The 72089-nt window shown below is 47.1% G+C and overlaps 1 protein-coding gene across 1 annotated transcript; it reads right to left on the bottom strand.

Moving 5' to 3' along the window:
• Positions 1-17035: 17035 nt before the first annotated feature.
• Positions 17036-45180, bottom strand: LOC142571155 (uncharacterized). Its single transcript, XM_075679433.1, has 4 exons — positions 45028-45180; positions 27513-27626; positions 25382-25741; positions 17036-17319 (listed from the first exon to the last, which is right to left on the bottom strand). Exons 1-4 carry the CDS (start codon positions 45116-45118, stop codon positions 17123-17125), a joined length of 762 nt encoding a protein of 253 aa, XP_075535548.1. The 5' UTR covers positions 45119-45180; the 3' UTR covers positions 17036-17122.
• Between the last annotated feature and the right edge of the window lie 26909 nt (positions 45181-72089).

Here is a 72089-nt window from a genome sequence, read left to right as displayed (position 1 = left end):
TAGCGTGGGACGCTGTGGTAAGCCTTCATAAGCCATCAACCAAATATTCGTTTAAGCTCAGAAAGCCGTAGTCGAACTTTTCCATGTTCAGGTTGTGACGCGTTCCTTTGTCTTCAGGTTGCGCATAAAGTATGGGCTGGCAAGGTGGCCCGTGGCAAACTGAATGATCTTGCTTTTATTGGGCTTGTCGCGGATAGCAATGAACCCGCTGCGCTGGGTCGCCACATCTCTCTTATAAGCCGGGCGCCTTAGATGCCTGGTCGCTAGAAAAGATCATTGGACACCATACAACGCACCTCAACGTCCCGCGAGGTCAGAAATTTCCACGCGCTCTTGATACCACAGAGGTCACTGAGCTCGTCAGCAAGTAGCATGGCACGGCACGGTCGACTGCCGTGTAAGCACTAGCTAGGCGCATTGCGTGGCTAGTAGAGCACCCTAATATTGCCGGTCACTTTCTCCGAATGTGCCTCGCCGCATCATGAAGTTCCAGGCAAGGTAGGCAAACATCACGACAGCGTCCAAATGCTGCCAGACGCGGGCTCTTCGACATGGCCTCGTCCACAATGTGCACATCGTCTGAGAGTACCTCGAAGCCAACTGGGTGGCCTAAAAGCGTCTGGTTGATGAGGTCACTCAGGAGACGGCCTCATCCGTACGGGATAAGATGAAGTAGCTATATTCGGAAGGATTGAGGGCTGCGCCCAAATCTGTTCACACGGGCGCTATGACATCAATACCTCTTTTTTACCAAACGAGCATGCCACGAAGGGCGCGAGATTATCGGCTCAGCGGATGCAAGCCTGTATATATATATATATATATATATATATATATATATATATATATATTGCTGCGCGACCGGCCGCTCGAGTCACGTTGCGTGTAATCGCGGGCTTCTTCACGCTCGGAAAAACACTTATATGGAGCACGCGTTGCACAGAAAACTGTATCGGCAGTTTCTAACGTGGCTTTAAAATTTTACTATTGAGAATGTTCATCTAATTAAGATAATTGAGAAGTTAATTAGCACTAATTACCTCATCAGGGGAACGCAGAAAAATAATCTGAGTGTCTGCAAGCGATGGTAAACATTACCTTGATTCTCTCCAGCTACGTAGCATTTGCATATCTTAAAGCCTGGCTCAAGTTAAGTGAAACACCCCGTATACTTCTTTGCAATACTAATTATATTCCACGGTTTCCTATATCACCGTCGGTGAAGGCCATAGAGTGGGACGTCACCAAAGATCGTGTTAACTTGTGAGAACAGCCCGTATACCGATTGTGTTAAGGCGTAAGATGTAGTATAAAACAGCCGACACTGTAAAATTCTTATTGCTTCAGGTTTACAAGGCGTCTATAGATTGACAATAGACAAACATCGTTAATCTAGGCCCTACCCGTGTACGCCGTAACCTAGCGCCTGCAGGTACCGGTGGATAATACGGAGCTGCGTTTGATATAAGCCACTGAAGTTGTATGCAGCTGAGATTGCTGTAGAGCCTATTTGTAGACTTTAGTATACACATAATGTATACTTCCGCATCTGTTGAGCACATGATATGATCTACGTAGTCGCTGTCGGCAATCCCAAGAGAGTCTTCACAGTTGTCATAGCATTAATTTTGCGGCAGTACAATAAAGAAAGCAAAAGGCCGATCCAGTTATGATAATGGATGTTATGAACGTCAACTTTAGCTACGAGTGGATTCTAAACAGGCATCAAGCTAACAGCAGAGACTCGTAATGTTTGTAGCTGACAACGCGGACTTTGTGAGTGCGCGATGAACCGATGTTGCGCATGTGGTGTGCGCGTTGTGTGTCGTCCGATTCTGAGATACTGTTCACATTGTCTTCATATCTCGGCTGCATCACTAACATCGGTTGGTTTTTTGTTGACTGATATCCTGCACTATAAGCTCATCAAAGTTTCTCATTCACTTAAAATATGTGCAAAATTCTCTGAGCCCACCCCGTATTTCGCCGGCGGTATTCCTGCGCAGCCACGCATATGAGTACCTCAATGCTCTACTGATTGCTTTGACCTATCATCGGAACGGAAAATTAGCACTAACATACGTGCGGGCATCACATTTGGCGGTGCGCTGGAAGATATGCCACAAATGCGCTGTATTACTCATCGTCGCTGGCGATAATGCGTCTAAAGCGTCTGAAGGGCCTTGTAACGGTTTTTACGAACATCGCATTCACCCATCCACACGATAGCCCACGGCATTTGTAATACAACCTGCCACCGCATTTCCTTTGTCCATGAAAAACGATGAAAAATGAAAAAGAAAAGCAACCCGTTCCGGCGTGCATGGCGCGCAGAGACAGAGAGAGAAACAGACAAAAAAAAAACAGAAATGCTCTCACACTCCTCGGAGAGCTCTTGCGCATGCGCGGCGGTATGTCGTCTGTCCGCGTAAGTTTGAATTCTCAACGAGTGCGCCAGGCACGTAAACGCTTGTAGCGGTGTGCGGTGTCTGCCTGAACGTTGGTGTCTGTGTATGCGTGTTTTCTTTGTGGCATCACACGTCAACCACACTGAACGGTAAGCTTTAGCAAAGATGTTTTACGTCAATAGACAGTTTTAGTATAGCGTAATGCAGCAAACGCGAATTGTTAGCGTTAGCGTAGCGTGCACCACACTGCGCATGCGCTGTACGTATACGGTGCTGCAGCTCTTACGTACGTACGCTATTTTAGAGATTTAGCGGTGAACGCTAACGCACGCATGGGGAGGCTTACGTGCGGCAACATGGCGGAGCCAGTCGAACTGAGAGCTGCCTGCTTCAAATGTATCGAGCCCCCGTCGGCCTGCACTGTCCGGCTCATTCGTTCCCCACTAATGCTCGTGTTTGCTTTAGATTTGTGTGATGATGCTTCGGCAGCGGAGTACAGGTGACAAATGGGCGTTCTTTAAGATATTCGTTCTCGATTAGCGGTGCAGTAGGCTTAACGAGAAGGTTTGCTTATGTTTGCTCATGTTTGCTGTATCCGCCTGGAGATGGCGCCCAAGTGCATTTCACTCGTTCGCTTGGTGTAAAGCCCCATGTCAAGCTGATGCATGTCACGTTTTCCACGGCAAAAGAAAGTGGTGTGGTCGGTGCTGTGGTTACAATGCGTGTGCGCTTAACTAACGACGACGACATGAACCTCCTGAAGGAGGTTTTCGCCTTGAACCCTTTCGGACGGACGTCAAGATGGGCGCCTTTTGCAAAAAAAGAAAGTGGAAAGAAGTGGGAAATCCGCTTTCTGGAAGCGAAATTGCTGGCGAAACGTCCCCTCCGCAATAGCCTCGATGTTTAGCAGGCCGCTTTTTGAGGACACGTACAACCTGCGCGGTCACTCTCGTTCCCGAAGCATGAGGGCGTCTATGTCATCCCAACTTAAAACGCACAGGTAATATGGGTCCCACAGAACACTCTATCACGACATGCTAAGAATAATCAGTGTGTTTCACGACTCTCGACAAAACAACACTGAAACCAAACACCTACATGCGTTATTAACGCAGCAACTGTGGCTTTGGCTAAGCTTGACTTAGGGGCACACTTACGGATTCGGCATTGAATCAGCTCGACATTTCGTGTGGATTTGGTTTTCCAGCGCTTCGTGTTTTTAAATCTAGATTGCGCCGTATATGTTTGCGTTAACGTTAGCGCTTTTCTCCGTTCCGCTCTTCTAAAATACTACCTTGTGCAACGCAGTGCAGCCTTTCTTTGCGTTAGCGTTGCGTCGCACGCTAACGCTAACGCAAGCGTTTTACGCTATACTAAAACTGTCTAGTTTCACGTACGTAAAGGCTTTGCGTACGTAAAGCTCTTACGTGTGAGCAGTGCGCCTGCGCAGAACGCAAAGGAATTGCGTGAGTCTCACGGACGTACGTGAGACTCAAAAGTTTGCGTGCGTTCCTAGCGCACGTTGAGAGCTCCGCGCGGCGGTCTCGCGAGATCTAGAACGAAAGAGAGCATCATTGCAAGATGCCAGCCAAACACGCCGACAAGGTAGCTCCGTAGCTCCACGCCTTCGTTTTTCTATAAGCCACTTGGATTTGTTGCGAGACGTAAGGGAGTGCAACCCTTTCGAGGACAGCATGCGGTATAGCACTTCTAGGGATTGCGAAGCTCCGGTCGGCACAAGAACACATTTTTACGTGTTTTGCGTGCCAATCGAACCCGAATGGGTTGGCTTTGATTTGTCTCGGATGTCAATGGCTACAGCAGTGTTTATACCTGGCGATAGATGGCAACACATGGTCGCTTTGAGCGTGCGTTGCGTACGTCGCGTACGTGTAGCTAATGGCGGCGAGAAGTTACGGAGTCGCCATCTATCGGAAGCGCCTCGCTGGCGTAGTATGAGGGATCACGTGGCGCGCTCCTCATAGGTTTTGCTGTCAGCCCTCACTGAAAACACCACGCGCGAGCTCTCCCGGACATTTCTGTAAGTACTTTCGAAACGAGAGAAGTTTCTTACTGTCTAAATAATAATCTTGGGCAAACTGAAAGCACACAATCGTTTACAGACGCTATCTCTTTACCGAATACGTACAGTGAACGCCGCTGCGAGCGGTCGCTGCGATGGAGTCTCCCGAACCGGCTTCTTGCGTGAAAGGTAGGTAAACGCTGAGAGCAAACTATCTGAAATATGTTCTTATAGTGTTTGTATAACTAAATGGAGCGTAATAGAATGAAGCTTCAATGAAGCGATCGCGCAGATTCGCCGCGACCGACTGCGCGTCTGCATGCTTGTCCGCGCACTGTTTCGCTTTCTCCGCGCGCGCGTTTTCGCACCGTGCCATGAGCTTTAGGCCGCAGAATATGAGCATTTGACAGTATACAAGCAACCATTGTTGCGTGGGCGCTATCAGAGCTGTTCAAAAATAATTTCATTGTAGAGACTTCGACGCCTACGGGGACTGTGATGTGCCGTCGCGACGATTCAATCTTTTTTTTCTACTAAATTTTTTGACCTTTCAACACTATTTCTCGAGTTTCGTCGCACTGTATGTTTATCGGTGTTCTCAGCGAGCAATTCCCCGCTGCCTCTTTTTTGTAATCCAGTGCATTAATTCATAACACAAACATGACCATATGCCATGCTTTTTTTAAATGTGCTTCTTACCGCTGCCTTTCCACTCCACTGAACTTGCCAGTATCTATAGCATCAACAAGTTCATAGACCAAACTGTCATGACATTAGTCGGGCAGCGGACTCGGGCGAGCGTCTCAGTGCGCGTTTTCAGGACATCGTAGACGGGGCGCCGTAGCAGAAATCTTCCTCGCGTCTGTGCTTGCTGCATACCCGAGTTGTAGCCGATGACTGTTTGCCGGTTTTATGTTTCGCGAGCCAAGCTTCACACAGCTTCTTGTCCAGCGGCTACGTGTGAATAAGGCTGACACCATGCTCCGTTGCGTGCGTCCGGCATTGCGGCACCGAGCAGTAACCTACCGTGTTGTGCGCCTTCAAAGGCAGCCACTACCTATTGTAGTGCTTTCAAGCGTTGTAAAGGAGACACTCGAAGCGGGCAAATCTCGCCACTAAATGAGGACCGCAGCGTACGAGGGAATTTAAACTCTCGTTTTCAGCTCGCTTCGGCGCTCCCGAAGCAGCCGACGCGGCCGCTATGTCCACGTGATCCCTCCTAGCACGTCACGCCGACGGTGGCGCGAGCTTTTCCAGTGGTGGAGCTCGAGGCCAAAAAGCGTTTCAGGTGCAGGACGCGTATGGTACGTAGAGCTTTCACGTTTGCGTACGTGAAGTCTCTGCGTACTTGTAACTAAAACTGTCTAATAGCTCATGAATATGTGAGCGCGTTTCGTAGCGCGAACCGGCTGCATGTAGCGCAGGCGACACGGGTATAGTGTCGGTTTGTTGTTGACATGATTTGATAACGCGCTCTTGTTCTCGCTTCTACTGTACGGAATCTTTTAAGGCGAGCGGCTTGTTGGTTTTAGCGTTATAGTTTAGGTGCGTAAATAAAGGAAGTACACCGTGCTTTAACTTGATACTGAGCTGCCACTAAGCGGAATGTGTGTGTTGGGCAGCCAGGGTGGTAGATTTTATTTCGTGGCGATCGATCCTGCCGCGATGAATGCTGCGCCGCATGTGTAGTGAAATTCTCGTGACACGTTTTACGTATATATCTCGAAATTGTGTTAGCGTGAAGAATTTTCCAACAGACACGTATAGTTGAATAACTGCTAGCGTACTCGGATGAAATGCCGTGTTTACGGGGCATGCTCCAGCAGTGTGTGCGCTGCCGTTTTCGTATAGTTTAAAAGTAGCAGTATTTTTAAGCTTCTTGGCAACCAATCTAAAAATTTTGGTTAGTTACCGCAAGCAAAACACGGGACTTGAAGAAATATCTAGCAGAAATATCAAGATGCACCCAATCTATTTACATGCAATTACTACCGCTTTTGGAGCAAGAAACCTGCGATAAGCTCAGTCACTCGCAGCTTCACAACTTAGCCGAAAAAATTAGAGAACAATAAATTAGTCGCTCCGGAAAGCACCTTTACACGTTTCAAACTGAAGGCATTGCGTTTGAGGGTAGTTGGAAGGTTTGTTTTTTTGTCTCTTTTATAAACAGTTTTGCAGCAGAAGTTATCTTTCGGGCTATATGAAAAGTGTTAAGCGCCTTTCGATGCTTCGGCGTTATGCAGTTTACGTGTTGGTAATCACTAGGCAGCTGCTGGCACAGATTCTCGCATTGTGCCAGTCGTGCATGGTATGAAGCTCTTGTCGTGCGTAATAAGTGTTTCGGTTCTCATTGCTGTTGCATGCAGCTGCCGTGGTCTTAGACAGCCTGTATACTATATGCCCTGTACAAAAGAAAAAAGAGCCAGATTTTCCATTTGGTGGTCTTTTCTTAGTTGATAACGCATATATTATTCAAATAATTTAATGGACTTTGCATTTGCTCTACCCTTATCAACACACCTAAGAGATCGTAACATGTTTTAGTTGATAAGTAACCTTATCATTACGTCCCTATTCATGTGGATTCTACTGAAAATGTTGCAAATGTATTCATCTCGAAGTATGAGAAATAAGACATTGCAGACTGTTCGAAGCGGAAATAAATTGCAATTGTTAAGGCGATTGTTCAAAACTGCAGTCACTATGCTGAGCATGCTCGTTGGGCACGGGAATAATGCAATAACACCTGAGAAATGTGTACACTCCAGCCGCGTATCTTTGTTTGAGCAATTATTATTATTGGAATCGATTAGGATTCTCGCTTTTCTTTTATTTATATAAGTTGATTGTGTGTCACATGAGCCTGTCTTGAAACGAAACGTACCGTTGCTGGCACCGCCGACCATTACGGTTGTCTAACTGCTTATCATATTGCAATATAACTAAACATCACAATGGTACAGATTAATATTGTCATGTGATCTTTAGTCAGAGGTAAACAAAGTTAACTAGAGGCATAAGTCATGAGAGCAAGTGATATAGAAAACTAATATTGAACCGTAAAGATAACTCATTGAATAGTTTTCCCTCACATTGTTGCATTTGCATTGCGTGTGTGTCTCTCTGTCCTTGTCTTCCGCGCTGTACTCGCGTGGCCATTAATTACGAACTTGCCCAAGCCCTTCTCAGCTTTATTAAACAAGCGATCCAAGTCAGTTGAATCTAATACTGCATGTCAAGTGACTGACGTGTTATTCGTTTTATCTAAATATTATGGACTGGCAATACTTGGCAATCATTAAACCACAATATTTTTTTATTGCACTAAAGGTGCGGGCATCACAGATTGCCAGAAAATTTCCATGAAAACAGCCAGGGAAGGCTTGGAAAAGATCGGGAAATATTAAAATGGCCACATAGGTATGCTGTCTTGTTATATGTGATACAAAGTTTCCAGAGAATCTCTTTGTTAAATATATTTTTAAAACGTTTCACCTGATAAAACGTTGAGGGAAATTGGTTCCATTTATTGAAAAAAAAGAAAGTCAAGCATATTGACAAGGCATTTCTTACTCAATTTCTTTTTTGCGTTAAAAGTCCTAAACCTCGAAACCCTAGAAAAAAATTTCATCTTTGAAAGCACCTTAAATAATTTACTGTGATAGAATTCATTCGAACTATACTATTAGTTCTGTTTCCTAGGAGGTGCATATCTGTCGTGCCATGACACAAAGTGCTCATGTGGTATTTCGGGTGCTCATGTGGTATACCTAACTTGGAAACCTGTTAGCATGCCCAAGAGCCCGCATTACCTGTAAGAAACTAAGTGGCCATATCAATGCAATCAATCCATCTGCCTTCTGTTGAAGTTATGGCCAATGACCCATTTATTTAAGAGTATGAGATACACATTTAAGTGTATTAAGCAATATAAGTTACAATCTTTCGCATGATACTGTGAATACTACAGTCACGTCTTCTGAACATATACCTCTGCGCGGCCATACCAAACTACTAGCCAAAAAAATGTGCAGACAGCCCAACTGGGTAACCTTTCAGCAATAAATATAGAGAACATTTGGGATAGGTAAATTAATGCATTATATATGAACTTGTCATAAACGGGAACATAGTGTTTCTGGCACGAGCAGCAGTTGTGACTTTAATTCTTTACCATACGATAAAATAAAACATTGTATAAAGGTTCTGATTTGTATTGACAAGCAGCCCTTAGTCATAGCTAAACCGCATTAAGTGTTGACTTAGAGGGTTTGAGCAAATATATTAAGCTGCTTGATGAACATACAAAGAATACACTGTTGTTATTTTTGCCTCATATTGCAGCATCTACTTATTTGCAGCATACACCTGCATCACCTTTGGGACTAATGACACAAAGGTCAAGGCCAGCCTGGTGACCATGCTTTCCAAGAGCAAGTAGTGTAAATATTTATTCTGTTTCCATAATTGCATAAGACACTGCATATTAAAAAATTAATCGATTATACCGTGCAATAAAAACAGTTAATTCAGTGCCGGTGCATTTGTTTTATTTCTTGCACTGCATGATTCAGCACTAAATTCTTTCTGTTTATGCAACATATATGAAAATACAGCTGGTTCAGGAGCATTATTAATGTAATGACGCTAAGGCATAAGTGCAGATGAAAAGCAACATGTGCACATGCATAAATACATTCAAAATTTTTTGCTACCACATGTAAACAAAAATGTAAACTAGCTTGCAGATAGCCGATAGTTATGGACTTATGGCCTTATACCCTCTTCGTAGACTTGTCTATAAAATGTCTGTGTCTAAATATTAATGAAAAGTCATATTTGTTGAGAAATGTATGCAGAATATCATAGAAAAAAGTGTGTAGGATTATATAGTCTTGGCCTTTTAGCCTGAAGTCTATAGAATGTCTATAGACTATCCATAGACATTTTATAGACTTAGTCTACAAAAGTAGAACTGTATAACCCTATATGCTTTTGTCTATAAACATTCTGTAGACATTTGTATCAAACAAATTTTGATTAAGCAATAGACAGTCTACAGACCCAGACTTTTTATAGACTAGTCTATAACAAGTGTATGGCGATAAGTCTATAGACTGGTCTATAGGAATAGTCTATAAATAGTCTATATACATTTGTCCATATACATTCGATAGACTTCAGTCTACAGAAGTAGAACTGTAAGCATATACACTTGTCCACAGACATTCTGCAGAAAACTGTCTACAAACATGAATTTTAATTAATCCATAGACAATCTGTAGACAGTCTATAGACTCAGACTTTTATAGACTAGCCTATAAAAAGTGTATGGCCATAAGCCTAGGGACAGGCTATAGACTCAGACATTTTATAGACTAGTGTATAAAATGTGTATGACCATAAATCTATAGAATAGTCTAAATAAATGTCTATAGACAGTCTATAGACTTCATAGACAAATGTATATAGACTGTCTATGGAGTTTCTATAAAAATTTTTGTAAGGGTATAAACGCCGCTGATTGTCCTGCGACTTCACAAGTCGACGTCGGGCAATATGGCGTCCTACTTAAGCTTTGAGTATGGCTTCACGGGCGTACTCGGATGTGCAATTCAGACTAGCAGGCAGAACGGTGTTGAAAGGTAGCGTAGGGTCGCGGCCAAGCAAGGGGAACAATGAAGAGAAGCCTGCGGTATCATGACGAGACGACCTGCGGTATAGGCGAAAGTAACGAACGGCAGCGCATCGTCCCAGTCGCGATGGTCAGCGGAGACACACATGGACAGCATGTCAGTAAGGGTGCGGTTAAAACGCTTGGTTAGACCGTTCGTTTGTGGATGGTAAGCAATAGCAAATTTCTGTTTACTCACGCACGAGTGTAGAATGTCATTGACAACTTTAGAAAGAAAGTAGCGGCCTCAGTCTGTGAGGAGCTGTCGAGGGCCGCCGTGGTGAAGGATGACGTTCTCTAGAAGGATGTCGGCGACATCACTTGCACAGCTTGTTGGAAGAGCCCGTGTGATTGAATATCGGGTGGCGTAGCCTGTTGCTACAGCAATCCACTTGCTTCCCGAAACACACGTAGGAAAAGGGCCTATAAGACTAACACCTACACGGAAGAATGGTTCTGATGGTACGTCAAGTGCTTGAAGGCGACCAGCAGGGAGTGTGGTCGGCTTTTTGCGTCGTTGGCAAAGGTCACGCAGCAGCATAACGGCAGACGTCATGGTATAGACCAGGCCAAAGGAAGCGCCGACAAACGCGGTAATAAGTCCCTGACACGCCAAGGTGACCGGCAGTCGGTACATCAGGAAGCTGGGCGAAAGCTGTCTGACGCAGATGCTCAGGCACAACGAAGAGTCGGGCGGGGCCGTCCGGGCGCATGTTAGAGTGGTACAAGATACCATCTTGGAGTTCAAATATGCGAAAGGAAGCGTCAGGCGTCGTTGAAGTGAGCCGTTGAATAAGGTCTTGTAAGCAGGCGTCCCGACGTTGTTCGGCTCCAATGTCGCGAAAAGCAGCCAGAGAAAGATCGGTGACAGGTATGCCGGCCGCAAAAAAGTCAGGAGGGTCTCCAGGATGGCGCGACAAGTAGCCCTCATCTTGATGTAACCGGCCGGTCTGTATAAAACTGAATAGTTGTATCCTTGAGGGCGCACAGCTCAGCGGCCAAGGCGCCCTGAAGGATATTTTAGGGAAGAAAACCAACGCAGAGCGTGGTGATCAGTGATGACTGCGAATTGGCGGCCGTGTAAATAGTGGTGGAAGTTACCCACTGCCCAAACGAGAGCCAGACACTCACGTTCGATGATGGAATAATTGCGCTCAACAGAGGAAAGTAGGCGGCTGGCGTAGGCAATAACACGTTCTCGCCCTGGTTTCTGTGCCAAGATAGCTCCAATATCGTGGCCACTGGCGTTGATACAGACTTCTGTTGGAGCTCACGCATCAAAGTGAGCGAGAATGAGTGGGGACGTAAGCAGCCCCATCAGCTCTGTGAAAGCACCAGCTTGCTCAGGGCCACAAATGAATGCAGCGTCTATCTTGAGGAGCTGATTGAGAGGGCGCGCAACCTTCGCAAAATTTCAGAAAAAACCGACGGCAGTTGGAGCAAGGGCCCAAGAAGCAGCGAAAATCCTTGGCACATGTTGGCACGGGAAAATCTTTCACTGCCCGTATTTTATCGTGATCAGGGAGTACATCAGAAGAATCGACGAGATGTCCGAGCACAGAAATTTCACGACGACTGAAGTGGCACTTCGGCGAATTTAGTTGTAGCCCCGCCTGACGGAAAACAGATAGGATCCTTGATAGGCGTACGAGGTGTGTCGCAAAAGTCGGAGAAAAAATTATCACGTGTTCGAGGTAACAGAGGCAGATGGACCACTTGAAACCGTGTAGGAGGGCGTCCATCATTCGCACAAATGTTGCTGGGGCACAACATAAACTGAAAGGCATCACTGTGAACTGATTACGGGGCATTGGGAGTAATATAAGCTGTCTTCTCGCGGTCCGTGTCATCGACGACAACTTGCCAGTTGCCGGAGCGAAGGTCGACGGACGAAAAATGTCGTGCTCCATGCGAGCAATCCAGGGCAGCGTTAATGCGTGTTGGCGGATAGATGTCCCTCTTTGTTACCTTGTTCAGGTGTCGATCATCCACGTAAAATCGCGAACTGCTGTCGTTCTTTTTAACTAGCACAACAGGGGATGCCCATGGGCTGCAAGAAGGTTCGATGATGTCTCCAGAAAGCATCCTGTCAACTTCATGTTTGATGATGTGGCACACAGTAGGCGAGACGCGGTAGGGTCTCCGATGGATGGGGCTCGCATCACCGGTGTTTATTCGATGTTTTACGACAGATGTTTGTCCTAGAGGGCGCTCTCCAAGGTCGAATATGTCCGAGTATGAGGCATTGAGGCAACGTTGCTCTTGAGCACGCTGAGGCGGAAGATCGGGAGCAATCATTTTTGTTAGGGCATTCAAGTCTGAAGGGACAAAGGGCGAAGCAAGAGTTGAACACGAGGAGCTGTTACAAGTTAAAGCCGAAATGTTGTAGTCTCTGTCCACCGTTATTTGCGCCAGGGATATTCCGCGCGGGAGTACTTGTGTACAGAGTCCACAGTTCACAAGCCGAAGCCAGGATGTGTTGTCTGAAATGGTAACGACGGTGTGAGGGAAAGCGACGTTATGCGAGAGCAGGACATCGGGATTAGAAGATACGATGTAGTCACCGTCTGGGACAGGTGGAACGGGGGAGACACCTACGTAGGTAACGGCACGGTGAGGGAGGCGAACATGCTCTCAGGAACATAGCCGTATCGGAGCACTATCGGGAGGGTCAATGGCAGCAGGCAGAGAGAGTTGCAAAACACCAGCAGAACAGTCTATCAAAGCGGAATGTGCAGACAGAACGTCAAGGCCCAGGATGAGGTCGCGAGGGCCCAATCTCTAGAACATAAAATAAAACAGAAGTATGATGTCCGGCGACACTCACGCGAGCCGGACACATGCCAATAACGGATGGTGTTCCACCGTCGGCAACTCGGACCACAGCCGACGGGGCACGAGTGAGGACTTTCTTGAGAGGATTCCGAAGCTGATCGTTCATCAGAGATACGTGATCGCCAGTGTCAACCAGAGCCGTAACAGGTACACCATCCACGTTCACCTTAATGAGGTTCTGATGTGTGGGAAAGGTCAGAAGAGGATTTTTGCGTTGGCTCGGTTTGGCAGCAGCACCTCCAGGTGCTGCAGTCGTTAGTTTTTCGGAAGAGTGCGCCGGAAGGAACTAGGGGACGGTGATCGGCGAGATGGGGGCGATCAGGAGAAGCGGCGACGTGGCGAAGGAGAGCGGCTAGAGCGGGTAGGCAGAGAAGTATCGCCAGAATTTACTGGCTGCGTTTGCGGGGGGAACCAAGGAGTAGCATGAGGGCCGTGGGATGGAGAGGTAGGGCCAGGGGATCGACTTCCACGAAGACCGTCAGTGACGTGAAATATGGTCATACGGCCACAAGTGAAGCATATAGGCTCGTCGTCTAGAGTGCGTTATTCGGCCGGGTTGCGATACCGCGTTGGGGCATTCAGGCTCCTGGCGCATATTACAGTGCTGGACGGAATGTAGTCAGGCCGAGTAACTGTGCACACGTTGATCAAGGCAACGTTGGCCAATTCTTGACGCACGACGGACTGTATCAGTGAGACGGTCGCCTGGCAATTGCCGGGGCCATGGGTTGAGGTTGGGACAAGAGAAGCGGCTTTTATTTCACGTCAGATGATATGTAGGATGTCGTCAGTGCGATTGGGCGTGGGTGGACTGCGGAGGTCTTCACAGGTGGACGTAGCAGCCGTGTTGGGAAGGCGGAGACATGGCTGGGCAATGCGGCGACGCTTGGATTCTTCAAACCGCCGACATTCGGTAATAATGGCTTGCACAGTTGAATCATTCTTGACCACGAGGAGGTGGAAGGCATCATCTGCTATGCCCTTAATGACATGTTCAGCTTTATCAGGTTCAGACATTTTCGGATCCACTGTGAGGCACAACAGACCGAGCCCATCCTGGATGTACCTGAGGTAGGATTCAGTGCACGTCTGGACACGCGAAGCGAGGTCTTTTTGGGCGGCACACTGACGTCCAACAGGCTTGCCAAACAAATCCTTGAGCTTCTCTTTACAAATGTCCCTACTGGTAAGTTATTCCTCGTCGGTGTGAAACCAGACGCGTGTCGTGCCCGCGAGGTAAAATATCTAATTAGCGAGCATGATGGTCAGATCCCAGTGGTCTTCAACATCAGTATCGTCGGTGCCAGAAAAGCTTCCTGGGTCGCGGGGTTGTGCTAGAATGACGGTGGGCATGGGTGTAGAAGGGCCCGAAGCATCCTCGCCTTGTGCTGGCATTGTAGGTGCAGCCAAGGAGCGCGCGCTGCGTAAATCCGTCTTGATAATGATCCCAAAGCCTCCACCAAAAATGTTACGGGGTTGAAACAGTCAGACGTATATTTACCGGATATTTACAATGATTGTAGCAGCTGACAAGATGCTAAACAGCGCGCGAAGCCCATAGCGTCGTGTTCTTCCGACCAAGCTGAAAGCATCTTCTTCGTCAGCGTGTCACAATAGGAAGTAGCGTGTGATGAGGGATGAATTTGAAGGCGTTAGTGAAATCAGTGAATGCGAGGCATACCTCTTTATCAACAATGAGACCGTGAGGCCTAATCGATTCTCTTTCAAAGAACACCCTTATATGGAGGAAGACTTTCAGATTGCTAAGGGGCACCGTCACACCAGGGTGAGCCAGGCCCAAGCGGGTGAGGAAATAATTGTAGACGGAGAGAACGGGGATCGTAACACAGCGCTTGCAGCTCAGTGTCTTCCACCTGCGCCAGAGCTAGACGTTCCCATTCTACAGTTGATGTAAAAGTGCCGAGGGGCGTATAGCGGGCGAGTGCATCTGCTGCCTCGTTTTCGGTGCCTTTGATGTGCCTGATATCCGTAGTAAACTCCGATATATAGGCCAGTTAACGAAGTTCACGTGCGATGTGCTTGGAAGCATTTCTACGAGAGACATACACCAGTGGCTTAGGATTCGTTATAACATAAGATGGCTGTCCCTCGAAGAAATGCCGGAAGTGGTCGATGGTGCAGAATATAGCGAACAGCTCGCGGCCAAAGACGTAGTAGCGAGTCTCCGTAGGTTGGAGCTCCCGAGAGAAGAGGCCCAGTGGACGCCACTTGGAGTCGACTTGCTGCTGTGGAACAGCGTCGATGGCCAGACTGGAAGTATCTACCATGGTGCGAGTAGGCTCGCCAGTTCTCGGGTGGATGAGAAGCACCGAATCGGTGACAGCTTGTTCAGCAGCCTTGAACGCATCTTAAGCTTCGGGAGACCAGAAAATCGCAGATGAGGAGCCCTTAGTCGTGCCAAAAAGGTCAGTCAATGGACGCAGAAACTCAGCGCAGTGGGAAATAATGCGCCGAGAGAAATTCACTAAGCCCTGATACTCACGCAGCTGGCATAGTGTAGTGCCTGCTGGGAAGTCTTGCCCGGACTGGACGTGGGAAAGGAACGGACGAATTCCCAGCGCCGAGATGTTGTGACCCATGGACTGGAGCTCGGAAGACCCAAAGACGCATTTCTGGACCTTCACAAGCAGGCCAAATTGCTGAAGGCGTTGAAATAGTTCCCGGAGGTGACGCTCATGATCTTGTGGATTGGGGCTCCTGACGAGGGTGTCGTCGATGTAAGCAAATGCAGCCGGGAGTCCGCGTGTTACCTTGGCAATGAATCTTTGGAACGTTTGAGCTGCGTTGCGTAGCCCAAGCGACATGCACACATATTCAAACAGGCTGGACAGTGTTGTAATGCCCGTCTTCGGTATGGATATCGGCAAGCTGAACAAAAATTTGGTTATCGGCCTTGATAAGGTCCACTTCACACGAGTGCGCATCCTTAAAAGTGGCCTGTGAAATCTTGATTGTGTGGAAGGGTTCGTGGTGGGCTATCGTGGATCGTGTTAGCATTGCACATCAGGTAGTCGCCGCACGGACTCCAGTCACCCGGTTCTTTCTTGGGCACCAGATGGAGTGGGGGGGGGGGGGCAACTGCTGAACGAAGGGCGAATAATACCCAGCATGTGCTCGAGTTCCCGTTTAGCAATAGCCAGACGCTCACCGAAGCAGCAGAGCGGATGAGCTGCGACAGGTGGACCACGCGTGACAATGTCGTGTGTTACGCTATGCTTGGGTGGCTTATTTAAGTTGTACAGACTCGTCACCTCAGAGATGAGCAGGTACTGGAGGCGCGCGCTCTCTGACGCCAGGGTGCGGTCCAAAATACTCTGCTTCGGTTGGTGCAGCGATGACATTCGTCACCTCGTGAGCAACCTCAGGAGACAGGTTGCATAGTAAGTGGCGATACCGAGAAGTGTCCGAGATGATGTGGTGTATACCGAAATAGGCTTGGTCCTGGGTGAAACGAACCTATGGGTCCTTGCGCCTAAACGTGGGCAGGCGAAGCTGTAGAGCTGCGATGTGAAATCGCGTGCAGTATAACTTGCAACACCCTTGTTCGTGGTCGAAGGCGCTGCAGGTCTGCGCGGAGGCTCTGACATGCGATAGAGCGGTTTAATAAACACCACTAATTGAAGCTGTGTTTTGGTCTGGAACTTACCCTGTGTCTGCGCAGCCGTACAGTCTTGGAGCTCCTTCGACCATGGGCACCGGTGCGGCTGGTCATATTTAACGTGATTGTACCCGTAGGCGCGAGGTAGCGTGGTGTCGAAGGTTGTCTGAGGGCTGTAGATTTCTGGGGTCAGTCATCTCGTAGTCCTTAGTCACCAAATGTTGCAAACCGAGAGGTTGCAGCGGAGCGCCAGGACCAGAGGACCAGCGTAGCAGGCTCTTAGATCGGACTAGCGCGTGCCGCCCAACTTTATTTTCATCATCTTTTTGGATAGCCGACGGAGAACGCCGACCTTTGACGTCCTCGCGTAGTGGCGTCGGTTGGCGCCCCGAGCACTCTATTTCATGGCAGGAAAAGTATAACATTATGCCTCCGTATAGAAAACTGGCTTCCAAACAATTAGTGAAAGTCATCTATACTGTCACAGCATTTATTTTACTTAACAAAAATTTAGTGGGTTTTAGAACCCCTCTTTTACAAATCCTGGCGTTACAGCCATCTTCTCACGTGGTGGTTAATGTTTCTAAAATTCCTATGGAAAGCCACAGGGGCCAGGTACTGTCCATAGCTTTTGTGGCGGACGATGGCGAGAAGCTGTTAACCCCTCCGTCGTCGAAGGACGCATAGCCCTCGTATACGAACTTGGCGTCTCCTCCGAAGTCCTTCTCCAACGTGCTTTTCACATTATTCGCGACGATTTCTGAAAATAAGAAACACCAGAATTTCAGAAACATGGGAACCGTATTTAATGCGATAGCATTATAGGCGCGCCTCGAGCAGTTGTAGGTATCCCTCTGGCGTAAGATATGGGTAGACCCCGAAGGCAGTGCATTCTAACACAGCGTCTCAAGCACCAGCTGTCGCGAGGTAAGAACGAGAGAAACTGGCAAGTCACGGGCACACGAGACGTTTCAAAGAGCGGTTTTGGCACAAGTGAAGTATGCGCGCGAACGTGGCCTGATGGTTGCAAAATCTGTCTGCGGTGTTGGAAGACAGGGGTTCGAGACCACCACTGCGGTTACGGATTTCATCATGGCTTAATAGAATGGTTATTTTGACGAGTAGGAAGAGTTCAGTCAGAATGTCACAAATAGTGCTGTGTCCTCGTTACATTGTTGGCGTTCTTGTCGCTTGTTTTCCGCAGAGCGCTGACCCCGTTATGACACCTTTCTAGCGCTCTAGGCGCGAGTCATCAACTTTGTAGGTAACAGAAGACTCCAGGTGTGTTGAGCGTACTTGTGCGCGTCTCAATATACACAAAATGTCGAGTTTGTAAGAGGTATAAAAAGACACTGATAAATGAGTGTGTTGAAGGACGTGCGCAGCCTCCGAAACGTCTACTGCACGGCGAAACGTTCCAAATTTTAAGTATGCCATCTCATACTTTGACAATTACCAGTAGCCAAATTCTGTTCTTTTTCGTGCAGCAAGAAGCGCCTCGTCATTATTCCTTAAAAGGCACCGCACCAGCTTTGGGCCGTATTAGTAGTGTACAAGAGCGGTGCGCAGGGTCATATGGTAACGATTGCGTCTGCAATCTATTATATTGATTTCCTGGGCGAAAATATCGGTAAATTCAATAAAAAGGCCGCGTGCGCTCTTCTCGTGAGAGCTATTTTCTCTTCCTGAAGAAATAGCGTCAGGTCTTCAGCGCACTTGCATCAGTGCGTGATAATTGCAACAAACCATTAGCCAGCAGGAGGGCCAAGTTGGAAATTGCCGTGGAACGCAAAGCGCGCACATCCGTCTCCATAATCTCGTGGATCCTAGACACCAATGTGGAAAGACAGGAGAAGAATGCCGCTTCCGGGCGCTGGTCGAGATAACGAATAAATGAAAATTTTATTCATGTTAACAGATGCCGCTGGGTTGGAGAGGCCACAGTTCAGGGCTCTGCAATGAAGCAATGAAAGCAATGAGCCTGCTGCTGCCTGGCAGACTCTGCTGCGATAGGGCTAGTTCGCTGAACTGTGGTTGCTGGCGCTGACCCTGCCATTGCTAGGAACCGCGTATGTCAGAACGCGCAGTTTGCACAGTTTTTGGTAGCCACGCTATGTTGGGATTTGCAAGAAGATAGCTATTGAAGTTGCCGAGCTAACACGACTTCTAATAAAGATAAAGGTACTGCGGAGAATCAGGGCCTACAAAAGAACTAAACGCACGCCATAAAACTAGACCATATCTATATTTATGGAATTGTAAGAGGAGAATGTGCAACGGAGATATCGCCATTATAAAGAGGAAATTGTATTTATTAAATCATATTCCGCAGGTAAAGAAGCAAAAGCCGAGGTATTTTGCCGTTACCGACTGGATGAAATCGAAAATCAGAACATGTACTCAAAAGTCAGAACCGTCCCGCTATATTCAAGATGGTTGTCATCATAATTAATATCAACTACCGAGTCGAAATTCACTATGAATGTTGCAGCCGGTTCTCACAGCGAAAAAGTCGTGCCTAATCAGAGTGGGCACAAATAACGAATAATTCTGTACATACTTGAATGTATGCCATTACACGGGTTGGAATGTACGACGTCATACACGTACAAACAGCAGAAGAACTCGCTGCATGATTAAGTTGCGATGTAAACGACCGAAAACAGTGCTCACGGCTATCACCTATAACATTCATCTTGCTTTTGAGAGCTTCATTGTGCCAAAAAAGGCAAGATAAATTTTACTTCATTTCACGTTAAAAATTACTCGGCAAACCACGTGAGCATACCTTTATTGACGCGGAGGAAAGCAGCCTTTCAAAATCGCTGACGAATATTAGATCGACCCATCCTTATCATTGCTCTTCCAGAATTACTTATGTAACCGCGTTCACGTGAATGAGACCGTAGAATGACACTGTCCCTCGATGCGATATGGCAGTGTTTACATGCTCCGTGTGAGTCGAATTACCTGTCTCATTCGACACTCTGAGTGCATTAATTAGCACACATGTTCCTAGCGTACTGCCGCCGTATATACGGAGATGCGACAGAAATTCGATGCAACGCGCCATTCATAGGAACGAGGCTCGCGACTTTCGTTTCCCTCTTTCATTTGTTATTTACTTTCTGTTACCCTTTTGTGTGGGTCTTATACATACGACGTGCGCACGCGCACTGTAAGCGATGCCGTGTACCTTTTTTTATTTCCCCTTGCGTAAAAAATTATGCTTGGCTCTGCTATCGCAAACACCAGAGACCAGCGGAGCTGGGGGAATGCCAGTAAAGTAATGCCCAACCGCACACACGAGACACGAGCTCCGGCAACACGACCCTACGGCGTCCGCCAAAGGCGTCTACTACGACATCCATGATTCGCGTCGGCAACGCCGCATGAGATTCCGCGGTTTTCTCTACCCTGTATGGAGCGGCGGGCGAGGAGGACATCGACGCATCCTAGCCAACGCCACCTCTAGGTGGTTTCGCCCTAGCTGGCACCGGACATGGTCCCTCTACCCTCGCCTGACCCCCGTGCCTCGCGCGCCACAGAAGAGGGCACGTATCTCGGCCGCGTTCCTCGCTCGCGTGGGCGCCGCTCCTTGTCCCCCTCTAGGCTCCACCCACCCTCGCCGTGTCACAATGCTGGGCGATGCTATTTTTGTACTCTGCTTTCACTCTCTCTCAGCTCGCTCTCCCCCAGTTCGGCAAGGCTGCAGACGTCAAAAAGAACCTAGCGAGGTCCCAATAACTCCACTGTAAAATTCTAGCGCGACGAACCGCAAGATTTTGTGCCAACTACAGTCACAATCGAAGCCATTGTTACCACGTCTAGGTAGTTGATTTAAAGCAGCTACTAGCTAATAATTTACTTTATGGAGGACGATGCACATACTAAACTTCAGCCGAGCAGTAGTGAATTCACGTCTTCTTAACAGAAATGCTAAGCACCACTTTCGTGATATCTGTACGCAACGTTTGCTAAAAGATGCATTGCCGTTCCCGTTATGATCATGAAAGGATGTGCTAAAGGTCGTCCTTTGTAAATCTTTTAATACTAATGGCAATGCATTCCGTGAAACGTTCTAACGAGTGATACCTAGAAAGCTTTCCTGGTCCTTGCTACTTATTTTCAATTTCACAATTTAATAAGGTTCTCCAATATAAACACATAAGAAGTTATTTAGTGAATCATCATCAGCAGCGGTAGCAGCCTTCTTTATGTCTACTGCAGGAGGAAGGCCTCTCCCTGCTGTCTCCAATTACCTTTGTCCTGCGCCAACTGGTTCTGACTAGCGCCCGCGAATTTCCTAATTTCATTGCCCCACCTAGTCTTCTGCCGTCCTCGACTACACTTCTCTTCACTTGGTACCTGCTACAAAGGTTTCCCTACAACAGAGAATACGGGGTAGAGCTGTGCACGGGCCGCAATTCTGAGCCAGCGCCCGGCCCGGGCCCTACACTACCACAGGTGGCCCGGTCCGGCCCGACGCTAAAGAAGCCTGAGTTCGCCTCGCCCGGCCCGGCCCGACCTGCAGTAGGGCGACGCCGACACAAAAAGAAACAATATCAGGAAAATCAGTTTATTTAAATGGCCTTATGATGTTGAACTCTTGCATTCCATATGACAAAATCGTGAATATATACAGATTTACCTTATGCGAAAGCATACTTTCGCATAAGGTACGCAGTCGGGATCGGGGAGCCCAACCGGTCCGTCCGAGACATAGAAAGCCTGGCCCGGGCCCGGCCCAAGCCCGAGTAAGAGAATCTCCAAATCGCCTGAGCCCGGCCCGCGGGCCAGGCCGGGTCCGGGCTTTCGGGCCGGCCCGAGCCCGTGAACATCTCTAATACAGGGTAGGATTTCTCATTCATAAGGACGTAACGGGCAACATTGTTGAATTCTACAGCATTAATGAGAGGGTCGCAGTCGTTGTAGCAAAGCTGAATAGGAGATACAGATTAAAGGTATAGTACCAGCCTACGCTCCAAATTCCAGTCATGACAATCTGGAAAAAGAACACTTTCATGAAGATGTTGAATTACCAATGAGAAAGGTGCGATATCAGTATACTGTAGTCATGGGCCACTTCAATGTATAAGTCGACAGAAAGCAGGCTGGAGGACAAACAATTGGCAACTACAGCATCGATTCTAGCAGCACTATAGCAGAGATTCGAACAGAATTTCCGGAGGGTAATAGACTCCGGATAATTAATAACTTCACCAGGAAGCGCAGTAATAGGAAATGGACCTCGAAAAGCATTAATGGAGGAACACGAAGTGAAATAGATTTCATGCTCAGCGCGGATCCCAGGATAGTGCAGGATGTACAAGTATTAGGTAGGGTAAAGGACAGTTACCATGGGGTAGTGAGGTCTAGGCTTTCCTTCAATTTGAAGAAAGAAAGAATAAAACTAGGGATGAAGAAACAGGCCAACCTAAACGCAATAAAGGCAAAAGCAGATAATTCAGGCTGGTGCTTGCAAGCAAATGTGCAGCTTCAGAACATGAAAATGTAGATAACTTGGAGGTAATAAAGCACGTGATAACAAGGATAAGTTCAGAAGCAGCAATCGAAGTGGGAGCTAAGGCACCAAGGCCACCAGCAGGTAAGCTCTCCCAAATAACAAAGGACCTGATAAAGAAACGAAAATGGATGAAAGTGTCCAGCTCAAGAGATAAGATAGAATTCGCGGAACTATCAAAACTGATAAACTAAAAGAAAGTAAGGGATATTCAAAATTATGACGTGGGGAAAATTGAGAAAGCAGTAAAAATGGCTGCAGCATGAAATCAGTGAGAAGAAAGCTTGGCGTAAGACAAGGCAAGATGTATGCTTAGACAAATAAGCAAGGTAATGACGTCAACAATTTCGATGATATAGTAAAAGCAGTACAGGAATTCTATACTGACCTATACAGTACCCAGAGTAGCAACGCTACCTTCATTAGAAGTAGTCATAAATAGCATACAGAGCCTCCTTACACTGGATGATCCAACTATCACGCACCAACAATTAAATATATGCAAGTTGTACATAGTTGGACAGAACCAAGGTAATGTTTGCTGTCCCTTCGAGATATTCGGATTATATATTTTGCATTCCGCCTAAATAAACTTTATTATTTAATAATTAGTCCACCTCTCCAATTTTATATTTAGATTAAGTGTCAATGATAAAAGTCCAGAGCACATAACTCCCGATACAGCTTTCTGTTGCTATGTTTAAATATGTTCTGTTGCATATGTTTAAATCTTGGTGCATGATAGTTGAACACCCTGTATAACTAGCGATGAAGTTGGAATGACGTTGCAAGACATGTCCTGGAGAAAAGCGGCCGAAGAATATCTAATAACAGTCGTTTTGATCAAATATGAAGCAAATATTATGCTTCAAAAGCTTGCGGCCCTTTATAAGCAATGCCTCACGACTTCAAATGTACCAGAGGACTGAAAGACTGCCAACGTTATACTAATTCATAAGAAGGGGGACGTTAAAAAAACGGAAGAATTATAGGCTCACCAGCTTGCTTTCAGTGTTGTAGAAAATATTCACCAAGGCAATTTCGAATAAAATCAGGGCAACACTTGACTTCAATCAATCAAGGGAACAGGCTGGCTTCTAGAAGTAATGTTCTGCGATGTATCACATGCATATCATCAATAGGTAGCTGAGAAATCTGCGGAGTACAATCAGCCTCTATATATGGCTTCCATAGATTATAAAGAGACATTTGATTCCATAGAGACACCAGCAGTCATGGAGGCGCCACGTAAGCAAGTACAGGAGGCATATGTGAATATATTGAGAAATATCTACAAACATTTCACAGCTACCTTGGTCCTCTACAAGAAAAACAAAATTCTCTATCAAGAAAGGGGTCATGCAAGGAGACACTATCCCTCCAATGCCACGCACTGAATGCTTAGAAGTATTCTTGAAGCGATTTGACTGGGAAGGCTTACGAGTGCGGATCAACAGCGAATATCTCAGAAACCTTCGGTTTGCAGATGGCATTTTCCTGTTCAGCAACACCGGGGCCGAATTACAACAAATAATTGAGGACCTAAATAGAGAAAGTGTAAAATTGGGGTTCAATATTGACATGCAGAAGACGAAGGCAATGCTGAATAGACTGCCAAGTAAACGAGAATTCAGTATCGCCAGCTAGCCTCTAGAGTATGTACAGGAGTACGCATATCTAGGTAGATTACTCACAGGCGACCCTGACCACGCGAAGGAATTTAAAGAAGCACAAAAATGAGCCGGAGTGCGTACGGCAAACATAACCAAATCGTTACTAGGAGCTTACCACTGTCGTTTCAATGAAAAGTGTACAAACATTGCATTCCACCGATGCTAACATACGGGGCAGAAATTTGAAGTTAAAAAAGAAGCTCGAGAATGAGTTAAGGACTACGCATCGAGGGATGGAAGGAAAAACGTTAGACGTAACATTAAGAGAGAGAGGAAGAGAGCGGTGTGTATTAGAGAGCAAACAGGGTTAGCCGATATTCTAGTTGAGGAGGAGGAGGAGGAATAAACTTTATTTGTGCACAGCAGATTTGAGACCTAGGCCTCTACGTAAATGACGGCCTCGAACCCTCGGGCCCTGGCGGCATCTTCGGCCTGCTGGATTGCCTTGAGTTGGTCTTCCGGTGCACAGCTGAGCAACGCGGTCTCCCACTGCTCTCTGGTCTTAATTATTTTATTTTGTATGGGTGTACGAGGACAAGCCCAAACCATATGTTGTAGGTCCGCCCTTTCTTCACAGAATCTACATCTATCCGTGTAAAGGTCCGGGTAGTAGCGGTGGTAGGCCACCGGGTTCGGATATGTATCTGTTTGTAAGAGGCGCCATGCCGTCGCTTGCCGTCTGTTTAACGAGGAGTGTGCCGGGGGGAAATGGGCCCTTTCCAATTTATAGTGTTTGGTGATCTCGTTAAAGCTGGTCATCCGGTCTCTCTCCGTTCCCAGTATTTGTTGCGTGTCACCTGCTCGGCCTGTCAGTTCTCGAGCCAGGTTGTGCGCTATTTCATTCCCGGGAAGGGAGGAGTGTGCGGGTGCCCATATAATGTGAATGTCGCGATCTTCACGAAAGTTGAAAATTCTCAGTGCTTCCGGCGAGATTCTCCCTTTTGCATAGTTCTTGACGGCTGTCTCGCAGTCGCTTGTTACGATGTTAGCTTCCGTGGAGGCTATTGTTGACATTAAGAGAAAGAAATCGAGCTGGGTCGATCATGTAATGTGCAGGATAGACAACCGGTGAACCGGCACAGTTACAGAATGGGCGCCGAGAGAAGATAAGTGAAGTCGAGGACGGCAGGAAATTAGGTGGGGTGAGGTGATGATATCAGGAAATCGCAAATTAGGAAGCTGGAATCAGTGAGCGCAAAACGGGTAATAGGGAACCTCTGGGAGAGGCCTCCGTCATGCATTGAATATAACAATACGATGATGATTATGATCATCCGGGACGGGCCCACTTTACTGCTTCACTACCTTCAGGATAGGCCGACTTTACTCGGGGCGAATATGACCGAACAAACGCGCCAAACACCGAGAAGGAAGGCAAAGAATATTCTTATTTATAAAGGAATCATGGTAATCAAGACCTATATCTGTTGCAGTGAGCATATTTAGGTCCCACTTGGGGATTTGCAGGATAATTTATTAGAGAACTAAGCCGGCTGCCTAACCTAATCTAACCTAAACTCCCATCTGAAAGGGGAGCGCGAACTGCTATACTGTATGACCCGATTTCTTATACGAGTGCTGTCCTGCTTGCGAGCTTTAAAAATCCCCGTCTGTGAAATACATACCTCGCTCATCGCCTGACAGTTGACTGGCAGTTGACTTGGTAGAAACGTTACGCATCAGAATCATCTGGCCGAGGAGCTTGCTTCCACTGACGATCTTCGGTAGCTCGTACTTGGGAAGCACGCGAAGTGTTTTGTTCAGAAGACCCGAGCCCAAGTGAATCCAACTGTTCCCGCCGGAAGACGTTGCCGTAGACGCCGACTCGCTGTAGCCAGTGCCCTTCAATAGCGGCTGCTCTGACTCGCCTTTGCTGTCGGCTAGAAGCGACGACTCTCGAGCAGCGACTTCGGCCTTCGTTGGGGAGGCGGCAGCGGCAACGGCTTGTTGGTATAGAGTCAGGTCGATCTCATCGTCCACACCATCTGCGAGCAATATTACACGAAAAAAAAACTCCCATTTTTGCCCGACAGGCAAAGCATTGATAGTGTTAGCAAAGTATTACACAATTACATAAAGATACGTAGTTTTAGGCCGTATAAACTGCAGTAAGCATTCGCTTACTAACTAAATTAACGAACATAACGCCACACGCGCACAAACATGAACACACGTCGCTCGATAACCACGTGTGCACACTGTCACAACTCTGGCGTGATGAGGAGTGCCGGCAGCCGGGAAAGAACGCTTTGTGTTACCGCCGGCTTCTCCGTCTCTGGCCTACTTATACCCTTGTCACACGAGAAGATTTAATGTCGTTCGAATCGAATGACATTCGCATATAATCCCACTAATCGGGGTTTACACGGGAAAATTTAAGGTCGTTCGAAGGGAATGAGATTTGCCATCGAATGAGTTAGGGGAACTCATTCGCATTCGATTTCGAACCGAATGTATACTCTTGACCCCAGATAGAGAATAGCGACACGCAACGCGAAAAATTAATGCGTGCATCAGCAAAGTCAGAAGTTATTTTTTAGTCTTATAAAAAGAAATAATTATTTTTGTCGCGATGATAATTTCACCACGGGCTGTGCTCAAGCGCTATTACTCTTTGCATCAGGAGTCTGTTGCGGCCGTCGGCCATATTGGATGTGTTGATCGAAGTGCTTTTAGTTGTGAATAATTGGCGTCAAAATGTTTTCGTCCGCTTTAAAGTACTCATGAAAGTTCTTAAACGCGTTTAATGGACACAAAATTTCTTTGAACTGCACAAATTTTGTTCCAGATCGTCATTGATATCATTTGCGAATGCCATTATATTTTACTGTGTAGCACCACAAGAGACCGAATCGCATTCGATGCATCGAATGTCATTCGATTCAAATGACATTAAATCTTCCCGTGTGACAGGGGTATTTGATAATGCGACCTCCAACATTACGTTCGCAAGAAGCCGCCACTCATCTTGTCTCGCTCTGACTCCTTGCATCCGCTACAAATGACATCCAACATACGGCGTCCGGGCCAACTATACGCTCACTCAATCGGACAGCAATGCGCAGCCGCGACAAAGCTAGAAGAGTGGAAGCGCGCGCTCCTTTCATAGCGCATGCTCTATCACGTGACCTCCTATATCGCGCGCGAGAGAACGCGGCGCGCGTCAAGCCGCCATCCTTCTCTGTTAACCCTCTCGCGTTTACTCTCGCATTCTCAGCATACGGCGGGCGGGCTGCTCATTCTTATCGTACTCAGTCTTTATATGGGACGCCACGGGGACGGCACAATTTGCCTGACTTGTCCACACAAGTGCTATCGCAATAAAAAGCATAGTAGGCGAAGCAGAGCCCGAGTAAGACACATGTGACGGTGACACACTGACTACGACGTTGTGCTGCTGACCACGCGGTTGCGAGTTTGATTTCTGGCCTGCGGTGACCGCATTTCTAACTAGGCTGCACACAAGGACTCTCTAGTGCCGAGCAATGCTTGCACTAGCAGAGAGAAATTTATTCTGGAATGATCCGAAACAGCGTCTGTTGTAGCAGCAGTGAAATTATTAGACAGAATTCAATCTTTCAGTCAACCAAAAAGAAACTTAATTACTTTGGCGGTAAAATGTCGCAACATATTTCTTATTATCGTCGCTATCCCGCATTGCCAACTGAAAGAAACCCTGCTGATAAAATCGCTCGGAGCTGAACAGCAGAACTGGCCTACCTACTACAATGATACAGAGGTACTTTACAAGCTCACCCATTGTGTATGCTTCCAAATCGTTGCCTGCCTGCATCGGGACTACGTCGTGCCAAGATGGTGGTGGTGGCCTGTACGCCCCCTGGAGGCCTTCGTTGTACCAGTACAGGCTGGCTGCGAGGAGGGCACAAACTGAACGTCGAATATAAGGCTGCGCCGCCGCATTCCGGAGAATTATGGTTAGCGTGAAATGATTTTAGCTCCCGTTATAGACGGCCTTCAAATGACCTTGAGCCAAAAGCCAGAGCCGTTATCCAGGCACTCAAATAAAAACATCAGGGCAAGTTGCGAGAACCAACCGAGTTGCATCCGGGAAACCAGTTAAAACTTAACAAAATACGGTCTCTGGTCCAACCCTTCGTATAGGACCGCGTTACATGCATTAGTTGCTGCCCAAACAAATTACAAAAAATATTGCTTCCGAGTTCTTCCTCATGTTTGTTCAGAATGTCACTCAAGCTGTAACATCTAGCACGCTGAAGTTTCATTTGTCATTTACAATAGCGACGTTCAAAAGGCAGATACAAGGCACCATGCACTTAATTCTGAGCTTTTCGCTCTGAAACAGGCTTGCTCGTGCTCTTTTGAACGCCAGCCATCCGTGAGTTCCGCGGCGCGACTTCTTGCGTCGCCTCGAGAGATGGCGCAATGCTGCGTGGCACCTCCTTCAGGCGATTTTTTTATTCTATCTGGGCAGTGCGCTCTGTTTCCCTGGCGTCTTCCGCGGCCTGTCGTGCCGCCTTCAGTCGGTTTTTTTTTTCTTTTGGCTAGGCATCGTTCATATGTACCCTAGCACGGTATGGCGCGGTGTGCTCTGGTGGGGTGTGCCGTTGCGGACACGCTCTGTACTAATTTTAAGATTGTGGCTAGTATCATCTCCAACCAACCTGCTTTACCGGTCGCCATTCCATGCTTACATATACTCTCGATTGTGAAATAACCAGCAATTTTTTTATACTGCCAAATGACATTTTCCGTAAAGCGCAAAGGCTTTAATTGCGTCACACCATTCAACTGCTTCCATTCTCGCGTTTCTTCAAAGCCTCATTTCTCGCAATATGCGAGAGAACGCGGCGTTATGTCGTGCAGAAAGTGATTTACGCGCTCCGCTAATGAAATTCGCGGTGATGATGCGCTTTCCAACGTAGATTGTCACTTAAAATGGAACCAGCACAAAGAAGTCATTTGAGTTGTTTTCTTTCCGCGCAACTAGCCCAACAGCAAACACTGTTGCAAATTGTCATAATTATTCACCTCAATCGAGAATACGTTTACGCGATATTTCAAGAAAGAACGCCGGTGCACACTTAAATAAAACGTATTTTTTCACTGACTTTCATAGTTTCTGCGATGACGCGTTAGTAGGTCTGAAATATCTAGAATCCGGAGCTTATAATGAAACTTATGGGAAGTTAGACGCGTGTTTAGAAAACATATTATAGTTGTATTCAAAAAGAGGTTTCCACAATTTAATTTGTTTTAAGAGAGCGAGAATAAGCTTCTATCACAGGTACGGTTCAGTAGCCGAAACAAACTGGGGCGACAGTGGTCCGAGTCTCTCGAGATTTGAATTTCTAATTCTCCTTGATCCCAGCGTGCCTCACTCGATAAGACCACCTTGCCGCGCGAAACCCCAGCGATACCGCAGCGCCGGTACGTCAATGTGACGTCACAGGTTCAAACGTGTTTGTTTCGCAATGAAAGTTCTGTAAACGTTCTAAGCTCATTCTTTGGCTCTTTTAGCATGCCGTGTATCAGAACCACTATCAATAACAAATAACCAGGCCGTAGCAGACGCCGTCAAAATCATTGGCGTCACACAATGAGCTGGTGCGCGAACTTCGAGGTGGCGTCGCCACCAGTCTTTCATTCTTGCGTTTTTTCCCGGCCTATCAAGCCTTCTTTGGTTTTGAAGTGATTTTTTTCTTGTTATCGTTCAAGGGTGAATTACTAATATAACTCGATTTGCTTTCTCTTTGAAGGCCCTTTAAGAAATGTGGTATCTCAAATCTCATAGACAGCAACGACGATGAGATGCTCTGAGGAAGCTAACGGCGAAAAAAAACCCATCGGACAGCTACGACGGGTTGTGCCATGTCCACTGTAGCTCGGTTGCAATAAATTATTTCTGATGCGAGAACATGAAATGGGACCCATTGAGCGAAAAGGCCGGCGTCTGGAGGACCTCATTGGCTGCGACGCCACTTTACGAGCGCCCTTCAAAGGAGCACAGCGGGCAAAACAGAACGCTTGCTGCCGCACTAGCGCACCAGGTGTTGCATCGGGGAAGAGAGCATCGCCGCGACGCCACATCAGCGTGCCGTATCTTTCTCTCACAACCCCCCCCCCCCCCTTGGGCTAAGCTGGTGCGTGCACCTGCGGGCCGGCCTTGCTAGCCGCTGTTACTTTCTCGGTCTCATTCGCGCAGTACTTCGGTGGCATGCGGCATTGGCACCTCAGGCTGCTGCCGCTGCATCTGCTGCTGCTTGCTGGCTCGGACAGCGCGTAGCGCTATGGAGTCCGAAGCATCTACATCGCCGGTGGGCGCAACATCGGCAATAGGGAAACGTGGCTGTCTACGCCAGCACAGCGCAGACGAAGTAAGGGAGCGGAAGAACGCAGCAAAAGTAGCGAAGAGGCGGGCAGTCATACCCAGGAATTCTGGGGTGCGATCGGAGATGGTTGTTCGGCGCGTTCGTTCGGTTACCGGCGCGCGCGATTGGCCTACTCCGCGCCGACGTCGCCAGCCGCGGGGCGCCGCCCCGTTTTTGGTGACGTCAAAATGACGACACGCTCCTGTCAATCATCCTCCCACCGAGCATTTCGTCCGAACGCGACGGGAGTTGAGAAGTTTGGAGCGATCATACGGCTTCGCATGGCGCGTCTGGTGGATTGGATTGGATCCAACAGGCGGCCTTTTCGGCTGCGGAATGGCAAGTTTGAATCCAATCCATAGTTTAATTCTAGAAAATGGCGCTTCCGTTGGAAACTTAGGTTGTTGCGCTGGCTTTTCTAGAGGAAGGAGGAACGCGTTTGGAGAAATGGCAGAAAGTGAATTCCGGCGTCGTTTTTGTTTCTCGAAACAAATAATTCGTTGGTTGTAAAGAGAAATCGACAAGATCATCGGTGCCAGCGAGCCACTGGGATGTTGTCGCTGCCTCTTGAGAAGTGCGCCACTCTTCCCGTCGTTTTTTTTTCTTTTTCCTTCTCGCTGTGCGCGACACCACCTAGGGACGACGCAAAGAACCTAATAGTTATAAATTGCAGTAGTCACACGTACTACTATTTGAAAACGTGTTTGGGCTTGAGAAGAAAAAATACTTTTTTTTAGATAAAGATTTCATTCAATTGGAAGACGAGAAACATTTGGCTTTGTAGTATACTGTTTGCAAGCAGACGACAAACGACGGAGGTAAACTTCCGGGGAGGTCACCGCTTCCTGATTGGCTGCTCTCTCCGCCCCGCTGTCACAAATTTTGCATACTGCAACTTTGTGACGTTGCAGCAACTGAACAGAACGCGTATCGAACAAAATATCTCCGATCGCGCCCCTGGACAAGCGTTTGGTTTCCTTTTTCGCCACCACGTGGCGTATCCACCTTAATGATTTGAAATTCGCGCCGTGACGTATGCCATGACGCACAACAAAAGAAAACATAATAAAAAGAAGCGCACCCTGAGACTGTTGCTTCACCTCGGTACTTGAAAACGAGCGCGCTCAAGTATCGGCCTTATCTGCTACTTGCCCGACTGGCAATGAATCGATGATTTTGTTAGACACCTTGCCAGGCAGCTCGTTGGCATTCCGTGTGAGATGTCTGGCCGAGATAATGGCTCCCGCAAAGCTTCCCTTTGGTTTCCTTCGTTGTATTTTCCTATTATTTGTACACCACTGCAGCCGTGGGCTTCCATATAGCCAGCTTTGTGTTTCGTGGGTTTCCGGTAGAACCGGAATGATTGAATAAGAGGAAGCTTTAGCTAGGGCCTATCTTCGATGCCGGCCGCTCAAATACATGTAAAAGGCATGATTTTGTGCGAAAACAGCTCAATGACCTGAATGAGAATTGTTGCATTTAAGAGAGAACGTGTAGCATTTAAGAGAGAACGTTAAATCAGTGATTGCAGCAGAAATAATTTTGATTTAGGCCATATAGAAGTATTGACAAGACGTCGGAAATCAGTAAATCTGAAAAAAGAATAGAAGTACGAAGTTTACAAATCTGCTTGTTAGCATCAAAAACTGGTATCACATCTCTATATTGGAGCAGCTCAATCGGGCAAGTTTGACGTATGAATTTATGATGTATGTGAGGTTGTTACAATGCTTGTCAAGGTTTTGCGAATGCCACATTCAGGAATTAGTGGTGTACTTAAGGGTGGCACATGTTATATCATTTTCGTCCGCAATAAATGAAATATTAGGTGCAGCTTAGAGAATTGCGACATTATTTTTTGTTGGTGAGGTGCGGGGTTGTATACTTCAGGTAGCGTTTCTTTAAATTTCGCATATTTTCAGAATTTAAAAAAGTGGAAGTTAAATAAAAATTCGTGGTTTCTGCAATCTCATTTTAACGGTCTCTTGTGAGTTCAACATAACTAATTAATTTCGGTGCAGTGATTGTGAGAAGAAACCATTGTTCATTTCCCATGTAGGAGCTAAAGCTTCCGGTTAGGCTCGATTTAGAATATTATTGCTGAAAGAAGAAGCAAGACGGGTAGCGTATTTACAGTATGGGGGCCGCAATTCGATGGGGGTGAAAATGCGAAAACACCCTTGTACTTAGATTTTGGTGTACGTTGAAGAATCCCAGGTGGTCGAAATTTTCCTGAGTCCTCCACTATGGCGTGCCTCATAATCAGATGGTGGTTTTGGCAGGTAAAGCTCCATAATTTAATTTTTTGTAAGTTACAGAATCAGGAGTAATTTACAGTAATTGGCAAAGACAATTACTGCAGTCTAGTTTCTGAAGCATTGTCTTCTTCAGTCCCAAGCTCCTGCTCATCTTCCTCAGCGTTGTGCAGAACTGTGTAACGTATTTCCACCTGGCATGGAAGTGCCATTCCGCTGATTTTTATGCTGAAACTGACTAGTAGCGTTTTAGGCAGCCGACAAGTACGGCGTCATGGGATGCCTGGATGGAGCGAGTAGTAGGTGCGGTCGGAGAGATCTCATAGGTTACGTCGCTTACCTGACAAAGGACCCGGTAAGGCCGGAATAGCGGGACATTAGTTTTTTCGAGCGGCCGAAGCGGCGGCTGGGAGATCGCCGAAGGACAAGATACCTGGGAACATAATCGGCGTCCCGGTGACTAATGTCACAAATGCTTTTCTGCGTTTTCTAAGAAGCACAAAGGCGACGGTGAGCAACTAGGCATGTTTCTTGGGCTCGAGCAATTACATGGCGGGTATACTGAAACACGGGCTCTTGAGTAGTAGGCAGTATTGTAAAAAGGCAATACTGGATCTCGGCCGTACAAGGAATAAAATGGCGAGTAACCTATAGTGTCGTAGCGTGATTAATTGTAGGCGAATGTGACAAAAGTGAGAGCAATATCTGAATCAAGATGGTTTTCAGAAACACACATGGAGAGCTTGTCCGTTATTGATCGAATAAGCCGCCCCCTAAGATAGTTCGTCTGAGGGTGGGATGCTGTACGAAGTTTATGTTTGGTAGAACAGGAGCGGAGCAAGTAGACCACAACTGTAGAGAGGAAGGAGCGACCCCTGTCGGTAAGAAGTTGACGAGAAGCGCCGTGGTGAACATGATCTTGTGCAAGAGGAAGTAGGCTACGTCTGTTGGAAGGGCTCTGGTGAACCCGAACCAAGTTGTAGAATCAGTTGCGACGGCAGTCCATTTGTTGCATCAGCAAGATGTGGGGAAAGGGGCCAACAGTCGTACACCAACGCGATAAAAGGGTTCGGTAGGATTGCCAAGAGGTAGGAGTAAACCATCAGTGAGAACAGATGGCTTCTTCTGTAGTTGACGCAACTCACAAGAAGCGACGTAGCGGCGGGCCGATCGGTACAGACCAGGCCGTAAGAATCGTTGCCGGACACGGTCGTACGTACTGATTCCCCGAAGTGACGAAAAGTTGGTAGATCGTACAGCTTGGACAGAAGGATCAACAAGAGAAGGATCACATGATCTAGATGTGAGCGTGTACATGATGCCACGTATACCGGATCTCAGCACTCTTCGGTAGCGAGGTCAGCGAAGCACATAGCGAAAATGCAGAAGCAGAAGCATAGCACACAGGAACATCAGGAGCATCGTCTAGGTGGTAGTACTAGCAGTTGGCATGTTGGTGTAAACTCGCACAAGCAACCATGTACGAGTATTCCTGTAGGCGTAGCGCCCAGTGACCTAGGTGACCGGTAGGGTCTTTGAGGGACGAAAGCCAGCAGAGCGCATGGTCTTTCGTGAATGTAAAGGGCCGACCATACAGGTAAGGGCGAGATTTTGCCACTGCCTAGAGAAGTGCAAAGCACTCACGTTCAGTAATGAACTAATTGCACTCATCTGGAGAAAGCAGACAGCTGGCGCAGGCAATGACGTGGTCGTGGCGTCGTTGACGTTCGCAAAAACAGGCACCGATTCCATGACCACTGGCATCAGTGCGGACTCCTGTTGGAGCAGTCTGGTCGGAGTGCGCAAGAAGGAATGGAAATGTTAGGAGAGAGATAAACTCCGAGTAGGCAGTTGCTTGTTCAGGACCCCAAGAAAATGAAACGTCTGCCTTCACAAGAGCAGAGGGCGGGTGACCTCCGCAAAATTGTGCATGCGACGGCGGAAGTACGAGCACAGGCCCACGAAGCTCCGGATATATTTAGCACATTTGGCACGGGAAGCATCCGTACGGCACGAACTTTGCCCGGGTCTGGGCGCGCAACAGATGAATCAACAAGATAACCGAGGATAGTAATTTGACTGCGTCCGAAGTGGCATTTAGAAGAATGAATTTGAAGGCCAGCATTGATAAAAGCAGAAAGAATGTGCGAGAGGCACCCCAGGTACGTGGCGAATGCAGGAGCAAAAATCAAGGCGTCATCTAAGTAACAAATACAGATGGACCACTTGTGGTCATGAAAGAGTGTGTCCATCATGCGTTAAAAAATAGCTGGAGCATCACATAAGCTGAAAGGCATGACTTTGAAATGATATAAGCCATCAGGTGTTATAAACGCGATGTTCTCTCAATCTATGTTGTCAACAGCAATCTGCCAGTATCCGGAACAAAGATGGATGGAAGAAAAGTACTTTGCACCGTGGAGGCAGTTGGAGGCGTCATCAACGGCTGGTAGAGGATAAACGCCTTTCTTGGTGATTTTGTTGAGGCGCTGGTAATCCACGCAGAAGCGCCAGCTGGCGTCCTTCCTTTTAACTAGAACGACATTGGACGCCCAAGGACTGAATGACAGTTCCACGACTTCTCGAGATCATGTTCCTGACCTCCGTTTGAATTGTTTGTCGTTTGTGCAAGGACCATGACATGGTCGCTTGTGAATAGGGTGTGCGTCATCGGTATCAATACAGTGGGTCGTGAGAGAGGTCTGTCCTAACGGGCGACCCAAGTAAAAAATGTCGCTGAACGAGGAGAGCAGGTGGCATAACTGGTCGGCGTGGTGAGGCGAAAGTTCGGGAGCAACCATGTTTGTTAGGTGAGGAAAGACAGCCGGCAAAGAAGACGTCAACAGGAGATGGCGTAATATCAGAAGTCAAAGTTGAAAATTGCGAAACTTTAGTGAACCGTCTACGAAGCTGGTCGCTCATCGCAGAGATGCACGCGCCTGCATCTAGCAGAGCAGTGAAGGGACACCATCTACGTACACATCAAGTAAATCCGTATCCGTCGGCAAGGTCAGTAGAGCAATTGCAGTCGGGATCGTTCTAGCAGCGTCACTCCAAGGAGCTGCACCCTTCAGTTTCCCGTAGAGCGCCGGTACATGGGCGAAGGAGAACTGCAAACAGGGAGTGAGTGAGACAGAGGTCGTCGTGGTGAAGGTGAACGACTCTGCCGTGTAGATGAGGACGCCTTAGTAGAGTTCGATGGCTCTATGGAATCTTCCTGTACTATACGAGTACCTGGTGACCGGTGGTAAGGTTGGAACGCAGATTGATATTGGGATGACGTCCAGGTATTGCGGTAGTGAGGGGAAATGTGGCTGCAGCGCCTCGGCAGTTGCAACAAATCGGCCGATCTATGGAATCTATGGCTCTATGGTTCTCTATGGTATATATATCCATATATATATACCATATAGATGTTCGCTATTCCGCTGGATTGCGAAAAGGTCGAGAGGGGCACTGCCGTCACGAATGAGGGACCGTAGGAAAGGCATAGGTGTCCGATCGGTTGACGGAACAGACAGTTTGAATTCCAAGGTTACTCAACTGGTCGCGACGACAGACTGCACAAGGGAAATCGTCCGTCGAGAACATTACCGACTGTGACAATATTATCACTTTCTGAAAGCGAAACCGACGCAAAAAGGAAAAAAAATATTAGAAGCCATTCCACTCTGTGAAGATGGATGACCAGCTAAACTCTAGCACATCACACAGGATTACACAAGCGGTCTTGTATTTATTTTCACCACTCTGGAAACGCTGCCAGTCGAAATTACAACACGAGAAGGGCACCCCATTCCTAGGGTGAACTCCATCAAAATTTTAGGACTTCTAATCAACGCCAAAGGCTGTAATGCAGAAGCTCTAAACAAGCTGAGCGCGCAGGCGAAAAACATACCAAGACTCATAACTAGAATCGCAAGCAAAAGGGGGGGACTCAATGAGGACAACCTACTCAGGGTCTTCCAAGCTTTCTTTATCAGTCACATTACTTACACGGCACCGTACCTCAAGTGGAGCAAAATTGAAAAGAACAAACTCGACACACTCATCAGGTCCGGCGTCAAAAGAATACTCGGTATTCCACAATCCGCTAGCACATTAAAACTACTTGAACTTGGAATTCACAATACCACAGACGAATTAATTGAAGCACAGTTTATTGCACAGATCTCCAGGCTTTCGTCAACTAAGCCGGGAATCAAAATTCTTGATGAAGCTGGTCAACTCCCTATGCAGGCTCCGCTCAACCGACACCCCCTGTCTAAATTAGCCCGTGAAGGTATAAAGGTCGAGCCCGTGCCGAGGAACATCCACCCAATATATAACGAAGGTCGCAGAAGAGCGCGGGCTAGAGCCATCCTTCGACGAATAGATCCTTACGGGGCAGATGCATTCTTCGTTGACGCCGCCAAATATGGCAGCGAAGACAGGTTTGCAATCACGGTCGTTGACGCGCGCGGAACGCTTATCAGCGCCGCATCAATCTACGCCAAACACGCGAACGAGGCGGAGGAAACCGCGATAGCCTTGGCTCTTCAAGCCGCAAAAGGCCCGGCGTCCATTTTCTCTGACTCGCGCACGGCGGTCAGGGCTTTCTCGTCCGCTCTAGTTTGTAAACACGCAGCCAACATCGTTAACAGATGCTTTCGTATTAATACGCGAGAAGAAACTGCAGGTCATATCAACATAGCATGGTTCCCGGCACACATGGACGATGCAACTAACCGAGCGGGTTGCAACCCTAACGAGTGGGCCAACTGCCTGGCGCGTGAATTCACGAACCGCGCCAGAGCTAGCAGTCCGGCTCTCCCGCAGGATTGCCCCTTCAAAGATAAACTTACAACCTTTCACGAAATTACGTCACATTACAGACAAAGCAGGAGAAAATTCCCTCCCCCCAGTCCGAAACTGAACAGGGCTCAGGCTGTTACTTTCAGGCTTTTACGGACGAGATCGTACCTCACCCCGAGAGCGCTTAGTTGGATAGACCCGAACTTTCCGCAATCGTGCTCCAAATGCGGTCACGCGGGCTGCTCCTTCGACCACATGCTCTGGCTGTGCCCGTACAACGCGGACTCCGACTTTCATAACGAGTCCAAGTGGGACGCCTTGCTGAAGAGCTCGGATTTCACAAGCCAACTACAGGCCGTCCAGAGGGCCCGCGACGTCGCGGAGAGTCACCATCTCCCTGTCCCGTAGTGGGTGGAGCCACCAACTTGATCGGGGAGCCTTCGGGTGCCCCCTAATCAAGTTCCTCAGGACACTCTAATAAAGTTCTTGTCACTGTCACCACTTGGTAATGGTAGTGACGATAGCCTTACTGTGATTACTGTGATATATACGGGTTGGTCCGGTTACAACCTTAGACAGATGTCTTGGCCAAAGTAGAATCTATGCACGACCATTGTTGGTTAATTGAGTTACTTCGAGTGGTGTAGCACTCCAAACCAAATTCTTCATGCACAAACTCAGTGAACCATTTATTTTCTGGTTTTCAAATGCCCACATTGAAGTCTTCAATGATGATCACAAAGGTAGTGTCATCGCAGCTAACCAATGCAAAGTGCGTGGTAATGAACTTCTCAGTACCACACTTAGGTGTGCCTGAATATACATATATAGACAGTGGATATCATAATTTCGTCTTTCGTTTGTAGGGCAGACACTGCACTCCACAGTCGGTGCCTCTCTCCTCTTACGAGTCATGTTGTATGGTTGTACATACATTTCCGCCTATGCATATGCGGCAATGCCTTCTGCGCGTGAGACCATGTGCGGTTCACAAATGATTCCAGCATGCCCATCGACGGGAAACAATGCATCTTTATTATTATTATTATTATTATTATTAGTAGTAGTAGTAGTAGTAGTAGTAGTAGTAGTAGTAGTAGTAGTAGTATTGGCGGAGCACTTGAAGCCTGCTTCACCTCCGCCGCGTGACAGCCCGATACTTCGCAACCTCCAGGATCGGCCAAAATTCTTGCTCCCTGACACGACAAATGCATTTCGGGGCAGAGGTACACAGCTTCGCTTTGAAAGCTCCTGTACAGTCAGTATTGCCACCCTGTATTTTGTCTCGATGGCACCATCACCATCGGCACGGTCCCGCTAGGAGCTACTAGCGGTTCGCGTTCGTTATCTTCCTTGCGTCTTGACGGCGATGACGCGCTAAATCTGCACTATCATTGCGTCGTGCACCCCTACTTCGCCCAAGCCAGCTTTCGGCGGCACACGTTCGCTTTTGTATTGACATCAAAGGTTTAAACTGCTTGATTTAGAAAAAAAAACAAAACAAATGTACATCAAAAGTGCACTGGCCGCAGGGAACGTACTCACGGAGTGATGCTATTGATCACATTATCACAAAAGGCTGGGCTCTGTCAGGTCGCCCTTAAAGACGGTCTTTTTCAGCGTCAGTTATGCTTTCAGAGTTTATCTGTAAAGGATTTGTAAAATAGAAGCATGTTTATTAATTATTCGCTCAGCTAGGTAGTCTCGCGGACTGGCTCCAAGCTACACATGTCCGTTACCCACCTAAGATCAATTATTGACAATTTAATTATCGTACCTTCGTTTATTACGAAAACAACTGCTCAGCTTACTCCGTATGTAGAGGCTACCAATTTCAACACTGGAATGATAGCAATAATGTCAGCAAGATTTACATTGCTCTATTAAAATTTGGCGCCGTTAAAAAGTAACTGCCTGGATATTCATGGTGCAGTACGCTTCTGTTAAAGCAGGTGCAAATGCTCCAACGGGTTTTCTTGTCGCAATTCAAGTTCATCAACTTAAGCACATGCGCTCAACAGTACACTTCTGCTTTTACTACGGACTCTCCTACGTTATACAAGAAGCACCTCAGCGCTACGGTATATCACACAAGGTGTGCGAGAACATTGTGCGCGCTCCCGATTACACAAATGAGCTTGGTGACATCAGGCTCGGTTTCCTGGCGTCATTAAGAATAAGAACAGCTGCCTGGCGGAAATCAATGCAAAATTATTATGGTGCATTGTATCAAATACAGTAGCGCGCACGTGTGTGTTAGAACAAAAAGTACTGAAGTATTGGAATGAGTGCTTTGCGGAATATATTTTAACTGGCTATTGTTAACACATAAAGAAAAAAATACCACTATTTTTTTTCTAGAAATATTGCTGATATACGTATGCAGTCAATGGAAACATGAGTTCCGACCTAGTGCCCGTGGTGGAAGCAGCCCCAAACCGCACGGCTACATTGGCAGACGAAATATTGGTTGATTAGGGTGAAAGTCTAAAGTGGCTCGTTGCAATGGCTCATACCGGAAAGAAGAACGACACAATCAGGAATGGCTCATACCCTCGTAAGCAAGCAAATATGCAATGGCTGAATATGAATGAAGAAACAAGAGGAAAAAAGAACGAAGGAAAGAAAGAAGGAACAAAAGAACGAAAGAGAAAACAAACAAAGACAGAAAGAAAGAAAGAAGGAACAAAAGAACGAAAGAGAAAACAAACAAAGACAGAAAGAAAGAAAGAAAGAAAGAAAGGAAGGAAGAAACGAAGAAAGAAAGAGAGAAATCTTATTTTGTTGTAGCGCGAGCTGAACAAGGTCAACAGAAAGGCACATCTGACACACACAACGCTAACTTTCAACAACAGATTTATTTCCCATTCTCGTCGCAATATATACACCCTCGAAACGTCATGCAGCCCGTGTGTTGTCCTTGTTCAGCTTGCGCTACAACAAAATAAAATAAGCCGTACCAACAAGCCGCAATAGCGATCCTCATCGACAGAGAGAAAGTAAAAAAAAAAATCATGAGCCAATCCACTCCGTGAAGGTGGTTGACCAGCGAAGCTGTTTGGCACAGGAGACCGAGGTGACATAATTTTGAACAAAAGGAACAAACTCACTTATTGTCCTAATGGGTCGTCATTATTTCCCTCGCAACTGCAGTCACATTCTTTGATAATGTCAAATAGATGCACGTACGCCGCTGGGTTGTCGGTTGGGCCGGATCAGTGTGGCATCGCAAGGGCTATATCTGCAACACGGAACGCGTAACCGCTCCCTTTTCGGTACCCACACATACGCAATGAAATCACCGATGACAACAGAGGCAGTGTCATCGCAGCTAATTCACGCAAAGTGAGTAGCCATGAACCTTACGGGACTATGAGTCGTTACATTTTTTATTGCTTACTGGGGTATGAACCATTGCTCACGGGGGTATGAGCCATTGATGATGGCATTTTTCGACATGCTGTTTTGTATGTCGTATGCGTGATTAGAAAGAATTTAGGCACTGTTCGCTTCACTTTGCTGAGTGTATGTAGCCTCTGCCTTACGGGGCTATGAGGCATTGCATTTTTTGCTTGATCGGGAGTTTTCATATTGCTATACAATTTTGTCACTGACACTTTTCACCTAATTATAATATTTTAGAATTTGATTCATTAATTAAGGCTAATTATCTAATTATGCCGAAATAAAAATAAATATCTGAGTATCTTCAAGCGATGGCAAACATTACGTTGAGTCTGTACAGGTACGTTGCATTTGAATGTATTTAATGTTTGGCTCAAGTTACGTGGGACACCCTGTATATACGCATAGGTATATGCGAGAACATTGTGCGCGCTCCCGATTACATATATGAGCGTTGCTGACATCAGGCTGGGTTTCCTGGCGTCATTAAAAATAAAAACAGCTGCCTGGCGGAAATCAATGCAAAACTATTATGGTACATTATATCAAATACAGTAGCGCGCACGTGTGTGTTAGAACAAAAAGTACTGAAGTATTGGGATGAGTGCTTTGCGGAATATATTTTACCTGGCTATTGTTAACACATAAAGAAAAAAATACCGCCTTTTTTCTAGAATTATTGCTGATATACGTATGCAGTCAATGGAAACATGAGTTCCGACCTAGTGCTCGTGGTGGAGGCAGCCCCAGACCGCACGGCTACATTGGCAAACGATATATTGGTTGATTAGGGCGAAAAAATCTAAAGTGGCTCGTTGCAATGGGGGCTCATACCCGAAACAAGAACGACATAATCAGGAATGGCCCATACCCTCGTAAGCAAGCAAATATGCAATGGCTGAATATGCATATACATTGTTTGACTATGCGTAGGACTTGCTGTTGAATTGACACCATGTAATTATTCGTCTTTTCATTAAACATCATAATTCCCGATTTCTCTCTGCTAAACTTAAGGCCTAGGCTTTTCGCTGCGTAGCCACAAACATTCGCTCGTGTATAAATCACATTCATTCTCGATAGTGGCAGAATGTCGTCATCACACATCATTCTGGGAACCTTCTGTTGCGCGATTTGTCAATTACTCATGCAAGATAAATCAGACCCTAATTCACTGTTCTGATTCCTGATGACGCCAGAAAACCAAGCCTGATGCCGCGAACGCTCAGAAATCTATTAGGGAGAGCAAATAATGCTACCACACACCTTTTGTGATGTACCGTGGCACTGAGGCATTTCTTGAACAATGTAGCAGAATACATTGTAAAGACAGAGGTGCATCCTTGGATGCGTGTGTTCTAAGTTCATCAACTTGAATTGCACCAAGAAAACCTGTCCGAGCATTCGCACCTGCTTTATTAGATGCCTACTGCACTATCATTATACAGGTGGTCTTTTTTAACGGCACCAAATTTTAAGAAATAGATCAATGTAAATCTTCCTGACATTATTATCATTAGAGTGTTCAGACGGTAACCTCCGGATACGGAGCAAGTTGAACAGTTGTGTGCGTAATTCACGAATGTATGTTGATTATCTTTTAAATAATTGATCTTGGGTGGCTAAAGCGAATGAGTAGTTTGGAGCCTGCCTTCGACATTGTATAGTTGAGCGAATATATGCTTATGAAACATGATCCTGTAAGAGTAAGAACAAATATCTTGCAATTAAGCGCTCTCTGAAAGCCTCGCTGACGCGGAAAAAGGTCGAGGGTAACGTCGACCTGACCGCTTCCAGCCTTTTGAGATATTGTCATGAAGGACACGGCTCCGTGAGCATGTTTCTTGCGGCCAGACGACTGTCGATTTTTATTCACATTGTTTTTTCCGAACGCAAGCCGTTTAAAGTTGAAATGTCAATATAGCAACAAACGTGCGCTGCCGAAAGCTCGCTTGGTCACCGAAACGATACACGATCGAATGATAGTGCAGATTTTGCGCGTCATTGCCTTCAAGACATTGCGCTGCCACCGACGGAAGCAAGATAACGAAGTTGAACTGCTTGGCAGCCTCTTACGGGCCGTGGTAGGCAAGGGCGGCATTACTGACATCGCAGGCGCTTTCTTTTTGCAGTGTCATTCGTAGTTCTCTCGTGCATTTAAACACGGGCTTTAATGGTCTCCACATCGCGTTTGTTTCCAAGAGTAGGTGTAAGCAGGAAAATGTTCGCTCACACCCGCAAACACGCAAATACCCTCGCACACTCACACGCACTCTCTCTCCCTGGCACGAGCACACACTCTCTTCCTCAAACGCATTCACACGCCCTCTTCATCGTGCCCATCGTACGCACAGATATCCATGCGCACACAAACACGCACAGTTATGTCCGCAGGCATGCATGCTGAAACACGAACAAGCACGGTCGCACATGTGTACATTCACGCGCCGCCATGCATGCGCCGAAAGCACGCAAGCGCACACACACATGCACTAACACGCAGATGCAGGCATGCACACACGCCGCGAACGCTCACACACACATACGCGCACTCGCGTGCAAGCATATGTACATACGGAGGCACTAGCACGCGCACACACTCTCCGCTGGCGCGCACACTCACGCACACTCCTCGCGCGCACAAACATGCTGGAAACAGTGATAGGTGAGCGCGACAGTGATTATACGCCGGCTGTGCGAGATTGATAACACAGAACTTAGTTTAAAGGAAAAAAAAACTTTAAAAGAACTTATATTCTGGTCATGCAGTACAGTTTAACAAAGGAAAACATCGCAGCGTAGTACGCAACGTCCGCTTTGTCTTGTCTCTAAACAGCGTCTCTCTCTTTCTTCTCACACAAACACAAACACACACACACACACGCGCGCGCGCGCGCGCACACACACACACTCTGTATCCCTCGCACGCAAACGCACTCTCCCTCACACGCACGTACTCTCTCTCCATCCGTCATACGCATACACACACACACGCGCGCACACACACACACACAATACGCACGCACAGATATCCATGCGCACACAAACACGCACACATTTTTTCGCAATCCTGCATGCTGAAACTCGAAAAGCACACGTTGGCACGCGTACACGTACACACACGCCCACGCATGCACCGCAAGGGCGCGCACAAGCGCGCACACACGCAGGCACCCACATACGCTGCGAACGCTCACACACGTCGCGAACGCTGACGCACGCATACACGCACTCGCGCGCATGCAAACGCAAATACGGAGGCACACGCCCGCACACTCATACACAGAGCGAACATGCGCATAGAACCATACCCAGGCACGCTCAAGACATGCACATGCATAACCACTCTGTACCATCTCGGCTGCTTCACAAAAGCCTGCACGTGCAAACAGGCTGCATAACACTCCCTCTACCAATACCTTTTCAATGTCAGCTGTAATAAATCGCTTTAAGGTTTAAATTTGGCGCTTTTTTAAGCCAATGTGCCCTCTGGCGGGAGGGTGCAAAACGATTTTCTCCTGTCGTTGGACTTCACCGCCCCTGTCTGACTTTCTTTAACTGCTTTAACGTACCACCAATGTTCCGACTAAGTGCCAAAATGCATATGTTGCTAGAAGGGACTACCCTCTTGTTGTCGTCGTTTGAAACGTTTTGACCCTCGCCCTATATTCTGAAATATAAATTAGAAAAAAAAAATTCCCATTGAGTCACACTTGTGCGTTGCTGTGAAGTTCCGAAGGAGAATGTCCAGAATTCCTGGACATGGGACTAGCTGAATGGGAATGAAGACATCGTGGCCACCGAAGAAGAAATCGTCAGCGCGACTCTCCCCATAGATATCAGCGAACGCACTGCGTGAAAATAACTCCACTTATTTTTAAGCAATATCGTCCAAATAGTTCTAGTCTATAGCTAACATGCTAACATGCTAACGTAGAAACTGTAAAAAAAAATTAACCCGCATCAATTTAATCGCCAACTCGATAGCATATCCCGCCGCAAAACTTGAAAACATTACTCACAGTGCAAAACTCTAAGGTCCGCTCAGAGGCGTTTAAGTGGACATAAATGCTTTTGCATTCGCAACTCATATGAACTGCTAGGTGTCCTCGAAAGCTTTTTAAGTCTGAACTCATCGCTATTACTGTCTCCTGTGTCTATTATCATAAAAAACTGCCAAGCCAACAGCACCTCAGTTATTATTTTCTGACGTATGAAAATCACAGCTGCATCCAAGGGCATCGCTTTCCTTCTATGGCCGGAAAAACTAGGCACGAGTTACGATCAAGAGTGCTCTAGAATCGGGTGATTGCAGTAAACCTTACTAGAGCAAAAACTATTGCTCATAATGATCAATGAACATAAAGATCAAGTTTGTCGGTTACACATAAGCATCGGGTTGAAGGATTCACGTGAGTGATTCTCATAGGGTCGTCGAGCGCACAACAGAACTACATCGTGGCTCACATAGCACTCTGGTGCCGTAGAGGTCCCGGTTACACACGCAGCTCAGCCTCGCACCGCGGACGCTGTAGCAGTCACGCAGAAAGCAGTGCATGAGCCAGCACCGGCCCGGATAAACATCGCATCGGTCACCTGCGAAGCCGAACAGGCACCGGCAGCCCTGCACAAACATTCAACGAGTCATGTAACCCCGCTGCGCCTTTCCTCACCCGTGTCTGCTCGTGATAATCCATGCTTTTCAATTCGATTGGCATTCTTAGCCTACTTCAAGAAATATTCTCTATCTATCTATCTATCTATCTATCTATCTATCTATCTATCTATCTATCTATCTATCTATCTATCTATCTATCTATCTATCTATCTATCTATCTATCTATCTATCTGTCTATCTATCTATCTATCTATCTATCTATCTATCTATCTGTCTGTCTGTCTGTCTGTCTGTCTGTCTGTCTGTCTGTCTGTCTGTCTGTCTGTCTGTCTGTCTGTCTGTCTGTCTGTCTGTCTGTCTGTCTGTCTTATTCACCCAATTTCTCTACCAACTTGGCCCTCTAGGTATGTGCTGGCTGCTGTCTTGCCGAGAAGATGGACAGCACGGCCCACTGGATGTGTCCGAATAAAGAACATGCTCCAGGCTTCTGTGTTACCTAGTAAACAACTTCGGTTGTTATGTGCCCTAATAGACTAACACTTCATCATTACATGGCCATAAACGTAATCATTAAAAGTTCTAGCAAAGAATAAATTTATAGTCACTGAATTACGTATTGTAGCGGCTGAAGTACACGAAGACCACCCGGTACCAAGGCCTTTACAAACACCAGCTCAAAAGTACACTCCTCTTCATCTCTCCAACCACGCAATTTTCTAGCACAGAGGCTCACAGGGGGCATGTGGCATTCCTCCCTCTCCCAATGAAGCATCGTCTCAGTGCTCAGTAATAAAGCAAACAGAAGAAATTCGTGACTAAATAACTTAAACAAGCGTCACACGTCACATGTACATTAGAGAGAGAAACAAAGACAGAATCACTGTAAAAAAATGGCTGCAGGGTGACGTGCCCCAAGTAAAACAGGAAGTCGTTCAAGATGTGGGTCACAACGCGAGAAGTAAAGTTTGAGTCTGGCCACGCGAACGACTTCAGGTTGAGGCTGATGAAGGGAACCTCTTGATGTGCCTTCTGGAATAACCTCTTAGACGACGTCGCTGAATCACAGCACAAGTTTGTAAAGACCGAAGTTATAGATTTTCCGAACGACCTCGCTGTTGAATATGTGCCCACGCCACACCTGGTCGCCAGGATTGTACGTGACCTCTCTATGGCGAAAATTGTTGCGTTGAGATTCAGGCGTTTGGCGACACTGAAGACAGTATTGTGCGAGTTGACGGGCATCGTCAGCGCGCTGGATGAATATTTCAGCATTGGCATGGAGCATTCCGAACGTGTCGGGAAGCGGCAAAGCGCTGAGAACTGCCCTAACCTCTTGGCGATGGAGTAAGCGAAAAATTGCACGGTCTTTAAGATTCCTCTTAAAAGGTGAACGGCGAAAGTCTACTCTTCCTCCTCTTATCATTTGCCTCTTTCTCTTCTCTTTCTCTTTATTCTTTTAGTCATTACTGCTCACTACTAAGCATTTTTTGTAATTTGTAATCAATTGTGGTCATTACAAGCCGTCGTTAGACATGTTGGCCATATCATAGTCATTAGTAGACATTACAAGTCATTTCCGTCATTATTAGTTGTTACTGGTCCTCACTAAGCATGTGTCATTTCTAATGAATTGTAGTCGTCACAAGTTGTCGTTAGACACATTTTTCATGTCGTAGTCATACAAGTCATTTCCGTCATTTTAAGTCATTACTGTTAAAAGCATTTTTTGGTAATTTGTAATTAATTGTGTACATTACAAGCCGTCGTTAGACATCTTGGTCATATCATAGTCATTTCAGTCATTATTAGTTATTACTGGTTAGTACTAACCATTTTTAGTCAGTTCTGATCAATTGTAGTCGTTACAATTCGTCGTTAGACATACTGGTTATTTCGTAGTCATTGGTTGTTATTACAACTCATCTCAGTCATTATTAGTAATTAATGGTCATTAATAAGCATGTTTAACCATTTCTAATAACTTTTAATCGTTGTAAATTGTCGTTAGACTTATTGGTCATTTCATAGTCACTACTAGTCATTACTGGTCATTACTCAGAATTTTAAATAATTTCTAATAAATTGTGAAGTTCAGTGTTTGACGGAAGCCCGTCTGGTCGGGATGAAACATGGTTAAAAGGTAAACGAAAACCCGGGGCACTTCGCCGACCAAATAAAAATTTAAAAGAAAAGAAGACGTTTCGGCTCCCACACGAGAGCCTTGTTCACAGGTAAAATAAACAAAGGTGCTCTAGCAGCTCGCTTAAATAGTCTTTAATACGTGACGCAGGCACCGCGCATACACTGACGGCAGATTGCCATCGCTCCTGTTCAGAGTGTGTGGCGTAGTCTGAATCATGAGGGATTCAAGATATAGGCGTCGAGATAGCCCTTTTTCCCTGGCAAGGACACGTGCCTTCCCCCAGTCGATTGCGTGGCCGTTTCAAGTGGCATGCTCAGCCAAAGCACTGCATTTCGCGTTTCCTTTTTTTTTGACGTCATAATTGTGCTATTTAAGACGCCTTTCAAAGTCACCAGTTTCGCCAATGTACACGTAGTCGCAATCCGCGCATGGGACAACGTACACAACACCTGGGAATTTCTCTTTTGGTAATTTGTCCTTAACATTGACGAGTGATTGCCGTAGTTTCTGGTTTGGAATGTGTGCCACTTGAACATTGTATGAATGCAGAATACGGCTTAGAGCTTCAGTTGTGGACGGGATATATGGTATTCCGGCGCGCTGTTGACTAGAGGCAGCATAGGGTAACTGCGGACGTGCCATTTGTCGTCCGACAGCATTCAAGAAAGAGCGCGGGTAACCACAGGCTGATAGTTCCCGCCGTACCCCGCTTACGTCGGCTACGTAGTTTTCTGGTCTCGTGCATGATTTTCTCCGCGCGTAATAGAAGCGTCGAAACCACTGCCCTTTTGTGAGAGGCAGGTTGCAAGGAGCCGAAATGCAAGTAGCGTCCTGTGTGAGTTGGCTTTCTGAAAACCGCGAACGACAAAGTAGGCCCCTTTCTTTCAATCAGCATATCAAGGAACGGAAGCTTGCCGTCGACTTCCTCTTCTACCGTGAACTGGATCGCTGCTTCCATGCTGTTTAGGTGCGAAGTGAACGACTGAACTGCTTCTTTGTGAATGATGCAAAAACAGTCGTCCACGTAGCGAAAGAATGCCTTCGGAGCAGGGCTGAACGAAGAGAGTGCTCGACTTTCACGTGCTTCCATTCTCAAGTTAGCGGCTGTCACCGATATAGAAGCTCCCATAGCCGTTCCGTGGACCTGTTTGTAGAAACACTTTTGGAACGTAAAGTACTTGTTTGATAAACAGAACTGTAACAGCCGAGCCAGGTCCGGTGCATCGATGGGCGATCTCTCGGGTAGAGTTGCATCCGACTCCAGAGCGGTACTGCATACATCCAAGGCCAGTTCCGTTGGCACACTAGTAAGGTCGGCGAAGTGCCCCGGGTTTTTGTTTACCTTTTAACCATGTTTCATCCCGACCAGACGGGCTTCCGTCAAACACTGGACTTCATTAACCTTCGTCAGGCGTATGGCCAACCGATCGTTCAGCAGATTCGCCAGTTTGTATCGCTGTCGACGCGAATGGCAGCGTTCCGCGACCACCTCAAGTTTAACTCTAAATGCAAGACTCTGGGTTTGATCCCTCGTTCACTACGTCTGGGAAGACCCGTATCGCCATGCTTCGGTCTCAGCGTCATCGCCAAAGCTGAGCGGAAACTCTTACAAGCACGGATCCAAGACTGCCGGGAAAAAGTAAGAAGCCTGGAGAACCAAGCTTTCTTTGCTCGCCGTCAGCTAGAGTTTCGCTTGCCTAACGATTTCGCAAGCGTACAGCTACATGCCAATTTTCAAGCAAGCCTTCGTGCACGGAAAGATGATCTGTCGCACGAGAACAAGATTCGCAGACTTCAAGCCCAGCGAAGCGACGTTCAGCGCAAAGCAGGAAAGTGCACCGTTCTCAACATGTCGTCGTACAAACCAAACAAAACTGAGCTTTCGGTCCTCAGTCTTGGCCTCAATTTCAACGCCGGAGCTGCAAGGGATAAAAATAAGTTTGTATGTGCCTTAGAGAACGCCCTTAGCCAAGTTGATCCCGCGCACCGTGATGAGGCCCGCACTCGTGTTGTCTGTTCTCTCCAGACTGCGGGGCCCCCCTTCTTCGGCCCTGTCTTCAGAAGAGCGTCAAGCGGTGAAGAGGCTTCGCGGCAACTGCAAGGTCGTGATCCTTCCCCCAGACAAAGGGAACGCGACTGTTCTGTTGGACAAAGTCCACTACTCCCACAAGATGTTGACGCTGTTACAAGACACGAATACGTACGTTCAACTTGACTTGGATCCACCACCCAAGGTGCAAAGAGACTACCAGAAGCTTTTGGCGGATGTCTTTCGTGTGGCCCCCCCTGAACGCAAGTCACTGTATTTCACATTACTTAGTCATAATGGTTCGGCCCCTGCTCTTTATGGCCTCCCCAAGGTTCACAAGCCAGGCGTTCCCATGCGTCCAATTGTAGATTTTACGCGTTCGCCCCTGCACAAGCTATCAAGATTTTTACATCGTGTCATTTCGCCCCTTGTCGGACAACGTGCCACTCACATACGCAATTCCTCCGACTTGATGGACAAAGTCCGTGACGTCGTACTGGATAAAAACGACATCTTGGTCTCTTTTGACGTGAAATCGCTTTTTACTAGTGTGCCAACGGCACTGGCCGTGGATGTATGCAGTACCGCTCTGGAGTCGGATGCAACTCTACCCGAGAGATCGCCCATCGATGCACCGGACCTGGCTCGGCTGTTACAATTCTGTTTATCAAACACGTACTTTACGTTCCAAAAGTGTTTCTACAAACAGGTCCACGGAACGGCTATGGCAGCTTCTATATCGGTGACCGCCGCTAACTTGACAATGGAAGCACGTGAAAGTCGAGCACTCTCTTCGTTCAGCCCTGCTCCGAAGGCATTCTTTCGCTACGTGGACGACTATTTTTGCATCATTCACAAAGAAGCAGTTCAGTCGTTCACTTCGCACCTAAACAGCATGGAAGCAGCGATCCAGTTCACGGTAGAAGAGGAAGTCGACGGCAAGCTTCCGTTCCTTGATATGCTGCTTGAAAGAAAGGGGCCTACTTTGTCGTTCGCAGTTTTCAGAAAGCCAACTCACACAGGACGCTACTTGCATTTCGGCTCCTTGCAACCTGCCTCTCACAAAAGGGCAGTGGTTTCGACGCTTCTATTACGCGCGGAGAAAATCATGCACGAGACAAGATGACTACGCAGCCGACGTAAGCGTGGTACGGCGGGAACTATCAGCCTGTGGTTACCCGCGGTCTTTCTTGAATGCTGTCGAACGACAAATGACACGTCCGCAGTTACCCTATGCTGCCTCTAGTCAAAAGCGCGCCGGAATACCACATATCCCTTCCACAAGTGAAGCTCTAAGCCGTATTCTGCGTTCATACAATGTTCAAGTGGCACACATTCCAAACCAGAAACTAAGGCAATCACTCGTCAATGTTAAGGACAAATTACCAAAAGAGAAATTCCCAGGTGTTGTGTACGTTGCCCTATGCGCAGATTGCGACTACGTGTACATTGGCGAAACTGGTGACATTGAAAGGCGTCTTAAACAGCACAATTATGACGTCAAAAAAGAAAATGTGAAATCCAGTGCTTTGGCTGAGCATATCACTTCGTGCGGCCACGCAATCGACTGGGGGAAGGCACGTGTCCTTGCCAGAGAAAAAGGGCTATCTCGACGCCTTTAACTTGAGTCCCTCATGATTCAGACTACGCCACACACTCTGAACAGGAGCGATGGCAATCTGCCGTCAGTGTATGCGCGCTGCCTGCGTCACGTGTTCAAGACTACTTAAGCGAGCTGCTCGAGCACCTTTGTTTATTTTACCTATGAACAAGGCTCCCGTGTAGGGAGCCGGAACGTCTTCTTTTCTTTTAAATCTTTATTTGGTCGGCAAAGTTCCCCGGGTTTTTGTTTAATTTTTAACCTCTAATCAATTGTGGTCATTACAAGCCGTCGTTAGACATATTGGTCATCTCGCAGTCATTACAAGTCGTTAGTAGTCATTATTATTCATTACTGCACATTTCTAGTAATTTAATCAGTTGGGATCATTACAAGCCGTCGTTAGACATATTGGTCATTTCGGAGTCATTAGCAGTCATTAGAACTCATTAGTAGTCATTATTAGTCATTATTAGTGATTACTAGTACCTCTACCAATCTCTACTATAACGTTAAAACTCACTGTCACTATAAATCATTTTTCTTTCTTTTATCTGTCTTTAATCTGTCTTCATATGGCGCGATGACGCGTCGGCGGACACTCCGGCGGTCCGCTCTACTGACCAACTTCCCCATGAGTCTAGAAAGGCTTTCGCCTTAAAAGGAGTGAAGCTTGTACTTTCTTGAAAGACAGTGTTGTGCGCGAAAGTGGCAGTACATCGTCCCCGTTTTTATGGTCTGTGGCAGCGTTCTCAGACAGCATATCTGCTATTGTATTGCTTAGTCGTTCCGTTAACCTGTTGGCATAAGGATGATAAACAGTTGTTAACGTTGCGAAGTGATCTGTGTTATCCGGCGGTCGCTGATTACTGTTGGAGTTCCGCGGTGGAGGACGATGTTATAGATGAAAAAATGCGCAAATTCAGCTGCGGTACCTCTTGGCAACACGTTTTCTTTTTTTTTTCGCAATACTGCGTGAGGTAATCATTAGCGACTACAACGATTGCCAGAAAAAGATGTGGGGAATAATCCCAGCAGGTCCACACCAATGTACTGAAATGGTGCTTGGGGAATGTCTGTTGTAATAGTCCTGCTGGACGCATAGGAGGATTTTACGTCGTTAACAGTCGCGACACGTGCGAATTTATTGCTTTACAATTTGTGCAAGACGTGACCAGTAGTAGGCGCGACGAATTCTTTCCAGCGTACGTGTGAATCCCAGGTGTCCAGACAATGGCTCATCAGGACAAGCATGTAACATGTCAAGAAGGTGGTCGTCGTGACGAGCAGGTAAGCAGTTTGGTATAGGCCGAACTTTTTGTAAAGGTGCGAAGACACATTCTAAGGACCTTGGATATCAGGCAAGAATGCACAGGGACGGATGCTGTGCAAATGCCTAGAGACATACACAAGTATATGAGAATAGATCCAATCCCGAAAAACACGCATACCGAACACCACGCAGAGAGGCGGAAGCCGAGAGCCATAGCCCTCGACAGGCAATATTCAAACCATAAGGAGGCAGTCTGTACGGACGTTGCAGAGCTCCATGATCACGACTGCTTTTCGATAAGCGCCGTGGGCACGGATCTAAAAGAAATCGCCGCCTCCGTGCGGAGCAAAAAGGCACACGACTCGGAAGAAGCAACCATCGCCCTAGTCATTATAAGCACCGAAGCCAACAAGATTTTTAGAGACTCGAAGACAGCCGTTCGAAACTTTGCAAGAGGGAGAGTCCACAAACCTACCAAACATATCCTAAAACCACAAAATTTGAACACCAGACCCATTAGAATCATATGGTTTCCGGCCCACGCCTCACATCTTGGGAACGTGGCGGCCCACAACTTATCCCGAGGTTTCGTCAACAGGCCAGTGGGAGAGCCGGTCCTGAGGTCGGCCGGAGAAACCTTGACCACCTACCACGAGATAACGTTATATTATAGAAACAACAGAAGGGCGCTCCCGCCGCCGGACAAAAACCCTAATAAACATGAACAAGTGGCATGGCGGAAGCTACAAACTAACGCCTGCCCCAACCCTTACATATACTACAAGGCCTACCCAGGAGTCTACACTCCCGCATGTAAGCTCTGCGGGGACACAAAGGCAGATTTAGTACACATTTTATTCAAATGCGACAATCTAAAACCGCAAAGAGAATGGGAACTCTCTAACGAGCAATAGTGGGAGGATGCGGTGTACAGCTCGGACACGGCGGTTCAACTGCAGGCCGTCAGCTGGGCTTTGGAATTCGCCGACAGACAGGGTCTGACGACCATAACAGGTGGCACTAGAGGAACTTATCGGACGGCCACCTCACTCACCCTGGAAGCCCACTACAATAAAAAGAGCCTTGCTGTTCATGACATAAAGTTGTTACCACCTTGTAAAGGACCCCGTTGTGAAAACAAAACGAAAACAGTGAACTTGCGAAATCGTGAACATGGTTCGACGCGCATTCTTCGAGGTAGTCAATGAGGGGCGTGGCTCTATGTCATCGCGCTGTCCCTGGGCCAAATGTGATGCTAGCAGGGCGGAAAGAAAAGCGCAGTCCTCTTCAAGGTCAGTAGTGCTGCTGTCGACGGGAATACGTGAGCGGCAATCAGCGCCGGTGTGCTTGCGTCCGGATTTGTGAACCATGGCGACGTCAAGTTCATGCAAACGAAAGCTCCATCGTGCCAGAAGGCCTGAAGGGTCTTTCAGATTTGCAAGCCAGCAGCGAATGGTTTGTCGCTAACTACTCTAGTGTATGGCTGTAAGGCATAGTCGGAACTTCGTTACTGCACGGACAAACGTTAAACATTCCTTTTCCGTGGCGGAATAATTTTTTTCTCAGCAGATGATCAGTATCTCTCGCATAGGCAATGACACGTTGAATGGATTTTCATAACTGGAACAACATAGCTCCTAGGCAGACCTTTCTGGCGTCTGGACGCAATTCTGTCTGCAACATCGCCATAATTACCGAGTACAGGCGGAGTCAGCAGGCGGTTCTGCCGAAGACGTGGCGTTGTTACGATCTTGAAACAAAAGGGAGTTCACCTTTCGTAGGTTTATTAAGCAGGTAAGCCATTTTCGAAATTTCCTTCTCATGGTCCGGGACCCCTGTGAGCCTTTGAGTTAGACAAACATACTCCTGTACAGACTGTAGAGGCTGACTGGCGATCATGAATTGTGCATAAAATGGGGCTGAATGGGGTTGAAATGGGTTATGCTATGAAGCATAAGATAGGGTTGGGGCGCATGCGATAGGCATTATGAAATACTGACTGGGAGCTTGCCACTGTCGTTCAATAGTGTACAATCATTGCATTCTACCGGTGCTAAGGTGTGGGGCAGAAACTTGGACGTTAACAAAGAAGCTCGAGAACAAGTTAAGAACCGCTCAAAGAGCGATGGAAGGAAAAATGTTAGGAGTAAAGTTAAGACACAAAAAGCGGGGTGGATCAGAGAGCAAACGGGGATAGCCCATATTCTAGTTGATATTAAGAGAAAAAATATCCCCGACGATTACAATACTCCCTAACATGAAATTTGAGCGCAGCTCTACACGTTGTTTTCATTTACACTATTTTTTCGTCTGGCACAGACAATCTGTCTCGAGCTGCACATTACAAACGGAGCTAACTGTGGCCCGACTGCCTCGCTAATCTGGAGGTCGCGAGCGGCAGCGCGAGGGTGACGCGTGGACGCGATTCACAGCAGCCATGCAGACAGACTTCCCGGCCGACGCGGGTTAATCTGGCACCGCCTCGCACCCATCTTAGCTGCCCTACGCTTCTCACCCTTTCGCCATACCCTCATCCTTCGCTGCTTCCCGTCTCATGGTTCCCCAGCACCCTGCTCCTCCGCTTTCCTCTTTGCGGCTTTCATGCCACGCTGCCCTCCCCTTTCCCTCTTTCATGCTTCGCTGTACTCGTTCTTTTGGTTACGCCGACACTCGTCACAGGAATGGGCGGCTGAGAGCTGCGCTCTAGAAATGGGGCTGGGCAGGCCATGTAATGCGTAAAGTGGATATCCGTTGAACCATTAGAGTTACAGAATCGGTGCCAAGGGTAGGGCAGTGCAGTCGATGACGGCAGAAAACTAGGTGGGATGATTAAATTAGAAAATTTGCAGGTGCAAACAGGAATAATTGGAGATCGCTGGGAGAGGCCTTCGCCCTGCATTAGACGTAATAGGCTGATGCTGATGAGCATGAAGAATTTTTGCAAATCTTTCGACGTAGCGCCTGGAGTATGCACAGAATCCATGAATCGGCGTAGATATCATTTATTGGTCGGCTTGGGAAATACGGCGACGACATTGGTTTTCTCTGGGTCTTGCTGATATCCGCATAGCTCACGATATGCCCGAGGATCTTGAGTTCTTCTTACCCAAAATGGCACTTTTCCGGCGTCAAAGAAAGAGCAGCTTTTCGAATGACCCGATGAAATGACTGAATGCGCTTAATGCGTTGCTCGAATGTGTCCGAAAAAGACTACGATATTGTTTAATATATTAGGCGTGCATTGCCATTTCTGCCCCGAAAGTACATTGTTCATCATCCTTTGAAATGTAGATAGTGCCGAACGTGCGATGAAAGGGAGAACCTTAAATTCGTACAGGCCGTCTGAAATAATAAATGCAGTTTTCTCAGAGTCACGTTCGTGAACTGCTATTTCGCAATAGCCACAGCGCACATCGATTGAAGAAAGTACCGAGCATGTTGGATACCACTTAAGCAGTCATCTATTCCTGGCAAATGGTAAACCTGTTTCGACAGTCTGCGCAGAAGCACAAGGGTCCATCCTTGTTTTTCACTATTACAACCAGCAAAGCCCAAGGTGTTGTTGAAGGCTGGTTGACGTCGTGTGTACACATTTGCTGAACTTGGGGACCCATATCGTCTTGCTCACTCTGTGACACCGTGTATTGTGGCCTCCTTGGCTTGTCGTTGTGATGCACATGCTTTTGAGTGATTTTTGACCGATTCTGCCGTTAATGTAACTTCAGCATGCTTCCTTAGAGTCTGTTCGAATTATAAGGGATCTATTTGTGCGGTAGCCCTCCACAGCTGCTAGAGCAACAGTCGTTTCCTCTCCCTCGGTTACCCTACAATCCCGTGCCGACGCGCAAGCGATTTCCCTATAGTCCGAGTCTATTACTGTCGCGACGACGCTTTGTTCTGTTTCCCCTCGTTCTCGAGCATATACCGCGGCGTCCGTGTATACCGTGTTCGCCTTGGTTGCTAGGTATCTTTCTACATATTTTGCCCCAGCGTTCCGTCTGACTGTGTATAAATTCGGGTCCATGTTTCTCTTGGCAGGGGCCCTACCTCTGTGGTGCTGCGATACTCATCGGGTAGGTTTGCCGTTCTTTGTTTTTCCCTTTCCATTTCCTTGTGCCCCAGTTTTTAGGCGCTTTCTGCCCGTGGTAGTCTGCTGGAGTCTGAGTAGCTGTGACCCTAATTGTGCTTCTTTGAGCTCCTCGAACGTGTTGTGGAGTCCAAAGGCGAGCAGCTTCTCTGTCGAGGTGTTGGACGGCAGGTGAAGCGCTGTTTTGTATGCTTTCCTTATGATGGCGTCGGCCTGGTCCCGTTCGCCTTTGTTTGTGTTGTAATATGGGAGGGCGTAAGTGATCCGGCTGATTATGACGCTCTTAACCAACTTTACCGTATCTTCGTCCTTCATGCCGCTTCTTTTTTGTGAGACGCGGGTGATAATACGCGCCACCTGTGCCGTCGCATGCTTGAGTAGGTTTATGGTGTGTGTGCAGCGTTGATTGCTCTGCACCCGCATTCACAGAATCCTGAGGGCTTCTTTTTCTGGTGTCTTCTGTCATTCTTGGGCGACGCTGATTTGTTCTTCCGAGCGGTTTCCTCTTCTGACTCTAATGAGTTCGGACTTGAGCTCCATCGAGCAGGCGAGGCCTCTTTCCCTAACGCATTCTTCCACGCATGCTGCTGCATCTTGCAGTCGTTCTTCTTTTCGACTGAGCGAGCCTTGGTTAGTCCACACGGTGATATCGTTGGCATAAATGGCATGATGTATGCCGTCGATCTCTTCCAGCTTCCGGGCTACCCCAATCATTGCAATGTTGAAAAGGATCGGTGAGATCACGGATCCCTGCGGGGTTCCTTTGTTTTGCGTGTGGAACTTGTCTGTGCGCAGGTCTCCTAACCCCACCGTGGTTGTTCTGTTTGATAGGAACGTTGTCACGTAGATCGTCCAGTCCCTTGAGGATGGCCGCGTGGCTGACGTTGTCGAACGCTCCTTTGACATCGAATGCCATTATTATGTTTTCTCCGTTGTAGTGGATGTTGCTTAGAACCCCCTCTTTAATTTGTAGTAGGACGTCTTGGGTTGATAATTTGCTGCGAAAGCTGAACATAAGGTCGGGATACAAAGCTTCGTCTTTCATGTATTGTTGTGGCCTCCTCGTCACGATTCGCTCGTACTACTTGCCAAGGCACGAAGTGAGTGATATGGGCCGTAGGTTTTCTACAAGTAGCTTTTTCCCAGGCTTGGGGATCATAACTACATCCACATGCTTCCATTCCTCTGGCAGTGTCCCCGCTTCCCAATGTGTGTTGAGGAAGTTCGTCAGCTGTGTGACCACCTCATCACTTATGTAGCGGATTAGTGCGTTCCTAATCTTGTCCGCACCTCCTGCAGTGTTCCGGGTCGATGCCTTAACTGCTGCAAAAACTTCCGCCCTGGCGATGGGTCTGTCTAGGTCGGGGTTTTCTTCGCCTCGGTATCTCTCCGTGTACGCTTCGGATTTATCTTGCCCGTAGCACTTTGCACGGGCTTTTTCCAGTAGCTCTTCTTCTGTCCCTTCAAATCGGTGTACTAGTCTTTGGATGGCCATGTTACTTTTTGACTTGGTCTCTGTTCGGTACAATAGAGCCTTCAGGGTACGCCAGGTCTTTGCGGTGCTCAGGATTCTATTGAGCGAGTCGCTAAGCCTCTTGCCGACTTTGTCGTGCGAATTGGGCTGCGTATTCCTCTGTCTCCTTGGTAGCCTCTGCTATCTTCTTTAGCTTCTTATTTAGTCGTTTTTTCCACCTTTTGGTTAGTCCACGCCTTGCCTCCCAAAGCCTGAGGAGTCGCGAGTCCACCTCCGGTGCTTGCTCTGACCTTTCCACCTCCTGGGCGTATTGTTGTTGTATTTCCTTAAGTTGTTTGCACCATTCCTCTATGCAGGTTATCCCCACCTCCACATGCTTGCATTCTTTGCGAAAAGCGTTCCAGTCCGTTATCCTGGCTGCTCCTATCTTGCGCTTGATGTTCTCTGCTGACACTTGCGTTCTTATAATGTAATGGTCGCTGCCCAGGTTCTCCAGCAGGTTCTCCCATGCGGCTTGCCTAGCTTCCCTGGCGTTTGTCAGGTTTGGACATGTGTCGGGACTAACGCTGTTGCCTAGGCGCGTTGGTTGCTTTGCGTCCGTTAAGAGGGTGCAGCTTCTGATTTCTGCTGCGTCGCTGACTTGCGTTCCCTTCTTAGTGTCTTCTTGAGGTCCCCAGCTCTGCCCCCTGGCATTAAAGTCGCCCATTATAAGCGGGGTGTTGGATTTCGCTAGCTTGTTGGCTCCTATGAATAGTTTCTGAATATCCCCGTCATTTTGTCGCGGTGGACTGTATAAGTTGTATAAGTTGTATGAGTAGACTGTATAAGGGTACCTACACGACGACCATCCGGAACTAACGTCTTTACTAACTGCAGCTCGAAAGCGTCCTCCTCTAATCATACCGTGTGGGTGAAGCAGCGCACTGACCTCGACCAAGCGGACAGACACAATACACGATACTGTCCTCTGTTCTTATTGCTTCAGGGCGCTTGGCGTAAACAGGAGCTTGGTGCATTTGTCGCCAACTCGCACAAATTTCCACATTCCTGTTGTTCTTCTCTTCTCGCCAAGCGTGCACCTTTCAAGCACAGAGGCTCACAGATGGCATGTGTCAATATGCTCCTCAACTTGAATGGCAGCCGCATTAACGTCGGTAATCATCCCCAAAGCACGCCTTCTGCCTGATTTTTTTCTCTCCAATCAGTACTAATTTCCAGCGCATAAACCGGACAAACAAGCGGACAAGAAAAGGCAAGAGAGTGCGCTGAATATCTAACGTCACCTTTATTGGAGTGTACAGAAAATATAAACCGTAATCGCAGAGGTAGAGAAGTACACGAGAGACGCCTTTTTCGCATAGAACCTTGCAGTGTAGGCAGGACGCGTGCCTAAGAAAGGAATTCAAGCGTATTTCGTGGCAGGGACATTGTCATAGGTGTGTTAGTGTTGCGTCAGTATTCCTGTCACAAAAGGAGCTTGAACTTCTGTCGTTGTAGGCAGCTCTGCCACAGGCTATCAGCTGTATGTTCTTGGCGTGTCTCCACACTTGTGTGTCTTATGTAGTCACGATTAAATCAAAGCGCGGCAGAGACGACGATGTCGACGATGCTTGGCAAGCTGGAACTCTCTTGAAACAGGACGCTGCATCTGTCCATTCAGAGGAGAGTAGCTGCGTACGACCCGATACGTCGCGCGTCAGCACAAGCACCGAACTACAGAGAAAGCTGACGGTGTGTGCCGCGGGTGAGATGGACGAAAAAAAAATGTGGTGACGCTTCTCTAATGGCGTGGTTACGGATGGCTGGATCTGACAGGTTACAAATAATTGGCCATCTTTCATTTCGCTATAACAATGACGAATTGCAGATATGTTTGAGAAGACAGTTTCCACACCTGTTTCGCGAGTGACCCTAGCCTACTCCAGTATTCTTATCCCAGTCGAGCTTGCTCTTTTTTTTCCTGACGTGAAATTAATCTTCGCTGTTCTAACCATACGCTGCTTCATTTTCAATATTTTCTTACGCCGGAGTAGCAGTTGCCAACGCCGCAGAACCGCGTGTGCCTCCCCTTCTTGCAGATCGGATCTGGAAAAAAAGCAAAGCAAATTTAGTTTGTTAGTCATACGACCAAAGGAGGTACAGCGAAATGGGCCTGCACAACTGTGGCGCAGGGAGGACTCATCATGCTGTACAGTGCCCGTCTGGAGTTGTAGCCCTGACTAGCTGAACCCCTACTAGACCGTGCTTAGGATTTCACGGGGATCACCTCAAAGCGCGTCTTCTTTTCTTAACAATTGCCGACATCCAGTAGCTCTACTAGAAAGATGGTATCGGTGTGTCCACTGTACCCACCGATACCATCTGTACCAATGTACCCACCGGTACAAACCGGTATCAATGCTAGCTTGGCAGCATTGCTAGCATTCGTGCCAGTGCTAGCACTCACCGTTACCAATGCTACCTACTTGGCTTTTCATATTTAAGTTTCGACATGTTCGCGAAGCAAACCGAGAGAGTAGTTCCTAAATTGTGGACCAGAACCTTTAAACGAAGAATTCGCCTCCACACACGTGTAAAGAAATGATTAAATTCTTGAATGCGATAACTGAAGCATTATACATTACGTGAGCCTTGGAGATAACATTTAAATCTTTGTATATTCTAAGGTACACTAAGGTACCCCTTGATATAAACTACTACATCATATATTGTGGTCACACATAATCCGTTTAACTCTCCCCTGATTAAATTCCACAAACAAGCCGCTCGCACATAGAATTCACTCCATAGTCGTCACCTTTCTTTGTCGTTTCTGATGGTCTTACTATCTTGTATTTCTCTATCATTTACTTTTATAATACATGTACTGACATTTTCTTATTCCTCATGTGTAACCGTGTTCTCATTTTACACATTCTCCCCACCATGTCCTCCTTAATTCTAATTATACTGGCTTTGGAACTCATTGTAACTTCCGCTTGCACGTATCGGCGCAAATTATGGTAGAGCCACTTTGGTGTTTTTCTTCAGTAACATTCTGGAATAGTTAAAACACGTAGATGAAGTCTGGGACTTTTGAAAAAAACATTTAAAGAATGCGTTTCTGAACTACAATTAATCCCATCTACATATGAACATAAGCTTGGATTGCGTTAATTATCTGTTGTGTTTTGATTCAGTTATGTATTTTTGTCATGTAAGCTCTCTTTCATTTCATTTGTTGACGGTGAATAAATTTGTCCGACGTTCAATAAATCTTCGTATCTCCTTCTTTATATGCACAACTATTTCGTATTTCTAGTACAACGGAACGACTTTATAGCGAAGTTATAAAACGTAATTATATGTGTCGTTCGTTATACAGGTCCCTCCGTTGCAAAGGTCGCGCTCCACACCGCTCAGAATAGAACAGGGACAGAATTACCCCTTCGCTGTGCAGGTCACTTCGTTACAGAGGCGTTCGTTGTAGATTTGATCGACTGTACATGCAATAGATTTGAATTCTGTCCGGGTTTCAGCGACAAACAAGGACTTCGGTTTAAGGAAGCAGGGAGGATGTTTCAGCAACTTAAGCAACATAATGCTCGCTAGTAGCGTCTCAGCCTCTTATTTAGAGCAGAGTACGCCGGTGCCATTCTTTTCTCAGTCAGGTTCACTACCGAACTCTCAACGTTGCCAAAATTTAATTGCTATGTCTGGCATGGACCCTAACTGATATTTTGCAGTAATTGGTGACGACCTTTGAGTCTAGCAAGGTTTAGGGTGCACCAGACAAGGATGTGCTATTAAGTAGCAGACGCTGTAGAACGTCGGTGAACCTGGCAAAGTACAGCTGATTGAATAATACACAAGTGAGTTAAAATATCAGGCCAAATTCACACCGAGCGTAAGAGCTTGGTGTGATATACCGCACTATGGAGGACGAACAATATCAGCCTGCTTTGATGGCTGAGATTTCATTGCGGCAAGGTATTTGCCTTCAGGTCAATACTTTCGCCGTTGCGGTCTGGCGTTGGGGGAAAGGCAGTAGATCCCCGTCATGCAACACCATCGCGCACGACAGACCGATATCGCGCATTGGATAAGCGCACTCTGGAACACCAATTCTACAGTTTCGATTTGTTCAGTGTAATCCCACCATAGAGGTGCTTCGTAATCGCTGTTAAGGGACGTTGTGAGAGAGAGAGAGCGAGCTAACCAGCTCTTGCAATGGGGACCACCTCCGGGTGGTAGAGCGGGTGACACCACAAGCACTAACGATCGGGGTCCTGGACTGGGAACACCCACCAGCCTCTATTTCTGGCACTCTATTTCCGGCATCAGCCTTTATTTCTGGTATGCTGGCGAATTCCTGGGTTTCAATAAAAGTTTATTCCTGTTTTCCTGAGCATTTAAAGATCCGGTGGGGAAACCGAAGCTCGACGACATTCGCGAACAGTGAAGGCACTCCCCAGAAAACTATTAAAGGGCCCCTCGCCAGGTTTGGCCATGTTAAACAGACAAGCACAGCGTGTACTTCACGCGCTGACGATCTTGGATGTATGGATGGATGTTATGAGCGTACCCTTTGGAATGAGGCAGTGGGTTGCGCCACCAAGCTCTTGCTATTATACTGTCCAATGTCCTACGTAGGTTAAACAAGAAAAAAGAAGAAAAAAGACGCTATGAACTCCCACAAGCCAATTTTCTGATCCCCTATTCCAAATTTTGTTTTTGTACGTCTCCCATTTTTTTGTCGTTTCGCTACTTTTCTTCCACCAATCCTCCAATCGCCTCTTACTAATTCCTATTGCGGACATGTTTACTTTTCCACTGCTCTCGCTGAACGCAAGGGCGTGTCTGCAAGGCTGCGCGCCCCCTGCGGCAACAGCCTGAAATTTCAAACCAAAAGCTGCGCAACCTTTTTCTCGAGAAAGCTGCGCTCGTAGCCAGAGAGTCAAGTCACACGCACAAATACGATGACGTAAAACGCACCCCAAGCTACGTCACTCGCTATGAAACGTGACATCAGTTAATCCTCCAATGCGGAAGGGGGCAACGGCGTCACTAGAAATACGCTGCGCAGCAAAAAAGGAAGAAGGAAAAAAATTCGCAGTTCCGCCCGAAAGGCGAAGCGCCGATTGCGATTGCAAATTAGTAGATAGTTGTACGAAGTGAGGATAGTAGTTTATCAGCCACGTAAACTTGTAAGCATTCGCTTACTAGCTGAATTAAAAAATGATAGAATATGTAAGCGTCGGTCAACGAGAACCGAGAAAGGAACAGACACACAGAGACAGCGCTGTCTTTGTGTGTCCGCTTCTTTCTACGTCCTTGTTCAGTCGTGTTTACACAATTTTTCATGGATTCAAACCAACTAGCCCGTCAATGTGTTTTAACTAGATTAACCAGCACGGTGTCGCGCGCGCACAGGTAGGCATGAAGACATCTCGCTTGATGAGCGTGGAAACTCGCTTTGGAAGTTAATGAGAAATTGTGAGGAATCGTGAGCAATCACGGCAGCAGCAAGCGAAATGCCGTTCATGAATGTCTCGCTTCAGCGCGAACTAAACGTCTAAAGTACAGTGCACACGAAGCTACCGGCACTACGCGGACTCTGCAAACATCGCAGATGGCTTTGAAGATTAGGCTCGCGCGTGCGTGCACTTTAACTACGTCGCAGATCCCTTTGAAGACACAGGAGTGCCGGCAACGCGTCCCTACGGCGTTCGCCAAAGCGTCTACTACGGCATCCACGAGTCGCGTAGGCAACGCCGTGGCAGAAGCCGCTGTTGTGTTCACTCTGTCCGGAATGGCGGGCGAGAAGGACATCGAGGCACCATAGGAGTCGCAGGAAAAGAACGCCTATCCTCCCTCGCCTGACATCGACTCCCCGCCCCCCTAACTCGAGCGCCACAGGAGACGGTACGCATTCGGGTCGCGTTCCTCGCTCCCGCACGCGAGATCACAGCGCCTTCACCGGCTCACCCTCACACGCTTTCACTCATACAGAACCTTACGGCGACACCGACGGCAAAAAATCGCCTGGAGTGTCCATATAATTGCTATCGCAATAAAGGGAGGTGGGGCATGCACGTGAACCCAATGTGGTCCATCAGCTGCGCTTTTCGATCAGGTGAGGAAGGAACATCTCTTGCAGCTGCACTCAGGGCAAAGGAAGACTTTGTCCCTATTGGCAGCCGCGCTGAGCTCCTGGCGGCATGGTAGCAGGGCATTAAATTTCTTCTGTCTGCTTTAATAATGAATGAATTTGAAACATTATTTGCGTAAAGCGATCTGTAGACAGTTTCTTTTTAAATTTACAGTCTATAATCCAAATTTGCAATGGGGCCTGGTGAGCGGCCCTTTAACTTCAAACTGGTCATGCTAAGATTGGCTGTCCATCTGCGGCAGGTACACGGCGGGTGCTTCAGTAAGTACTGGGCGATGTGACACGGAAAAACGAATCTGGAGGCCTTCTGAAGACGGCCCAAAAGTAAATGTGGCCATGCGACGTGCGCTGAGCCCTATGAGAGACGGTCCGAGACAAACTGGCATGGAACCGTGTGGTAACGGAAGAAGTCTAACCGTATGCCGGTAGCCACAAATTTGAAAGAATGCCGAAACCCAGCGTCAACATACCGAGCATGTCTTTCTGCGGGAACGCAGACACGTGGACATCTGCCTGCAGCACTTGGAAGCCGTTTGGAAGCGACTGCTATCACGAAGCTCCTTGATGAAACGCATATCTTGACCTGACACGGTATGGCCAGCTGAATGTTGGGTGGACAAGTTGCAAGTGTACTCTGCAGTCGCCTCGTGAGACTACAAGCAGGTTCGAGAGACGAAACTAATGACGTGTTGCTTTTCCCTGTCGCTCACACGTCGACTGCCATTTGCGCATTCTCCGCACTGCTTAACTTCTGTCCAACTACGAAATCGAGGGCGCGGCTTTCAGCCCCACATTTGCTCTAGCTTTTTTTTCTCATGCAGCCCTCTTCCGGTCTCTCTGATATTTTTCTCCCCACACCCCTTCCCTCTGCAGCGCTGTTGAGCTGACTTCCAGTGAGAGTCAGTTACGTCGCTACACTTATCTCTTCCTTCCCGCCTTTTAAACGTCACTCTCTCTCTCTCTTCTTCTCACGTATGTCAACTTTCTCGGCGCAAACAAAAACTTCAGAAGGACATAATCTACGGCGTAGTCGGAATATCTTGACTGAAATTTTATTTGAGACCACGCCCGTGCCCTCCAGTCTAGATGTCTGAATCTGTCCTTTTCCTTTGTGGCTTATTTCCTTCTATAGAGCAGGAATCAAATTTATCAAACGCATCAGGCAGTACCTGTCCAAACCTGATTATCTTTTCCACAATTTATATTGTGGGTGTCCCAATAGAAGCACGCTGGCTTGCACTGATGTTTAATCGATAAAAGCAAATGAGCTTGGTTTTTGAGGGAATAAAACCGAATAAAACCAATCAGCAACAGTAATCAATTACAATCTCTGACCTGTTCGTCGAGGTACAAGGACTTTACGTGTTTCTGAATGAGCATAAAATTTCTTACCCAAGAAACCAGAAAGTTTTTATTCACTCTTCATGAATACACAGATAATAGCGTTACCAAATCTTTTCAATGAAAGTCTGAAATAAACATTACTGCACTTGTATAATTTAACATGAATGCTAAATGTAATACCATAAACTGCAAAAAGATTGTGATTGTGAGCAAAAATTCGCTGAACTTCACATTCCAGCTTGCTTACGCAAAGCTGAACATTGCACAAGTCTTGCTTCTGTGGCCACTGAAATGAACACATGGAATTTCTCGAAGATGAATTCCTAGCCCCCCTCTGACATACGTAGCAACCACCCTTTTGCTTATTAGTTTTTCGTGAGCCATGCATGCCTTCAAAGAGTGTTTGGCTATTTCTTCGAGGCATGCTTGAAGATAATGAAGCGGCGACTTCATTGTGAAAAATCCGTCGTGAGTTAACAGTGGTAAAATATTCGTCGTGGATTTTAAAAGCTTTCATGACAATATTGCTTGCATAGACGATGCTTTTCCCGTCCCTGACGTTTCCTTTGACTACAGTCAGGGAAGCATATTGGTCATTAAGTTTGCCAGAGAGAGCAGCCTTGCACGGCGCGCAATTTACAGATTTCAAACTCCCTTTCAATATAAAGCCCACAAGCTAAAACAAGATGCGACATTCGGTTGACGTGAGCTCTTCAATGAACAAAAATTTGGAGTCATTGATCTCCTCGACTTCGTCTTCGGTACATTTCTTTTTGCCTTGCGCAAGCAGATCAAGAAGGTATTCGCGCTCAGCAAGTTCATGGCTTGTTTACCTCGGAGTGTGAAGAAATTGGCCCGAGTGCAAACTTCTAGTCAATCGCAGTGCAAACTGATATTATGAGCCGCCCCACAAAAAAAAAGAGATTTTCCAGGCAGCTTTGCTCGTCACGAGGAATTCATACCCATCACTGCGGAGAAGCACTTCTTGAAGGCGAAGGACAGCCGTTGTCGCAATTGGGACTCCCGCTTGCGATGGCTTCCACAGGGAGTCAATGCCCATTCTGAGTTCTGTGATGGTGTCTGTTGCCGTGTGTAGAATGCCCAAAGAAGCATGGTATTTGTTGTTTGTGCGGCTTAGCGTCATGGTGGCATGCCGCGATGACATAAGGATGTGCCATCTGGAAACGAGTTCCACAAACCATGCCGTTGTTTAAGCCTCCGGTTCGATCCACTTTCTTTCATCAGAAACTGAGTAGCTGGTGGGGCTTCGTTGAAGAATTGGACAGCGACTCCAACTTTAATCCTTTTAAAATGGCTGTAAGTAATTTCGACTTCTGAGAAATTTGATGCCACGTAAGTTCATTGACAGCGTCGTAATCAAGCACGGCCTGTACCTGGTTCTATTTCACCTTCGAAGCCGTCGATCCATTCTGGCTTACTGTAGTATCATTGAGTGTGAAAAATTATTAGACGCTGTCCTCTCAGGTTCTTAAGGACATGTGGTGAATCCGAGATTAATAAGATGTTCTGTGCCTCCTAAAGTTGGGAGGGGTAGCGCGCATGAAGTTGCAGAGTGACGGTGGCTGGAATAGCCAAATTCTCATCACACAGCACGGTTTGCTGCATCCATGTCACTTGTGGCCAACACGCATTGTTACAAAAGTATGGCTGCATATCTGAACTATTTGCGGAACATATGATACGAGTTCAGAGCCGCCCACATGCCTACCAGTGAATTCGTAGGCTATCACTTGCTTCCAGCTTTACTCCACCCAACATAAATACCAAAGCATGATTGGCTGGCTCTTCAGGCTTTGAGGGGAGAGTCGTTCCTCCCAGAAGTCATATGATATATTTAACTTGCGTTCAATATATCATGTGACTTGTTATTGTATAAGTACTATTTTTTTCAAATTAACTATGTATGTATTTACCTATCATTCCCAACCTGTATATTGAAGTGTATGATGAGGTTTCTATGGTGTACTAAGACTACTATTTTTTGTGTAAATTAGTGAGCTAGTTTAATTTTCTATTTTTACTCATACTGTGCCTTTCCTGTATACCATTTTCTTACCTCCTTTATGTAGCCTCTCCCCTCTATAATGTATATTTACTCTGAGGGTACTGTAAATAAATAAATAAATAAATAAATAACGCATTTCTTTGCCACGATTTATTTCCAATCCGCGTGCTATCTTGATTTGTTCTAGAAAAAGAACGCAGTCTTTCTCCGTGCCCTTCATTCCCTTTGATTTCTACTTTATCACGGCGATCGCTTAATGCATGATACCAGGCAGAAACCTCAGGCCTTGAATTTTTCTCGCCAACGTTCTGCTTGAAGGGAGAGGGTAGCCCATCTTTCTGAGTGGTTCGTACCCGGTGGTTCCAGAAGCAAATTTAGTTTGCAGACTCTTTATTGTTCTCGGTGACCAGAATTTGCCTTGATTGTTGTTCCAGGAAAGGGCACGACTCGGGTCGTTGTTTAAAAGCTTCGTGGTTTGTAAGAAATTTGTTGTCTCTTTCTGAAGATTAGGAAGCTGTATCTGTAGATTTTTGACAATGTTTTTATATTTGTCCCGATGTTGTTTTTGCAGCTTACTGTAGGCTGCTGTAAGGCCTGCAATCTTCTTTCTAAGCTCTGACGGCTCCAAATCAAATGAATCGGTCGCTCTAACCAATGCAGGTTGCTTAAGGGATCCTCGAAGATTGAAGAAAGTTGCTTATTAGCACTATTGACTTCTTCTGTATTTTATCTTTCTCTATCTCTACTTTCCGGTCACTTCCCTTTCCCTCTCTATCCAGCGTAGGGTAGCAAAACCGGATCTTCCCCTCTGGTTAACCTCCTTGCCTTTCCCGTTCTTGTTTCGCTCTTTTTCTCTTCTGTACTGCCCAATCCCTCAGAAGACACCGTGTCTGACGAAATTGCATATGATATCATATCATTTCATATCAACAGGTGAAGATTCCTCCGTATTTAAGAGAAGAGTGTCCACCATTTCTGGTGATGAATATTGTGGGACTTCGTCGTCACCTACTAATCCAGTCGCATGCACACATCGTTCTCTTGGTGGCTTCGGTCTTTACGAAGTTCTGCAAGCAGATAAATAAACGGAGAGAATACATATTACATATGCATTAACATAGTGCCAACTTGAAGAATAATAGAAAGCTCGCCAGAAAACTTATTATGTATTAGCACAAATCATTTCCTGACACCACTTTTTCAACTTCAGATGAGGCGATAAACGATATTCTAACAAATAACAGGTTTAAGAACCATCTTACCTTTTATTGGGTACACCATTGGCACAGCATTTGGTTTGAGCTTTTTCCCACCCATCCGCGCGGTTGTGTTCGAAGCTGTTCTGTTCGAAGTGAGCCTGCAGATGAACAAGAGACAGGAATCAGCGAAGCGTTTCCGGCACGAAGATCAGAACTTTGAAGACAGAACGCATGAGAACATATAGAAGCCAAAGTATCGGATGAATTTGTCGAATGGGAATCTCAATCCACTCATAACAATGTAATAAGTTTATGCCACTCACTGACTTAATGCGCCGTCGCAGGACGAAGGGTAGGGGTAACATGTGACAGCGAAAACTACCCAACACCTCATACGCGTCAAAAGCAACGCGAGAAAACGATAGAAAATTAACACAAATTGATTCCTGTACAACCCAGTTGCACACTAATTGTCGCAGAATATCTGTCCATGCTTCTCCTCATGCTCTTCGACTATATGAAATGTTTGGGCACCGACCGCGGTTCGCCGGCTAGTGCTTTGTATAGGCAATGAACTTTTAATTTAAAGAAAACCGGCCAAAGCACGTCTGGCACGCATTCCGGACGGAAACATTATATTGTATAAGCACGGATGCAAACAAACATGCGGCAGGCAATGGTTGGTCCCGCACGGTAGTGCAACTTTGTTACTTTGTTATTCTTTCGCGCAGCTTCTTTTTTTACGCCGGGCAAGAATAATAGAGTAGATAGCAGATGTGACCGATGAACGGCATTTACCTACCCACACGAAAAACCGATCAATCGCTATAAACGTAGAATTGAACCGACATGCGGCACTTACGCTGCAGACACTCGAGGAGTTGTTGAGTCGCCACTTGTCACGCTTGACTCGCACCAGCCAGAGATGCCTCCTTTTTGCGTCTCTTGGAAAATGAAACAATCCCCAAGGATTTCGCGAGTTGTTGAAGCACAGAGTAACGCAACATCCAAGCATTCCTCGTCGAAGAAAGACGCGCGAACGCAGCGGCACTGCGCGTACGCCCGCCCAGTAGCACGACGATGATGACGCGGGCAACACAATGGAGGGGGGAGCGCGCAAAAACCTACCGAGGCCAGTGGGGGGAAACTCCACGGTTTCGGTTAGAGTCACTGGAAAAAATTTCAGAGTACCGCATTCGTTTTCCCCGCGCCGCCGACGCGTTCATTTGCCCAACCGTACCACGTGACTTTGGGGTGCCATATACCTTCCAAGCGCCGGGGGGGCCGGCTGAGTTATAGCGCAGGCAGCGCAGGTTCCCTACGATTTTTTTTTTATGTTCCGATGGTCGCGCTCGCGTTTGACTGCAAGGAAATCATGCCTGGCTGCTGCGCCTTCGGATGCAGCAACCGAACTGAGTCTGGAAAGACTTTCCCCTAGATTCCGACCAGGCAAAATGACCGCGAGCGCCGTTCTGCGTGGTTACACAGAATCGACCGGGAGAACTTCAAGCCTACAAAAAACACGCGCGTGTGCGAGGTATAAGTACACCTTGCTTGTGCTTCTCGGCACTGTTTTAGAAGATATTTAAGCGAAGTGCACGCGGTGTTAGCGATGCTACGAAAATAGGAGTTCATTGCAGGGATCGTTGGCGTCTTGCGCGCTTGACGCGGGTACACGTGTACGCGTTTGTTGCTCAACACACGCGGTTGTTCCGTGCTCGTGGCACGCGAAAGCACACTTGTCTTGCGAGAATTCCACGTCCTCACGTGCACCAGGTACTCGCATGATTTCTCCGCGCACGTGAGCGCGCTCTCGCCTCGAGTCACTCAACACATATGGCACTTGTTTTTCGCAGATCGTGACGATCGGAGTCAATAAGAACATGGTCATTGCGAGGCCCATGACACTTACTTTTTTCCACTTATCCTTTGCTCATTTATACATACGCATTTCGAGCTTGAAACCAATGGCCACGTGATATTCACAACACATGCTTTAAATTGTGAGCTTGTAAGCCGAGCACATGCAATGAACTGAAGTCAGCATACATATTATGTTTATGTTGAAATGCTGCGGTGCATACGCAAATAATGTTGTGCTTGATGCATAACAAGAAATACAAAACAACAGAACACCCAGTAGCGTTAGTTTGTCTCTGTCACTATGCATGTTACATAAACCGCTCTAAAGGCACAAGAATTTTAAACATCGCCTATGTAACTTAGAAAAAAAAAGTACTGCGTCCCCAGCGGGCGTTCCTGCTTTTTTTTTTTTTGCTACACAGGCAGCAAATGTTGGCAGTCTAAGAAAACAGTCATAAATAAGTTGAGAAGCGTAGCCGCTCATGGATGGGGGGGGGGGGGAGGGGAGGCACGCACTAGACAGCCGCGTTCATAAATCGCAATGTAGCTAACTCTCGCTTATTATCAATGTACAGAAGTACGCATACGTAGCTGTAATCATGCAAATGTCTCATATCGGCCTTCCACAATATGTGGCGCGCAAAATGGTCTTCGAAGTTGGTTTTTACGCCTGCTGTGCACAGATCGTCTTAAGCGATCACGGCCAAACACCGGTGCGCACACGGAAGTCGCAGTGTGTCGTGCGTACACGGCGGACGAAGTCGCCCGGCAGAATCGAGAACGCGCGATATCTGTTTACAAACTAAATTAAATGTATCCGATTTAGCTTGCGAAATTACACAATGAACGTACACATGCCCACAAAATATTGCGGGGTGCGCGAGCGCGTGGCCAAGCGACCCTCTTACCCTTCTGGCGGTGAACCCCCGGTGTCGAGATCGACGCCTGCACGCATGCGCGTCCCTCCGAGACTGCAAGCGTGCATGTTTCCGCGCGTCCTCCTTGCGCGCCGGCGATATACGAATGTAGCCGCGAGGTAGCCCTCTTGCGATATGCGCTGTACTCATGCTGTGGCCCTGTGGCGGCTTCGACGGGCGAAACTGTGTGAAGCGTGTTTAGAAGCGTGAGTTGTCGGGCGCGCCACTGCGGCTGCGTTTTGCCGAGTCACGAGCGCTGACGCATAGGGCCGGCCCGGTGGCGAACGCAACAAGTCATTTTTTTTCTGGGCTGCACCTTTTCGTGGCCAATCATCGCTGTTTATTTCTTTTTTACGAACGGAGCGTTCTCCCGCAGAAGAGCGTGGCATATAACGCGTTCTATAGAAGGGGTCAGGCAAGACGAAAATGAACAATTTATTTCCGTTGTATAAACGAAGTTCTGCCCGTCGAAGCCGCCATGGCGCATATCGCGAGAGGGGCACATCGCAACATTCAGATATCGCCGGCGCGCAAGGAGGAAGCGCGGAAACATGCATGCTTGCAGTCTCGGAGGGATGCGCATGCGTGCAGGCGTCGGTCTCGACACCATGGGTTCACCGCTAGAAGGGGAGGAGGGTCGCTTCGCCACGCGCTCGCGCACCCCGCAATATTTTGTGGGCGAGTGTACGTGCCTGTGACACTGTCAGGTGTTAGTTTCGTCCTACTTGGAAACATTCAATAGAAGCCGATGGGGTGGTCCACGATGTTCATGCCCAAAAGCACATGCTTGTCTCATTCCGGCTCG

This window comes from Dermacentor variabilis, chromosome 2 (genome assembly GCF_050947875.1).
Source record: "Dermacentor variabilis isolate Ectoservices chromosome 2, ASM5094787v1, whole genome shotgun sequence".
NCBI lineage: Eukaryota > Metazoa > Arthropoda > Arachnida > Ixodida > Ixodidae > Dermacentor > Dermacentor variabilis.
The sequence above is the reverse complement of the archived record's forward strand: the minus strand, read 5'-3'. Positions and strand labels throughout refer to the sequence as shown.

Bases quoted from the DNA above. Each gene is read 5' to 3' on its own strand.
- LOC142571155 (XM_075679433.1), bottom strand. From the start codon at position 45,118: ATGCACTGCTTTCTGCGTGACTGCTACAGCGTCCGCGGTGCGAGGCTG. The intron at 25,742-27,512 runs GTGAGCTTGTAA...TATTGCTCGCAG, and splicing joins TTTGGAAGCATACACAATGG to ATGGTGTGGACGATGAGATC. The intron at 17,320-25,381 runs GTATGTATTTCA...TCTTATTTTCAG, and splicing joins ACTGTCAGGCGATGAGCGAG to AAATCGTCGCGAATAATGTG.